The 72089-nt window shown below is 46.4% G+C and overlaps 1 protein-coding gene across 1 annotated transcript; it reads left to right on the top strand.

Moving 5' to 3' along the window:
* The first annotated feature begins 34472 nt into the window (after positions 1–34472).
* On the top strand, positions 34473–39694 carry LOC125552993 (shaggy-related protein kinase alpha). The gene is made up of 13 exons (XM_048716713.2): positions 34473–34687; positions 35942–36108; positions 36202–36294; positions 36378–36437; positions 36526–36798; positions 37538–37612; positions 38127–38183; positions 38297–38437; positions 38560–38610; positions 38690–38785; positions 38880–38963; positions 39047–39149; positions 39246–39694. The coding sequence occupies exons 2-13, from the start codon at positions 35998–36000 to the stop codon at positions 39326–39328; spliced, it is 1227 nt and encodes a 408-aa protein (XP_048572670.1). The 5' UTR covers positions 34473–34687; positions 35942–35997; the 3' UTR covers positions 39329–39694.
* Positions 39695–72089: the final 32395 nt, after the last annotated feature.

Below are 72089 nucleotides of genomic sequence, written 5' to 3'. Positions count from 1 at the left end.
GTTTTTTCTATGATTTAAGACATTACTTTTGGGATGATCCACACCTTTATAAAGGAGTAGATGGTGTTATTATACATTGTGTACCTGAGCATGAACATGAATAGATCCTACGCAAGTGCCACTCCAGGTCTTATGGAGGACACCACGTTGGAGATAGAACTGCACATAAGGTATTGCAATCCGGTTTCTATTGGCCCACTCTCTTTAAGGATGCTCGTAAGTTTGTCTTGTCTTGTGATCAATGTCAAAGAATTGGAAATATTAGTAGACGCTAGGAAATGCCTATTAACTATTCACTTGTTATTGAACCATTTGATGTTTGGGGCTTTGATTATATCACTGGTACAATGACGTGCTATACAAATGGTTTTTAATCCCTTTCTGTGATGGCATTTGGAACCGTCGCTAAGTAAGTGTGGGCAATAGGGCGGTCCTTCCCACATGACCCAGAAACCGTCGGGGATAGGCCCTCCTGGGACACCAAATGAGCTCGTGTGCGATCGGGCGAGGCATCGAAACCCAATCATTTCCGTAGGTATGTACATCCCACACGTTGAATCCTAGAAAATCATTTGCGTAGGTATGTACGTCCCACACGGTGAATCCCAGAAAATCATTTCTGTAGGTATGTACATCCCACACGGTGAATCCAAGAAAAACATTTCTGTAGGTATGTATATCACACACAGTTCTTTGTGTGGAAACGTTTGTGTAAGGTGGCCTAACACAAACAGTTCGCTGCCGGAAGCCGTGTGTGATTGTTAGTTGATCGAACACGCCTACTTTCTAGAAACCGTGCGGGTTGTTTGAGTTCATCACCCACGGTAATGTCTAAGTAACCGTCTGCAATAGAAAACCCCAATAAGCAGGGTAATTGGCCTATTATTGATAATCCATGTACTAATGAAACTGATATTTCTTATAAAACAGGTTAGATATTTCATATCCATATAAAAGCTAGAAATATTTCATAATCGAATTACATCAGATAGCTTCGGCACTCAGTTATGCCATTACACAACAGCACCAAGTTTCACATGCATCATCAAAAACCTTTGTAAAGTAGCATCATACACGGTAAAAAGACAGATGAATCTCATCTGGGAAACTACAGAAGCGGAAGGCAAATATTGAGCCTTCAGTGATGTTGAATGTCCTTGCAACTTTAGGCCAGTGGCTATGGATAATTACCCGCCCAACCTTCGTCCTCTTCAGCAAGACTTCAATATTGTACCGTGGGTGTTGAATGAATACCTTCCTTGCCTCTTGACCATGCAGGTGGTTTGAGAGCTAATCATCGGTGAACTGCTTTAAAAAGTACTGAAAACAAAGCTATGCATAAATTGTTGTTGTAAATTTTGAAATGGCGCAAGGGGTAAAAACAAGGTAAAAGAGTTGGTACCATCCTATAGTTGACTGATGTCTTATTCATTATGCAAACAAAGATCTTGTTGTTATTCGTCGCAAGTTTCTTCATCCTAACAATCTTTCTGAGTTTCTTGACTTGACTGATATTCATGGACATCTCATTTCCCCATATGCAAAATGGGTGGAACAGTGGGTCTAAGCCTCTGACAGCAGGACCTACATGTGCAAGACCAAATTGTAAGAAACCTAAATATTAGATTGATTCCTGCAACTACACAATAATGTGCTATTAGCCAAAGGACCCTGCTTGAACAAACCTCGATGGTAAACCGCAGTGTCTCCCATTGTTTCCCTACAACACACATAAGGAAGATCTTGATCGGGTTAACTGAGAGTTGCCATACTATCAGTAGAATATGTATTGAGTAGAGGTGAGGGAGTCCTGGATTAGGGGGTGTCCGGATAGCCGGACTATACCTTTGGCTGGACTCCTGGACTATGAAGATACAAGATTGAAGACTTCGTCCCGTGTCCGGAAGGGACTTTCCTTGGCGTGGAAGGCAAGCTTGGCAGTACGGATATGTAGATCTCCTACCATTGTAACCAAATCTGTGTAACCCTAGCCCACTCCGGTGTCTATATAAACTGGAGGGTTTTAGTCCATAGGAACAACAATCATACCATAGGCTAGCTTCTAGGGTTTAGCCTCCTTGATCTCGTGGTAGATCTACTCTTGTACTACCCATATCATCAATATTATTCAAGCAGGAGTAGGGTTTTACCTCCATCGAGAGGGCCCGAACCTGGGTAAAAACATCGTGTCCCTTGTCTCCTGTTACCATCCGCCTAGACGCACAGTTCGGGACCCCCTACCCGAGATCCGCCGGTTTTGACACCAACATTGGTGCTTTCGTTGAGAGTTCCTCTGTGCCGTCGCCATCAGGAAGGATGCCTCATCCCGTCTTTAAAGACGGCACCGTTGCTAAGGGAGCTTTGGCTGTTGGCCAAACTCTCCGGCTAGGTGGTTTCCTTATGACCGCCTGTTCGGCTGCTGCACCGACGATGACCTCTCGGGTCATCGAAAGCAATCTTCACGTCAGCTCGGAATTCGCCGAGCAGCTAGATCCAATGGAGCTCTCTTCCCTAAATGAGCTCTTGGATCGCATCGCCGCCCTAGGAGTAGCTACGGATTACGACCAGATTGGGCCTAAACCTGATCTGAGAGAGATTAACTCTCCCCAGGTCACCCATCACGTTGCCGTGGTAGAGGGATAGTGCGGCGACCCTTCATCTATCTTAAGGACTATCTATGTCCGGATTCCCGATCCCTCCAAGCCGGATACCCGCGGAGGGGAGGACATCACTCAAGACCTGAACTTAAAGTCAGGCGACGGGCTAGATTCATTGGACAGCATCCAAGAATCCAAACTTCCGAGTTCGGAAACTCCTTGGCCCCTGGGTCTCAGATTGGGTGAGGTTTCGGATTTGATTCCACCCACCCACCCGTACATAAGCGATCTATCCCAAATTAGGCAAGAGCCCGAAGAAACAGTACATCATTACTGGGCCAGATTCCTCCTGGTTATGAACAGGATAAAGGACTTCCGCGAGGAAGACGCAATTTCATTCTTCTGCAATAATTGCACGGACAAGGGAATCCTCAAGCCATAAGTCACCGTGATATTACACGCTTCGCTGACTTGGTGTCCATAGTACGAAAGTGCTGTGAGATGGAAAGCACCTGGAAAACTGAAATAAAATTTTGGGACAATCCGGCCCTGAATACAAACCCAGTCCGAAATAAAAGGGTGCATCATCGCCAGACACCCGGGTTCAATACCAAAAAGCAAAAGCCCTCTACAGGGCACGGAACCGTACTGGAAGGATGGCTTAATGGACCTTGTAAAATTCACAGTGCAGAGGGCGCAACACCAACTCACAGCCTTAGAGCATGTTGGATACTCTGGCAGGTGGCAAAAATTGGCGAAGATCTTCTAATTCCAGAAGCCACAGAAGGCCACCCCAAAGACACCAGTACGGTATTAACAATCTTCACATCAAATAATATGCGAAAAAGAACACTCCGCAGCCTTGCCGAAGTCTACCAAGTAGCAACAATAAACCCATGGAGCGACACGGCTATTACTTTTAACGCCAGTGATGAACCTAAATTCCGTACAGCCCGAGCACCAGCCGCATTGGTCCTCAGTCCAATAGTGGACGGCTTTCATCTTACCAAGGTACTCATGGATGGCGGCAGCGGATTGAACCTCATTTATGAGGAAACCCTTCAAAAAATGGAAATAGACTCGAACCGCATTGAGCGAAGCAGCAGAACCTTTAGAGGAATAATCCCCAGTCGGGAAGCGCGCTGTACAGGAAAAATCACACTAGATGTGGTGTTTGGCACGCCGGATAATTACAGGTCCGAAGAGGTCACGTTCCAAGTGGCCCCGTTCAGTAGCGGATATCATGCTCTGCTAGGGCGGGAAGCGTTTACAATCTTCCAAGCAATACCCCATTACGAGTACATGAAGCTCAAGATGCCCGGGCCTAACGGAATCATCACTCTCGCTAGTGATCCGGACATAGCACTCTGCGCCAAAAACAAGACAGCCACACTGGCCCTCGAGGCGCTATCCGAAGCCCTAGCGGCTGAGGAACTGACTGCGCTGCGCTCCACGGTGAATAGGGACGATGTGATACTCGACAAAAGATCCAAGTCCACCTCCTTTAAACCGGCGGACGAAATAGTCAAATTCTAGGTCCATCCAACGGACCCCAATAAAACAGCTTCCATCGGGGCACAGTTAAACCCTGATGTAGATGCCGCACTACGAGAGTTCCTACGAGAGAACTGGGACATTTTCGCCTGGCACCCTTCAGACATGCCAGGAATCCCACGCAGGCTGGCCGAACACAGCTTAAATATCCTAAAAGGATTCAAGCCAGTCAAACAGGCTCTTCGGCGTTTTTCCGAACCTAAGAGATAGGCCATGGGAGAGGAACTAGCCAAGCTATTGGAGGCCAGATTCATCAAAGATATAAAACACCCAGACTGGCTAGCAAACCTGGTGATGGTACCAAAGAAGGACAAATCCTGGCGCCTGTGCGTTGATTTTAAAGACCTTAACAAGGCTTGCCCAAAGGATACCTTCCCTCTCCCCCGCATCGATCAAATTATCGACGCTACCGCAGGACACGATTCGTTGTGTTTCCTCGATGCATACTCCGGCTACCATCAAATAAAGATGGCAGAGTCAGACCAAGCCGCAACGGCATTCATCACACCATACGGCCCATTCTGCTTCAACACAACGCCCTTCGGGCTCAAAAACACCGGCGCAACATATCAGCGCATGATTCAGACATGTCTGGCAAACCAGATCGGCAAAACAGTGGAGGCATACGTAGATGATGTGGTCGCTAAAACAAGACATGTCAAATCTCTAGTAGACGACTTGAGGCTAACATTCGATAATCTCCGAACATACGACATCAAGCTTAACCCGGAAAAATGTGTTTTCGGCATTCCAGCCGGAAAGCTCTTGGGCTTCATTGTATCTGGTAGAGGAATTGAAGCAAATCCAGCCAAGATCCGAGCTCTGTCACAATTGGATATCCCGAAGGACCTCAAACAAATACAAAAATTAACCGGATGCGTGGCGCCTCTAAGCTGCTTTATCTCCCGCTTGGGAGAAAAGGCCCTACCCCTTTACCGCCTCCTTCGGCGCACCGAACACTTCGAGTGGACGGATGTAGCCACGGCCGGACTCGACGAAATAAAATCCATCTTGGCAACAAACCCAGTCCTGGCCGCGCCAAACATTGGAGAACCAATGTTGTTATACATTGCAGCAACCCATCAGGTCATAAGCGCAGTGCTCGTCATCGAACGAGAAACGGACGGACACAAATTCCCCCTTCAAAATCCGGTCTACTATGTGCCCACTCTCCTTACTCCGTGCAAGTCATGGTACCCGCATTATCAAAAGATTGCGTATGCGGTATTTATGGCATCCCGGAAGCTGCGACACTACTTTCAAGAATGTTCAATAACAGTAGCCTCGGAAGTGCCACTTAACGATATTATAAACAACCGCGACGCGACGGGCCGGATTGCAAAATGGGCCATTGAGCTCCTCCCGTTCGACATAACTTACAAGCCACGGCGAGCTATCAAGTCGCAAGTTTTGGCCGACTTCGTCGTAGAATGGACGGAGGCCGAACTCCCTAAAGAGTACGGCACATATTCAAACTGGGTCATGCACTTCGACGGCTCCAAAATGTTGGCCGGTCTAGGGGCTGGTGTCGTTTTGACATCCCCCATAGGAGACACAGTTCAATACGTACTCCAGATAATGTACACAGACTCCAACAATGCAGCCGAATATGAGGCCCTTTTACATGGTCTCCGGATGGCAATATCCATGGGCATTAAATGCCTAGAGGTGTGTGGGGACTCGAACCTTGCAATATCCCAAATAAATGGAGACTTTGATGCCAAGGATCCAAAAATGGCAGCTTATCGCAACGCCGTCCTAAAAATGTCAGCTCGGTTTGAAGGGCTCGAATTTCACCATATAGCCCGGGAAAATAATCAGGCGGCAGATGTCCTGGCACACATCGGCGCAAAACGCAATGTAGTCCCCCCCAACATCTTCTTGGAAAGGCTGTTCAAGCCATCCGTAGTATGGGAAGGGGAACCCGGCAATAACAGCCCGAACCCAACCGCACTGCCCGACACCGAACACTCTGACATAATTGGAGGCTCTGCCAATGAAATAACACCTTCAGCCCATGTAATAATGGCCGTCATCGCCCTGTGGACAGAACCATTCCGCGCCTACCTTACTAGGCAGGAACTCCCCGAGGACCAAAATGAGGCACGCTGCATAGTGCGGCGATCTAAAGCCTATAAAGTCCATGAGGGAGAGCTTTATAAGAAAAGCACTACCGGAGTCCTTCAAAGGTGCATCTCCGAAGAGGAAGGGCGGAACCTCCTGGCTGAAATTCATGCCGGACTCGGCGGTCATCACGTTGCAACTCGGTCCCTTGTAAGCAAGGCCTTCCGTACAGGCTTTTATTGGCAGACGCCCGGGCAGACTCCCAGGACTTAGTCCAATGATGCGTCGGTTGCCAGCTTTTTGCAAACCAAAGCCATATGCCACCCACCGCCCTCCAAACTATCCCCATCACTTGGCCCTTCGCGGTCTGGGGGCTTGACATGGTTGGACCCCTTAAAGGCGGAACCCACAAGAAAAAATACTTACTGGTCATGGTGGATAAGTTCACCAAATGGATAGAAGCCAAGCCTGTTAAGACGGCCGAATCCGGACCGGTGATAGACTTTATATCCGGGGTTGTACACCGTTACGGCGTCCCCCACAGCATCATCACTGATAACGGCACGAACTTTACGGCCGACGAGGTAAAACTCTGGTGCAAAAACATGGGCATCAAGCTCGATTATGCTTCCGTCTATCACCCACAAACTAACGGCGAGGTCGAACGTGCAAATGGTCTTATCATGAGCGGCATCAAACCCAGATTAGTGCGGTCCCTTAAGGAATCTAATATGCACTGGGTAGAGGAGCTCGACTCCGTACTCCGGGGGCTGCAGACCACGCCAAATCGCACCACCAGATACACACCATTCTTCATGGTGTACGGCGCAAAGGCAGTTTTGCCCTGCGACATAATTCATGACTCACCTCGAGTGCGCATGTACGAAGAAAGAGAAGCCGAGCTCGATCGGCAGGACAGTTTGGACGCCTTGGAGGAAGAGCGTGATGTGGCAAAAGCCCGTTCCGCATTCTATCAACAGCAGGCTCGAAGATGCCAAAGCAGAGAAGTACGGGCCAAAAATTACAACGTTTCTACGCCTGCCGGACAAGAAAAAGGACAAACTCAAGCCCAAGTGGGAAGGTCCCTTCATAATTGACCAAGTCCTGACTGGTGGAGCGTACCGCCTGCGAGATGCATCGGATAACCGACTCGAGCCGAACCCATGGAACGCAGCCCGTCTCCGAAGATTCTATGCCTAGTGCTGGACTCTGTGTTCGTCTCCTTCCTCTATCCATTTTTTATATACTTTCTGTCTTACATTTCTCTCCTTCTCCTCTCTCTCTCTCTTATAGCCTTTAAAGGCTCATAAAGTGACGCGCTCTCTGCGCTCATTAAACCTGGGGGCTTCTTTAAACAGAAGCTTATTTATACAGGCTTCATGCCCAACACATGTGTCACACTTCCGCATGTGCCTTTTATTCACCATTATATGCATCGATATGACTTAAGTTTTGGCCAAGCTGGGTTGCCTGGCTCATGTGCTTACCCCTATGTTCCCAATTGTTCGGTAGGTGGTAAAGGGAGCACCTCTGCAATTGTTACTGCCGGGTCAGCCGGATGTGTACCTCAGACTGGGTGAAGCCGAAAGCTAGCGTTCTTAAGGGAATATTCGATCGGTGAACTAAAGATGATCTTTTTTCACTTATTTATCTATACGCCCCCAGATGTTTTTCCTGCGTCTCTTTTCACAGAATGGACATGCACTTTAGGGCATGCCTCCCAGGGAAAGGAACCCCTAATGAAACTATTCTCCCTGGAAGATGTTTCTTACTAACCATGTAATATAACATAACTAGTTGGGCACTTGTCTGTTCAAGCACTAATGACCCCTACGCCTGGTCTCCATGCATACCTCGGTTCTTATATAACCGCGAGGGTATTCAGACACACTCTGGACCGTCAGGTCCCGAGGTTGAAGCGAAAAGGTCGGCCATGACAAATGAACTACAATCCGGCTAGAAGGCATTACACATGTCAATTAAAATTACATAGTCAATCTGACTGATTGTATTCCTCTTCAATACCATCTAACAGGCTGTCTAGCTTACAGTCCTGTTGGGAATACTTTGCGGCCGATTCTACTTGGCCGTATACTAAGCTCACAGGGATCTCCTTCCCATCGGGCCCCACGGGTCCGACCTCAGCCATGTGGTTTGGGTCAGCCTTCATGTACCCTCCCTTCGATTGGTGTCACATGCATAACAATACAAAATTGTACCCACGGCAAATGAAAATCAAATTGCAGAACTGAACCAAACAGTTAAATGGACAGCAGACCAAATGAACCAAAATAGTTAACGGAGCACGACATTGCAGAATAGGAACATGTACTAGAAGATAAGACATTTAACAAAACAAAGAATGCTTGAGAACAGTAGTACGAACTGTAGCAATTGTTGGACCAAAGTGTTAATTAAACATTACATTTTAGAGGACCAAATTGTTAACTGAACATCAGATTGCATATTAACATTATAGAGGACAAATCACTAGAAGGCACTGGCGGTGGCCTTGAGAAAACATCATGAACTGTATTATAAAGTAGACAACCATGTGGCGGTGTCGACGGTGGCCTCGAAGACGAGGTGCTCCTCCAAGATCTGGCGGTCGACACGCATGGAAACCATAGAGACCTCGTGCGCGTGTGCTGCCGCATGCTACTGAGCTCCATGTTATACTGCGTGTAAAAGGGCTGTGGGCAACGCTTAATTGGAGGAGGGGGACAATGATTTTGGTGGAAGGTGTCGCGCCGTCGGTCGGGGCATGTGGGACGGGAAAGAAGGAGGATGGTGTGGGTGGGGTGTGGATTACGTGACCATATCGATGAGGCCACGCGGCAAGAAGAAGGGTCGGCGGCGAGGAGGCCGCGCAACAAGAAGAAGGGTCGCCGGCGAGGAGGCGGCACTGCAAGAAGAAGGGTCGCCGGTGAGGAGGCGGCACTGCAAGAAGAAGGGTAGCCGGCGAGGAGGCGGCGCTGTAAGAAGAAGAGTCGCCGGCGAGGAGGCTGAGCTGTCGGTAAGCAGCAGTGAAGGTTTGAACTTGGAAAGCAAGGAAGAACAGTGGAAATGTTGCTTTTGGTAGGAGGGAGGGGGCGGGGAGATAGATATTACCGCGATGGCCAAAAAAATTCGCTCGGTGCCACGAAAAACTGGCGCACAAGTGTGGTTCAAGCGGGGGCGGTGGACTGTAGACGATGAAGCTTCTTGCGTAAGCCAGACAAGACGGTGCGCCAAGATATTTTATATCGCATCCCACATGATTCTTTCTAGTAAACTGTTTGTGGTATACCTGATTTTTTTCATTATGTTTTGAAAGACAAAATGGTGTTACGAAGGGAAAGGATGGTGTTTGAATTGCTAGAACATTTACGTATAGTGAACATGCAACTATTACATGTGTGTCATGTTTAAATTTGGAATTATTCCGTGTTCGTTTGGCATTTTTATGCATTAATTGAGTTTCTAGGCATTTAATGTGCATAATTTAAATTTGAACTACAAGCACATGCTCTAGTGCACCAAAGTTGGTTGAAAAATCACATGTGTGTCTTGGGTGAATTTATAGGTCCCATGCAAAAAATGGGAATGAAATTCAAACATCTGGGCATCGTGGCTCGGCCAGAAAGATTGAGAAACTTGGTTTTTTAATTCCTATAAATCCAAAACACGCCTGAAAATCATGAAACTTGGCATGGTGTCATGACATGGCACCAACATGCTGTAGTAATTTTTTTGGCCGAATTGGGACAAGCTTTGGTGTAAGCTTCTTGCAAACCGGAGCTTCTCTCAAGAAGGCTCGTGGTTCCGAGAGGGAATATGTCACCTCCGTGTGCGAAATGACATACGTTCAGTGCCTTCTCCCGCCTTAATTTTTTACAATGGCAGATTAGACCAAATAGAAGTATCGTGCTAAATTTTGGAATTATTCCCGGTTTGTTAGGCCTTTTTATACATTAATTGAGTTTCTGCGCATTTAATGTGCATAATTCAAATTTGAACTACAAGCACATGCTGCAGTGCACCAAAGTTGGTTGAAAAATCACATGTGTGTCTTTGGGTGAATTTATAGGTCCCATGCAAGAAATGGAAATGAAATTCAAACATCTGGGCTTCGTGGCTCGGCCGGAAAGATTGAGAAACTTGGTTTTAAAATTCCTGTAAATCCAAAACACGCCTGAAAATCATGAAACTTGGCATGGTGTCATGACATGGCACCAACATGCTGCGGTAATTTTTTTGGCTGAATTGGGACATGCTTTGGTGTAAGCTTCTTGCAAACCGGAGCTTCCCTCAAGAAGGCTCGTGGTTCCGAGAGGGAACGTGTCACCTCCGTGTGCGAAACGACATACGTACACTGCCTTCTCCTGCCTTAATTTTTGTACACAGGCAGATTAGACCAAATAGAAGTATCGTGCTAAATTTCGAAATTATTCTGGGTTCATTTGGCCTTTTTTATACATTAATTGAGTTTACGTGCATTTAATGTGCATAATTCAAATTTGAACTACAAGCACATGCTCCAGTGCACCAAAGTTGGTTGAAAAATCACATGTGTGTCCTTGGGTGAATGTATAGGCCCCATGCAAAAAATGGGAATGAAATTCAAACATCTAGGCATCGTGGCTCGGCCAGAAAGATTGAGAAACTTGGTTTTTTAATTCCTGTAAATCCAAAACATGCTTGAAAATCATGAAACTTGGCATGGTGTCATGACATGGCACCAACATGCTTCGGTAAATTTTTTGGACGAATTGGGACAAGCTTTGGTGTAAGCTTCTTGCAAACCGGAGCTTCCCTTAAGAAGGCTCGTGGTTCCGAGAGGGAACGTGTCACCTCTGTGTATGAAATGACATACGTACACTGTCTTCTCCCGCCTTAATTTTTTACATAGGCATATTAGACCAAATAGAAGTATCGTGCTAAATTTTGGAATTATTTCGGGTTCGTTTGGCCTTTTTATACATTAATTGAGTTTCTGCACATTTAATGTGCATAATTCAAATTTGAACTACAAGCACATGCTCCAGTGCACCAAAGTTGTTTGAAAAATCACATGTGTGTCCTTGGATGAATTTGTAGGTCACGTGCAAGAAATAAGAATGAAAGTCAAACATCTTAGCGTCGTGGCTCGGCCGGAAAGATTGAGAAACTTGGTTTTTTAATTCCTGTAAATCCAAAACACACCTGAAAATCGTGAAACTTGGCATGGTGTCATGACATGGCACCAACATGTGGTAAATTTTTTATCCGATTTGTGAAGGCACACACATTAACAATCAACAAAGTCATTTTGGAACAAGTGCTGTCACATTACAAATTGGAAACACAAGTATTATTGAAACCGTGGGCATTCTAATTACCAATTACGTGCCGCCACGCATCCCCTTTTTTTATTGGCTAGGAGGTGTCGTGCGGGGTAGCTATTTGAGTACGGGAGGCGTGCGATCAGACCCCTGCGCGTGCTCATCGGGAGGAGAGCCCTTTGACCGCTACCTGCCGCGCACCTCCCTCCCAATGTCTCCATTAATGGAGCCCGAGCCCCTGTTCTACGGTGTGGCTATATGTGTCACTGGACTAAGATTTAAGAGAGAAAAATGAAAATCTGAAAAGAAAGTTTTGCGGGGATCTTGATGTAAGATCCGATGGACCTATATAGCATCGACTGTGACTTATAGCAAGCATTATGAATATAAGGGCGATGATAGTGGATAATAATTGTCTTACATATTTAGGAACATAATTAAGAAAGGCCACATGCGGCAACGCCCGAAATACACAAGGAAAAAAGAAGAAGGAAGACAACGATCTGGCTCACTGATCTCTACCTTGCTACAGGCCGCGGGAACTAGTCTCCGTGGCGAGCCGCAATGAGCTCTTTCTTGTCCTCAGGATGCTGCTTGAGAGCATCCATGGATTCCTCCAACAGCCTTCTGTGCTCGATGCGCAGCATGTCATTCTCGTCCATAAGTTTCTCGACGATGACGCTGGTCCTCTTCAACAAGGCAGTGGTCTCCTCCTGCTGCTCCGCACTTCCGACGATCTTCGCCCTCGGCAGGTCGCGCTCGGCCCGGAGCTTCGCATTGCTCTCATTTAGTTGCCGGATGACACCAGTAGCCTCTTCAAAATAGGCTTTCATGTCGTCCTGCAACCTCGCCCAACTGGAGATCTGATCCATCTGGCTATGGACCATCGCATGCATGCGCCTGTAAGAGTCCTCGCCTGCTCGTGAGACATTTTCCCAGGCTGCCGCGGCATAGGAGTACATCTCTGCTACATTCTCGGCGCGGCGGGATATCTCTTCTGCTTCCCCGGCGTGGCCGGACCAGTCTGCCGCATTGACGGCACGGCGGGACCTGCGTGCTACTTCGGCGGCGGTGCGCGACCTCTGTGCTGCTACGGCCACACGGCGGGACATGCCGGATGCGTTTGCGGCGAGGCGGGACATCTCTTGTGCTTCTGCTTCCATGCTCGCATCTCCCTGGTGGCAATATCTTGACCCAGAACTCACGCTGGCCATGGTAGACACAAAGGGTACGATGATGAATGCCTTGTTTGTTTTTGTGGATGAGGATTTGTGGAGGAATGTGCAGTCATCTTGGAGTATTAGTATTTATAACTAAGTAATAATACGCTCCTAAGTGGGAAACCATTTAGGTTTTGAACGGTGTGAACAGGTTTGCATTTTGGAATGTGACGGGACGCATGCTCACAATTTACTGACGGTTATAAGTGTGACACTATTCTTAGAAGGCGTAACGTGGGCACGTACGCCTTGTCGGCCACGTACGTGGCGTTTGCACCATAGGGTGCATCGCAATAGGCAATGTTAGCACACGTCTTATTTCAACAACCGTGCGCGCTTGTTATTACCATCGCGCATGCTTCTTTTAATTGGAATGTGTGTACCATCTAGCGCACACACGTTGATCTATCTAACTGTTTCAGTTTGTTGTGGCTAATCGCAAACAGTTCATCCGTGTGAAGTGTATGCCATCAATCGCAGACACTTTGATCTGGTTGACCCATTTCTGTTTGGTTGCCTAATCGCAAACAGTTAATCCTTATGAAGCGTATTCCCTCAATCGCACACACCTTGATCTAGCTGACCGTTTCTTTTGTGTTTCCTAATCACAAACAGTTCATCCGAGTGAATCGTATGCTGTATATCGCACACACCTTTATCATGCTACCCGTTTCTTTTGTTCCGCCTCATCGCGAATAGTTCATTGGACTGAACCGTATGCCCTGCATCACACACGCAACTAAAATCTGAACCGTTTTTTATGGATCCCCCATCGCAAACGTTTTGCACCTTTTTTGACGGTTCTTTTACACCACCGTTTGCGATTATTGCATCGCACACAGTTTCGTCGAAGGGTCTCTGATCGTAGTGTCGCGTTAGCAGCATCCTGCAGTAGTGTATGGGACCTTTTCCTTCCTCTAATGGGTATACACATATTTTAGTTGCTGTTGATTATGTTACTAAGTGGGTGGAAGGTATTCCAACTAGTACTTTTGATCATAAAACTTCTATTAAGATGCTTAAAGAAGTTATTTTTCCGAGGTTTGGAGTCTCTAGATATTTAATGACTGATGGCGGTTCACATTTTATTCATGGTGCTTTCCGTAAAATGCGTGCTAAGTATGATGTTAATCATAGAATTGCACCTCCTTATCATCCTCAGTCTAGTGGTCAAGTAGAATTGAGCAATAGAGAGATTAAATTAATTTTGCAAAAGAATGTTAATAGATCTAGAAAGAATTGGTCTAAGAAACATGATGATGCATTATGGGCCTATAGAACTGCTTATAAGAATCCTATGGGTATGTCTCCATATAAAATGGTTTATGGAAAAGCATGTCACTTACCTCTTGATCTAGAACATAAGGCATATTGGGCTATTGAAGAGCTCAATTATGATTTCAAACTTGCCGACGAGAAGATGTTATTTGACATTAGCTCACTTGATGAATGGAGAACCCAAGCCTATGAGAATACCAAGTTGTTTAAAGAAAAAGTTAAAAGATGGCATGACAAAAGGATACAAAAGCATGAGTTTAATATAGGTGATCATGTTTTTGCAGGAAAGCTTCTCTCTAAATGGGAAGGCCCTTACATTATCGAGGAGGTGTATCATTCCGGTGCCATAAAAATAAACAACGCCGAAGGCACAAATCCGAAGGTGGTAAATGGTCAAAGAATTAAACACTATATCTTAGGTACTCCCATAAATGTTTAGACCAATATTATTAATACCATAACACTAGAGGAGTACATAAGGGACACTTTCCAGAATGTTTCAGACTCCGAAAAGGAATAGGTATGTGGTACGGTAAGTTAACCGACTCCAAAATGTTTCCAATGATAATTTTTCTCCATTTTGGAATATTTAAAAAATTAGGAAAATTAAAAGTAGTCCGAGAGAGAAACGAGGCGTCCACAAGGGTGGAGGGCGCGCCCCCCGACCTTGTGGCCACCTCGTGTGCCCTCCGGACTCCGTTTTCTTGCACAATACTTCTTTCGGTCGGTAAAAAATCATTATTTAATCTCCCGAAGGTTTTGACCACCGTACCATGGCAAAATCCTCTGTTTTCATTTTCATTTGTTTCTACAGCAGATTTGGAGCAAGATGTCTTTGCAAGAGTCGGTTGGGGAGAGTCGGGTATCTCACCCGGCACTAGGCCCAAGAGCATGCAGTGACGCTAACCACTTTGGGCCAGAAATAGAGGAAGAGATGGAGGCTAACTTAAAAAGAGTGGATGCCATGGAAGAGGATCAAGAAGTTACCTCTCGCCTTCAAACTAGATTCATGCTGGAGGAAATTCAAAGCTCAGCAATACCAAATTCGGTTATTCCCCCAGTGCTAGATTTCTCTCTTATGAAAATATGAAAAAGAGTGTTGCTTTTTCTCCCGCGGCAAGGAAACATCCATGGGTGGATGGAGCTCTAGCCATCATGGGTAAACTTCGCAAGGAAGTAATGGATCTTAAGCAGCAAATTAATAAGCTTGAGGAAGAGAATCACATCCTAAGGGGCATCATCTCCAAGAATATATATCACATCACCACCTTCGAAGAAAGAGACATAAACACATGGGTATGGGCACTCCCCTTGGCAACTGCCAAGCTTGGGGGAGGTGCCCCGGTATCATATCACAAAATGCCTTTATCTTTATTGTTTTTCTTAGTTCGATCCTTTTGGTTATATCTTGATCTAGCAGAATAAAGTTTTAGTATGATCTAGCTTTGAGTTTTGCTTTATGTTCCCTCTATGTAATCGAGTCTGTTAGTTATATAATAAAGAGTAGTTTTGAGTTGAGGGCTTTGCTTTCTTGCTATGATCTTGAGGGAATTATATAAAATGAAAAAATAAAAGAAATAAAAAGATCATATATTGATCTTATGGAGAGTAATGACTTCACATATAAATAGTATGATGAATAAAAGTTGTTGAGAGTTGACAAACATTGTTTTGGTCATTTTTGCAATTAATAGGAAGTAATAAAGAAAGAGAGGCTTCACATATAAATATACTATCTTGGAAATCTTTTGTAATTGTGAGCACTCATTAAAATATGACATGCTAAAAAGTTGATGTTGAACAAGGAAGACAACATAATAGGTTATGTTTTCTTATATCCGAATAGAAGTTATATTGTCATGGATCATCCAACATTTTGAGCTTGCCTTTCCCTCTCATGCTATCCAAATTATTCGCACCAAGTAGAGATACTACTTGTGCCTCCAAACATCCCTAAACCCATTTTTGCCATGAGAGTCCACCATACCTACCTATGGATTGAGTAAGATCCTTCAAGTAAGTTGTCATCGGTGCAAGCAATAAAAATTGCTCTCTAAATATGTATGATCTATTAGTGTGAAGAAAATAAGCTTTATACGAACTTGTGATATGGAAGAAATAAAAGCGACGAATTGCATAACAAAGGTCCTTATCACAAGCGGCAATATAAAGTGACGTTCTTTTGCATTAAGATTTTGTGCATCCAACCATAAAAGTGCACGACAACCTCTACTTCCCTCTGCGAAGGGCCTATCTTTTACTTTTATCTTTGTCGGTGGGAACGACACCTATGGGATCACAAGAATCCCTACTATGGTTAGCGGGGCGCGGGGTCGTGAGAAGAGCGGATCAAACAGATAGCACACGGTTCGTTTATCCAGGTTTGGGCCGCGAGGATGCGTAAAACCCTACTCCTGCTTTGGTGGATTGTATATCTGTGTTCTTGAGCTAGCTATGGGGCGTGAGGAGCTCCAAAAAGCCAAATCCCTCCTCTGGTCGCCTCGGGCCTCCTTTTATAGAAAAAGGGGTTGCCACAGTGGCACACAGGAGGTGGAAATGGTATAGTGATGCGAGGTTATCCCTCGCATTACATGACAAGGCGCATTTAATGCGTCTTGCTTAGGTGTCCTTGCTTTATTGGGGACGGGGGAGAAACCTGTCTTGTCCGTCGCCGCTCCTTCTTGTGTCGACACGCAACTTGGCCAGCAACGCCTGCGATGCCACGTAGGTAGGCAGGCAGCTGAGGTGGCGCAGTGGTGGGTCTTCATGAAGATCTGCATGCCGCCACGCAGGTGCCTGCCCAGCTGGTTGGGTCAGCAGCTGCATGCATGCGGTGGTGGAGGTTTAGTCGGCGTGGGCCTGATGGTGGCCCTGTGGATGTCCTCGGCAAGGGCCTTGCCGGGGCCCCGGCAAGGGTCTTGCCGAGGCGCCTGCTGTCATCCCCGGCAAAGGCGCTTGCCGGGGGCCTTGTGGTGTTCCTCGGCTGGGATCCCGCCAAGGGTTGTCGTCTCCTTAGTGCGTATCTGATCTTGAATGTCTTCACAAAGATCTGCATGCCGCCACGGGGATGTCTCCCGAATCCTTGCCCTTTGGGGGCAGTGGACTCAAGGGTGATTTGCTCCGTAGGCGCGGGACGAGTCGCCGCGGCAAGGGTCTTGCCGGGGCTGCTAGAACTGTCTCCCGGCAAGGATCTTGCCGGGGGAGTCCGCTTCGTCCCCTTTGCTCTTCATGGTCTTGGCCTTGGCCCCGTTCTAGTTCTCTTGAGCTTCGGTCTTACCCTGGCTCACCTCCCTTGCCTTGCTTGGTGTGGTGGTGCCCGTGGCTGAGACTGCCCGTGCACAGTTATAGGGGTACAAAAAGTGTACCCCTCTTTTTGTACACCGACAGGAGCCCCCGGGCCTGGGCCACACATAAGCGCAACGCGTTGTTGGGCTAGGCCCAAAAATGGTGCGCGGGCAGGCGGGGCGGTTTTTACCGCGGTAAGATTCTTCGCGCGCTGTGCTTCCCACGATTCCCATGTGTGGTGCGGCGTGGGGAGGCGCGTGTGACGTGGGCGGCATGCGTGGGGTTGGTTCCCGCAGGCATGCGTCACGTCGTAGTAAAGGGGCGGTTCGCGCCTTCCCCATAACGGAGGGAGGCGTGGAGGCGCGGCCCATTTACTGAATGGGGCTGAGGCGCGATCTTCAAGGCGTCCACTCCCCACGATCACGGGGTGGGGAGTGGTCGTCTCACCCGTCCCTTCGGTTCTGCATGTCCGCCACGTGTCTCCCATGCGCCTGGGGTGGCAAACGGTGGAGGCGGGAAACCGGGCCGTCGCTGGTTGGGGCGACGGGTCGGTCCTGGCTCCCTGCGCCTTTCGTATCTTGATTGTCCGAGCGGGGTGGCCGAGCCCCAACCCCGATCCTTTATAAAGAGCGGGAGGGGGATGGTGTCCGCATTCTTTCATCTTCTTCTTCCTTCAGCTTCTGCTCCTCCCTTCCATCCGTCATGCAGAGAGGGAATCCCGGTCCTTCAACAGTGGCGGCGAGGGTCGCCGCTCGACAACGCGTCCCTCCTTCTCCTGCGCCTGCGGTGGCAGAGCCAGCCGCGAGGGGAAGGGGGAGGGGGCGAGGCCGTGGGTGAGGCCAGGGCGCTCGGGGAAGAGGAGGACGGGGCGGCGCGCCGGCCTCGCCTCCGCCAGCAGCTCCTCCTCCAATGGAGGGCCATGTTGGGGATGACCCTTGTGAGTTCTTTGTCAGGCTACGCCGGCCGCCGCTCCGTCGCCTTCGTCTCCCGACTCCATTTGCGCGGGAGATGGAGCTGGATCCACTGGAATCGTTGCGACTGCACATGAGGGGCTGCGGGATCAGTGGCACGCGGGTCCGCGTCGACTTCCCTGCCCCTCACGTGATGTATCTTCATCGGGGATGGAAGACGTTTGCTCATATCCACCGCTTGACGGAGGGGCTCACTCTCCAGTGATGTATCTTCATCGGGGATGGAAGACGTTTGCTCATATCCACCGCTTGACGGAGGGGCTCACTCTCCATTTTAAGCTGATGGAGGGTGGCCTTCTCTCCGTCAAGGTCTTCGGGTGCTTTGGGACCCGTGCAAGGTGCTGCGTGGAGAGCTCTTCTGATAGTGAAGACTCCTCCTCGGGCGGGAGTGACGAGGAGGACAGTGGCAGCGACGACGAGGGTAGTAGGCGGCAGGATGACGGGTCCGACTAGGTGTCGGGTGCCGCTCCGTGCGGCACCGGCGACCCCATCATCCGTGTCGCTGGCTCCTTGAACTTCTCGGGGTCGTCTCCTTGGGCGGCTGGCGTTGGGAGGCTGCGGAAGAGGAAGAGGGTGGGCGGCAAGGCCGTCAAGTCGGAGTACGCGGGCACCAACGCCTTTGACGCGTGCTGACGTCCTGCCGCCTCATCTTCGAGCTCTGCTTCCGGCGCCGCCATCACCATCCAGCCTTTGGACGGCCACCAAGATGTTCTCTTGGTGTCTTCTGCCACCCGTAGCTCGCCTAGGTGCTCCTTTTGTCCTTTTCTCCTCCTTGACCTGCCTCCTGAGGAGAGGGACAAGAAAGGGATTACGGGCACCTTATCTCTTTTCAATTTGTAAGCCTTCGGGCCTTTGTTGAATTTAAAACTTGTAATCCCATCATTCATGTTTTTCATTCCCTATGGACTGTACCTGAGTGGAATGTTTTTAATGAAAAAGGGATGCTTGCCGGGTCATTTGTTTGCGGGTGGAACCCACGACAAGGAGTAAATCCTTGATATCTTCAAGATAAACATTTCCTTGTCCGGCAACAGGCCTTGCCGTCTCCCCACCTCGCTCGACCTTCCTCACGCCTTTGGCAGAGGCAGGGATGAGGCGGGTTCAGGCTCCTTGTTTCATCCTTTCGCTGCCGCGACTACGACCAAACTTGGCCCCAGGAACGAGCCCTAGGGCCTAGAGTTATGGGAGCACGGTAGCTTAGGGGGAAACGAGGTTTCACATACCTCAGTCCATAATGGAATGCATGATAAGGGATGAAGAACTTATCTGAAGCTGCAGTCCCCGGCAACCCTGGTTCGCTGTGGGTGAATCTTTGCTCTTGCAGCCCCCGGCAATACTGGCTTGCCAGGGGCTAGATGCTGGTCTGTTCCTCTTTTTTTCCTCCCCAAGTGGTTCAGCACGGATATCTGTGTGTCCTGTGAACCAAAGAAGACAAAAGAAAGACAAAGAGACGCACACTCGACCTCTAAGCTAGGGGTTAGTCGCCGCTAAGCACTATCAACCCTAACCAAGGATGAGACTCGACCTAGCATGCATGCTATAACTTAGGGCGCCAGCGCTTCATTTATTTATGCTCAGGGTCTGCGACTGGCTTTGTACAGAGGGTTACATGCATCATCGGCAAGGCTCGTACAAAAGGTGGCTTGCCGGGGGGGGCGGCAAGCCGCGCCTCACGGGTAAAACTTGCGAAGATGCTCAATGTTCCAGGAGTTACTCACCGGAACGGCATCTTCGGTCTCTAGGCGGACTGCGCCGGGCCTGGTGACTCGTATTACCCGATAAGGGCCTTCCCACTTTGGCGTCAACTTGTTGGAATTCTTGGCCGATTGAACGCGCCGAAGAACAAGGTCGCCTTCCTTAAAGCTTCGGGCATGAACCTTGCGGCTATGGTAGCAGCGCAAGGCTTGTTGGTAGCGCGCTGCTCTCACAACCGCCCAAAGACGATCTTCCTCAAGGAGCATTGCGTCATCTTGCCGCAATTGCTCTTGCTCAAGCTCGTCCAAGCGAGTACTCGAGGTGACCCGTATATGAGTTCCGTGGGGAGAACTGCTTCTACCCCATATACCAGGGCAAAGGGTGTCTGGCCGGTGGCTCGATTTGGTGTCGTTCTGATTGACCAAAGAACCACCGGCAATTCATCAATCCAGTGCCTTCCACTCTTGTGCAGTCTGTCAAAGGTCTTTGTCCTCAGGCCTCGCAATACTTCAGCATGTTCCCTCTCAGCTTGACCATTGCTTCGTGGGTGAGCAACGGAAGCGAAACATACCTTGCTGCCGAGGTCTTGAATATATTGCATGAAGGTGTGGCTTGTGAACTGTGTGCCATTGTCGGTGATAACCCTATTGGGTACACCAAAACGGCACACCAGTCCTTTGAAGAACTTGACGGCTGACTGTGCTGTGACCTTCCTCACTACTTCCACTTCTGGCCACTTTGTGAACTTGTCGATTGCAACGTACAAGTACTCAAAGCCCCCGACAGCGCAGGGGAAAGGGGCCAGTATGTCGAGCCCCCAAACCGAGAAAGGCCAGGAGAGAGGAATGGTTTGAAGGGCTTGAGCTGGCTGATGAAGCTTCTTTGAATGGAACTGACACGCTTCACACCTGGTGACTAGTGTCGTCACATCCTGGAGGGCGGTGGGCCAGAAGAAGCCTTGCCGAAATGCTTTGCCGGCAAGGGCCCTTGACCCGATGTGGGATCCACATATGCCTCCATGTATCTCCGCCAAAAGCCCCAGTCCTTCCTCTCGAGGGATACACTTCAATTTCACGCCGTTCGGCCTCTTTCTGTACAGGACGTCATCGACGAACTGGTACATAGTAGAGCGACGGGCTACTTTTTCCGCTTCTTCCTGCTCCTCAGGAAGTTCCCCTGTTTGGAGGAATCGGACGATATGATGTGCCCACGCTGGAGCCTGGGGCTCAACGGCGAGGGCTAAAGGCATTTCCTCCGCTATCGGAGCGGCTGTCTCCATGGCAAGAGCTTGATGCTCTGTCGGAGCTAGCCGTCCCATGGCGGGCTCAGTGTCTCCGGCAACATCCTTGCCGGCGGCTTCGGGGAGCTCGGCGGGAAAGTACTTGCCGGGCCCTGATTTTCTCCTCTTGTTTTGCTCTGTTGATGGATCAACGGATGGCTGAGTTAGCCGAAGCACAAAGGTACCTGGTTCCACAGGTAGCTTGAGGGCAGCGCGTTTTGACAGGTAATCGGCGATATCATTCTCCGCTCGGGGAACGTATTCTGCCTGTATACCGTCAAAACACTCTTCCAGCTTTCTCACTTCATCGACGTAGGCCTTCATCAACGGGCTTTGGTAATCCTTGTTGACTTGTGACGACAAGTTGCGAGTCGCCTCTGACGACGAGTTTCTTGATTCCGAGGTCCGCCGCGATCCTAAGACCTGCAAGCAGCCCTTCGTACCCAGCCGTATTGTTTGTTGACACCTCCTTGGGGAAGTGCATCTGGATCACGTACTTGAGGTGCTCTCCGGTGGGCGCGACAAACAGTACGCCAGCCCTGGCGCCCTGTAAGGAGAAAGCTCCATCAAAGTACATGATCCAGTCACAACTTGCCTCCTTGTCGGGGAGAGCAGTCTCTTGGGTTTCTTCGTCAGGCGTCGCGGTCCATTCTGCAACGAACTCCACCAGGACTCGGCTTTGAATCGTCGAGGTACTCTCAAACTTGAGGCCAAAGCTGGACAGTTCTGGTGCCCACTCTACGATCCTTCCTGTTGCGTCTGGATTGTGCAATATCCGTTGCAGAGGGAGGCGAGTGACGACAGTGATTTCGTGTGCCTGGAAGTAGTGACGCAGCTTCCTCGAGGACATAAGAAGGCCGAAGAGCAGTTTCTGCACACCGGAGTACCTCGATCTAGCCCCCTGCAGGAGGGAACTAACAAAGTAGACCGGGTGCTGCATCATTTTCTTCTTCGGCGGCACTTCAATTGGCTGCGTCGTCTCGGCATCGGTGGCATCGGGCTCCGTTGCTGCTATTACCTCATCATCAATTTCTCTCTGCACCACTAGTGCGGCGCTGACCACCTGGTTCGTTGCCGCCAGGTAGAGCAGCAATGGTTCATGTGGCCTAGGCGCAACTAGTATTGGCGCGGAGGAGAGGTACCTCTTCAAATCTTGCAATGCTGCTTCGGCTTCTGGCATCCACTCCATCGGGCCCGCCTTTTTCAAAATCTTGAAAAAGGGAAGGGCGCGCTCGGCGGACTTGGAAATGAACCTGCTCATGGCGGCAACGCAACCAGCAAGCCGACGCGCATCCTTGACTCGCTTGGGCGCTTCAATCTGCTCTATAGCTTTGATCTTGTTCGGATTGGCCTCTATCCCACGCTGTGACACAAAGAACCCGAGAAGCTTGCCAGACGGGACGCCGAAGACGCACTTCTCAGGGTTCAGCTTGAGATTGATCTTGCATAGGTTTGCAAATGTTTCTTGTAAATCTGATATGAGGGTTGCCCTGTTCTTGGTTTTGACCACTATATCATCCATATAAGCTTCCATGTTTCTATGGAGCTGGGGTTCAAAACCAATCTGGACCGCCCTTGCAAACGTTGAACCAGCACTCTTCAACCCGAAAGGCATCCGTATAAAGCAATATGTACCACATGGGGTGATGAATGCTGTTTTCTCTTCATCTTCCCTTGTCATGAAGATCTGGTGGTAGCCGGAGTAGGCATCGAGGAATGACAACAGATCACACCCAGCTATGGAGTTAACAATCTGGTCGATGCGCGGCAACGGGAAGGGGTCTTTGGGACAAGCCTTATTAATATCTGTGTAATCAATACACAGCCTCCACTTCCCATTTGCCTTGCGCACTACCACCGGATTGGCCAACCATGTTGGATGGATCACTCCTCTTACCAAACCCGCTGCTTCCAGTTTCCGGATCTCCTCTGTAATGAAATCTTGTCGTTCCAAAGCTTGCTTTCTGACCTTCTGCTTGACGGGCCGCGCATGAGGACAGACAGCAAGGTGGTGCTCAATCACCTCCCTGGGAACGCCAGGGATGTCGGATGCTTGCCATGCAAACACATCGACATTCGCCCACAGGAAGGTGACGAGCGCGTCTTCCTATTTGTCGTCAAGGGTGGAGCTTATGGTAAAAGCTCCTCCCGTGCCGTCCTCCTTGACAGAAACCTTCTTGGTTCCCGGCGGTGTGGCCCTGGACTTCTTGTTTCTGTCGGTGGAGCTCTCTGGCACGTCCTCGACGGGAGCGCTAAACTCTGAAGAGGTGCGCTTGCCGGAGTGGGTGCCTGAGGTCTCATCGGTCTTCTTCTTTCGCCTTCCCGGGGCTCCAGCGGCAGGAGCAAACGCCTTAGCAGTGGCGGCTGCTGCAACTGCTTGTTGGTAGAGTTGGTCAGCACAAATTAGCGCATCCTTCTTGTTTGACGGGACGGTGATGATCGTCACAGGCCCCGGCATCTTCAAGGTATTGTAGGCGTAATGTGACGCCGCCATGAACTTGGCCAGCGCTGGGCGGCCAAGGATCCCGTTGAAAGGCAAGGGGATCTTGGCAACGTCGAACACAATCCTTTCTGTCCTGTAGTTCAGATCACTCCCAAAAGTCACGGGCAACGTGACCTTTCCCTTTGGTTGACTTCTTCCTGGATTGACCCCCTGAAACGTGCCCGTCTCTTTGAGGTCGTCATCAGGAATCTGCAATTTCTCGATCACGGCAGGCGAGATTAAATTCAGACCGGCCCCGCCATCGACTAGCATCTTTGTCACCTTGAGGTTGCGTATTGTTGGTGAAACCAACAATGGCAAGCACCCGACTGCAGTAGTGCGATCAGGGTGATCCTCAGTGTCAAAAATGATAGGTGTGCTGGACCACTTCAGCGGCCTTTGGGTATCAAACGACGGTTCCGCCGCTGTAATCTCACGCGCCCACTGTTTAAGCTGGCGGTGAGAGGTATGCAGCGAGGCGCCGCCATCGACGCACATGGCCTCTGTAGCTTTCTGAAATTCTTGGTCACTAGACTCATCTTCCTCTTCGTGATCATTGTCTTCTGACTTTTTATCACGGCCCGGGCGGGCCTCTCCTGCTGTTTATCTTTGCCGCGACGGCCCACCTAGCCGTTACGCTTCTTGCCGGACCCCTCAGCACCGTCCTGGCCTTTCTCCTTGTCCCGCCTCTCATATTCAGCCCTCTGCTTCTCAGCAAGGAGCTCAACCTGTCGGCAGTTCTGGAGATCATGGCCTTTGGTGCGATGGATCTTGCAGTATTGCTTGTCGGAGTTTCCTGGCTTCTCGGCAGCCGCCAAGGCCCAGCAGGCGACACATCCGGCAATTTCTTTGCCGGGGTCATCTGCCTTGGTTTTCTTGGCGGAGCCGGCGTCGTCAGATCCCTCGACGGCAAGCACAGCCTTACCTTTGCGCTTCCTGTTGCGGCGTCGGCCTTTCTTCGTCGGGGCGGCAGTATCCTCATCTGAGGAGTCGGTTTCCACGCCGGCATCTTCGCCGGGGTACTTCCTTCCCTCTTCAGCTCGGGCACATCTGTCAGCAAGAACATAGAGTTCTGCCACATCTTTCACCTTGTTCATTGCCAGTTCTTCGCGCATCTTGCGGTTACGCACGTTCTGATGGAACGCGCTGATGATGGCGGCAGGGTGAACATCAGGGATATTGTACTGTACCCGGCTGAACCTCTGTATATACTTGCGCAGACTCTCGCCTTCCTTCTAGGGAATGACATGCAGGTCGCTTGCTTGGCCATGGGCTTGGTGACCTCCAGTAAAGGCACCCACAAACTCATGGCACAAATCCGACCAGGAGGAAATAGAGTCTACAGGCAAGTGCATCAACCACGACATGGTGTTGGGTTTAAGAGCCAATGGAAAGTAATTCGCAAGCACCTTATTGTCGCGGGCTCCGGCGGCTTGCATCGCGATGGTGTAGATGCTGAGGAACTCAGACGGGTGAGTCTTGCCGTTGTACTTTTCGCCAACGTCAGGTTTGAAGGTGCGGTGAGTGGGCCACTGGAACTGCCGCAGCTCACGAGTAAAAGCCGGACAGCCTACCTCGTAAGGTAGGCCTCCACGGCTCTCCGGGGCCGGGTGGTTCACAGCAGGCCCTACTCGCCTGTCTGACTGGTGGCGCGCTCCGCGCCGGCGCTCGATAGTGGTTCGAGCGTCTTCATGGGCTCGTTCCCGAAGAACTTGGCGCTGGTCACAGTGGGTTCGCGTGTCAGACAATGCTATGGAGATGTCGTCGCCCGCGACGTCGCGATGAGCCGGCGTCCGCGGTATCGGATGGGGAAGAGGTGAATGCACCATGGTCGCTGCGCCGCCGGCTTTGTCGCCACTGGTCCGCGGGACTCCATTGGAGCATCGACCCGGGGGCCCCACCGGACTTGGTTCGTCTTTGTTGGCCACCGCAACAAGGCTTTGGATAGTGGCTCTCCATTCATCGAGTTTCCCCATAGTGGGAGGAAAGTCGAGGAGCAACTGCGCGCGCGCCAGGGCCTCTGCTAGCGTCGGTGGCAGTGAAACCTGCATGGATCGTGACGCGCTTCGACTTCTGACCATGTCAGAAGGAGCTCTATCACGACCCCGCGATCGCATGCCATTTTCACCAGCGCCTCGGCGAGTGGGCAGGTCTTCTACGTCCCGGGAGTGGCGCTCGGGGCTCTTCCCGCGGCGACGCCCGGGATCTTCGACGTGATTACGCCATTCGTCACACACTGCCTGGGAGGAGCACGCTGTTGGCGCCGGCGTGGGAGTCTTGGAGGCCCTTGCGTCGCTTCGGGCAGGGCGGCGATGACCCTGGAAGGCCCCGCTCCACCCGCAAAGGGCTTGGCTCCGCCTTTGGATTTGGCGACGTGTGGCCCGTTACCAGGCGCACAAACATCGCCTCCTCCCAAACTCCGGCTGCTGGGATGGTGTTGGTGTTCGCGAGCAGCGCCTTGGGTCCTTTCTACGACCGGTCCGCTGCTCGCCCACGTCGGGACGGGCTGTGCGGCTTCCGACTGGCCAACCGCCACCGTCGTCTTCTTCTTGAGTGCCATGATGATGAAGAAGCGCCGAACTAACTGCTAAAGCCGATTCTCACAACTGCCTCCTCCTACCTGGCACGCCCTAGAGATGTCGGTGGGAACGACACCTATGGGATCACAAGAATCCCTACTGTGGTTAGCGGGGCGCGGGGTCGTGAGAAGAGCAGATCAAACAGATAGCACACGGTACGTTTATCCAGGTTCGGGCCGCGAGGATGCGTAAAACCCTACTCCTGCTTTGGTGGATTGTATATCTATGTTCTTGAGCTAGCTATGGGGCGTGAGGAGCTCCAAAAAGCTGAATCCCTCATCTGGTCGCCTCGGGCCTCCTTTTATAGAAAAAGGGGTTGCCACAGTGGCACACAGGAGGTGGAAAGGGTATAGTGATGCGAGGTTATCCCTCGCATTACATGACAAGGCGCATTTGATGCGTCTTGCTTAGGTGTCCTTGCTTTATCGGGGACGGGGGAGAAACCTGTCTCGTCCGTCGCCGCTCCTTCTTGTGTCGACACGCGCCCTGGCCAGCGACGCCTGCGATGCCACGTAGGTAGGCAGGCAGCTGAGGTGGCGCAGTGGTGGGTCTTCACGAAGATCTGCATGCCGCCACGCAGGTGCCTGCCCAGCTGGTTGGGTCGGCAGCTGCATGCATGCGGTGGTGGAGGTTTAGTCGGCGTGGGCCTGATGGTGGCCCTGCGGATGTCCTCAGCAAGGGCCTTGCCGGGGCCCCGGCAAGGGTCTTGCCGAGGCGCCTGCTATCATCCCCGGCAAAGGCGCTTGCCGGGGGCCTTGTGGTCTTCCTCGGCTGGGATCCCGCCAAGGTTTATCGTCTCCTTAGTGCGTATCTGATCTTGAATGTCTTCACAAAGATCTGCATGCCGCCACGGGGATGTCTCCCGAATCCTTGCCCTTTGGGGGCAGTGGACTCAAGGGTGATTTTCTCCGTAGGCGCGGGACGAGTCGCCGTGGCAAGGGTCTTGCCGGGGCTGCTAGAACTGTCTCCCGGCAAGGATCTTGCTGGGGGAGTCCGCTTCATCCCCTTTGCTCTTCGTGGTCTTGGCCTTGGCGTCGTTCTAGTTCTCTTGAGCTTCGGTCTTGCCCTGGCTCACCTCCCTTGCCTTGCTTGGTGTGGTGGTGCCCGTGGCTGAGACTGCCCGTGCACAGTTATAAGGGTACAAAAAGTGTACCCCTCTTTTTGTACACCGACAATCTTCTACCCTTATACAAGAGTCACGGTGATCAACACCTTTCCTTTTTATACTTTTTCCTTTGGCAAGCACCATATGTTGGAGAGATCCGGATATATATATATATATATCCACTCGGATGTAGGTTTTCATAAAGTATTATTGTTGACATTACCCTTGAGGTAAAAAGTTGGGAGGTGAAACTATAAGCCCCTATCTTTCTCTGTGTCCGATTGAAGCTTTGAACCCATAAGTATCGCATGAGTGTTAGCAATTGTGAAAGACTAAATGATAGTTGAGTATGTGGACTTGCTGAAAAGCTCTTTAATTGACTCTTTCCGATGTTATGATAAATTGCAATTGCTTCAATGACTGAGATCATAGTTTGTTAGTTTTAAATAAAGTTTCTGATTCATACTTTATCTTGTGAATGAATTGTTACTTTAGCATAAGAAATTATATGACAATATATGTTGCTGTTCTAAAGATGATCATGATGCCCTCATGTCCATATTTTATTTTTATCAACACCTCTATCTCTAAACATGTGGACATGTTTCTCGATATTGGCTTTCACTTGAGGACAAGTGAGGTCTAAGCTTGGGGGAGTTGATACGTCCATTCTGCATCATGCTTTTATATTGATATTTATTGCATTATGGGCTGCTATTACACATTATATCACAATACTTATGCCTATTCTCTCTTATTTTACAAGGTTTACATGAAGAGCGAGAATGCCGGCAGCTGGAATTCTGGGCTGGAAAAGGAGCTAATATTAGAGACCTATTCTCCGCAACTCCAAAAGTCCTGAAACTTCATGGAGCATGATTTTGGAATATATAAAAAATATTGGGCGAAGAAAGTACTAGAGGGGGGCCACCAGCCAGCCACAAGGGTGGAGGGCGCCCCCCCCCCCCGACCTTGTGGGCCCCCTGACAGGACTCTGGTGCCCATCTTTGGCTATATGGTGTGTTTTGACCTGGAAAAAATCTGAAAGAAGCTTTCGGGACGAAGCGCCACCGTATCGAGGTGGAACCTGGGCAGAACCAATCTAGGGCTCCAGTGGAACTGTTCTGCCGGGGAAACATCCCTCCGGGAGGGGAAAATCATCGCCATCGTCATCACCAACGATCCTCTCATCGAGAGGGGGTCGATCTCCATCAACATCTTCACCAGCACCATCTCCTCTCAAAACCTAGTTCATCTCTTGTATTCGATCTTGGTCCCAAAACCTTAGATTGGTACCTGTGGGTTGCAAGTAGTATTGATTACTCCTTGTAGTTGATGCTAGTTGGTTTATTCGGTGGAAGATTATATTTTTAGATCCTTAATGATAATTAATACTCTTCTGATCTTGATCATAAATATGTTTTGTGAGTAGTTACATTTGTTCCTAAGGACATGGGAGACGTCTTGTTATAAGTAATCATGTGAATTTGGTATTCGTTCGATATTTTGATGAGATGTATGTTGTCTCTCCTCTAGTGGTGTTATGCAAACGTCTACTACATGACACTTCACCATTATTTGGGCCTAGGGGAAGGCATTTAGAAGTAATAAATAGATTATGGGTTGCTAGAGTGACAGAAGCTTAAACCCTAGTTTATGCGTTGCTTCGTAAGGGGCTGATTTGGATCCATATGTTTCATGGTATGGTTAGGTTTACCTTAATTCTTCTTTCGTAGTTGCGGATGCTTGCGAGAGGGGTTAATCATAAGTGGGAGGCTTGTCCAAGGAAGGGAAGCACCCAAGCACCGGTCCACCCACATATCAAATCATCAAAGTAAAGAACGCGAACCATATGAGCATGATGAAAACTAACTTGACAACTATTCCGATGTGTCCTCGGGAGCGCTTTGCTTTATATAAGAGTTCGTCCAGGCTTGTCCTTTGCTACAAAAAGGATTGGGCCACCTTGCTGCACCTTAGTTGCTTTATTTACTTGTTACCCATTACGATTTATCTTATCACAAAACTATCTATTACCAATAATTTCAGTGCTTGCAGAGAATACCTTGCTGAAAACCACTTGCCATTTCCTTCAGCTCCTCGTTCGGTTCGACCCTCTTACTTATCGAAAGGACCACAATAGATCCCCTATACTTGTGGGTCATCATAGGCAACTGTTTTCCCAGTGCACCGCCTGTTTCGGCGTTCATTCTGGTGGCTCCCTGTCCCTGATGACCTCGTGGTGGTCGGTGGGCGAGGGCCATCAGGATCCTCATGCGAACATCTATAGCAGTATGCCTTAGGTGTAGGTTTAGTAGCTTGTGTTTCTTTGTCTATCATATCAGCTCGGGCGGTTACGAAGGCGATTATGAATAAAATATCATTTGATCTTCTCCCTCTACAATGGTCTTCTCCATTGGTGGTGATGGATCGAGGAGTTTCTATTTTTGTCACTTGGCTTCTCTTGGATCTAGGTGGGTGATTTGATCTTCTTGGCGGTGGCCTTTAAAACCAGATGATGTCTCCACCTCATCTTCACTGTGCATTGCGACAGGGATGAAAATTTTCATGTTTAAAATATAATACTGGGTTAAACTAAGTTATACTTGAAGGAAATATGCCCTAGAGACAATAATAAAGTTATTATTTATATTTCCTTATATCATGATAAATGTTTATTATTCATGCTAGAATTGTATTAACCGGAAACTTAGTACATGTGTGAATACATAGATAAAACAGAGTGTCCCTAGTATGCCTCTACTTGACTAGCTCGTTAATCAAAGATGGTTATGTTTCCTGACAATAGACATGTGTTGTCATTTGATGAACGAGATCACATCATTAGAGAATGATGTGATGGACAAGACCCATCTGTCAGCTTAGCATAATGACCGTTTAGTTTTATTGCTATTGCTTTCATCATGACTTATACATCTTCCTCCGACCATGAGATCATGCAGCTCCCGAATACCGGAGGAACACCTTGCGTGCTATCAAACATCACAACGTAACTGGGTGATTATAAAGATGCTCTACAGATGTCTCCGAAGGTGTTTGTTGGGTTGGCATAGATCGAGATTAGGATTTGCCACTCCGTGTATCGGAGAGGTATGTCTGGGCCCTCTCGGTAATGCACATCACTATAAGCCTTGCAAGCAATGTGACTAACGAGTTAGTTACGGGATGATGCATTACAGAACGAGTAAAGAGACTTGCTGGTAACGAGATTGAACTAGGTATGAAGATACCGACGATCGAATCCCGGGCAAGTAACATACCGATGACAAAGGGAACAACGTTTGTTGTCATTAAGGTTCGACCAATAAAGATCTTCGTAGAATATGTAGGAACCAATATGGGCATCCAGGTTCCGCTATTGGTTATTGACCAGAGAAATGTCTCGGTCATGTCTACATAGTTCTCGAACCTGTAGGGTCCGCACGCTTAACGTTCGTTGACGATATAGTATTATATGAGTTATGTATGTTGGTGACCGAATGTTGTTCGGAGTTTCGAGTAAGATCACGGACCTGATGGGGAACTCCAGAATGGTCCGGAGATAAAAATTGATATATGGGATAATGGTGTTTGGTCTCCGGAAGGGTTCCGGAATTCACCGGAAGGGGTTCTGGATGTTTCCCGAAATGTTTGGGTACGAGAACACCTTATTTGGACCAAAGGGGAAAGCCCACAAGGTTTTTGGAAAGCGCAAAAGGAAGTTTTGCAGAGTCCAGGGGCTAGACGCCAGGGACCCCGGCGTCTGGTCCAGACGCCGGGAACCCTGACGCCTGGCCCTGAAGTCCGAGAAGGACTCTTGCCTTTCGGTTGAAACCGACTTTGTGAAGACTTTTACTCCAAGTTTCGACCCTAAGGATCAACATATAAATAGAGGGGCAGGGCTAGCACCCAAGACACATCAAGAAACACCAAGCCGTGTGCCGGCAACCCCGTCCCCTCTAGTTTATCCTCTGTCATAGTTTTCTTAGTGCTTAGGCGAAGCCCTGCGGAGATTGTTCTTCACCAACACTGTCACCACGCTGTCGTGCTGCCGAAATTCATCTACTACTTTGCCCCTTTTGCTGGATGAAGAAGGCGAGGACATCATCGAGCTGAACGCGGAGGTGTCATATGTTCGGTACTTGACCGGGACGGATCGTGAAGGTGTACGACTACATCAACCGCGTTGATAAACGCTTCCGCTTTCGGTCTACGAGGGTACGTAGACACTCTCTTCCCTCTCGCTGCTATACATATCCTAGATAGATCTTGCGTGATCATAGGAAATTTTTTGAAATACCGCGTTCCCCAACAATACTATTGACACAAACAACAAATAGTTATAGAGAACATTCTAAAAGGTCCATTCAACTTTGCAAATGCACACTGACGTTGAAGGCGAGTGGCAACTTGAACGTATTCCTAGTCACCTAGCTCCACTTCCAGCCCACATATGATAGAAGGGATAATTGTCATTCTTCTCTTCCTCGTCCTTCCCCACATCTTCTACTCTTAGCCTCTTCATCAAGACGTTTCATTAGCGCCATCTAGCACCAGGTCAACATTAGTGTGTTCGTCGTTGACATCTTATCTTCTTCTTTCTCATTCCTCGCCAATTTTAGTTCTCGTTCCTACTTATTTTTTAAAATACTCTTTCTTTCTTCTTTCGTCTTATTATTTCGAACAATCTTCCTTTCTCCAACACCATGGACCACTTTTGGAACACTCTTCCTTTCTACTATAGCATAAACCAACTAGTCAATGTTGTGTCATGTTGTCCTCACCCGCGAAAATTTTGGCAATGGTCAGCGTGTGGATATCCTGCAGAGCATAGTCGTCATCCATCTTGGTGAACGCTCAGTCGCCCATGTCGCGAGCACATGGTGGCCGTTAAAGTTTTTAATTTTGGATCATTTCAAACCTAATCGAAATATGCAATATTTTGGAAATTTTGCATATTTCGGAGATTGTATTGGATTTTGAGATTTCAAATATCACTTAATTTTAATTACTTCTAACATAATTTAATTTAACTTTGAAATCAGTTTGAATTTACCTCAAAATTTAGGGGTTAAAAATATTTTGGACACCATTGAAATATGTGAAATTTCGAAAATTTCACTGAAATATGCGCTCCATGTTGGCAAGCGGTGCTCGGTCATGTCGCTGAGAGCCTGTTTATCGTCCTTGCACACGAGGGCTTTCAAAATGATTCAGCGCGGTTAACTGCTTGTTGATTTAATTAAGTACACAAATAATTAGTCGCCTACCTAATTCTTCACATGCCTAATTAACTATCAACCAAATCAATTATCTATCTGACTAATTGGAAAAAAATTCCCTGCTTCTAATTATCTTTAGGCATAAATAATTGTCTACCTAATTAATTAATTGCATTAATGACTCGATTTCCAAATTGATTCAGTGTGAAAAATTTCCTATTTAAATTGACCTAATGAATTGCATACGTAATTAAATGTCTAGCTAACTATTGTATTAATAGTTTGACTTCCAAATTGATTCAGTGCTCGATTTTCAAAAAAAATTCTCATGAATGACTGCTACGAATGACGACGACTTCTACCAAGTATCGTAGGACACATTTCCTTAACGAATTTCTTGACATTTGAACAGCCACATTTGATTTGAGAATATAGCGTGTCTGGGTCTCTACATGACTGACAAGAAATATAATATAACCGCGTCCACGAACGTCTGTACGTGGCGGCTCGGTGACCCACCTTCCGCCACAGTCGTCCTCGATGCCATGATCCACGTCCTGGCATTCTCGAGCATCACAACAGTGTTAGGCCCGGCCACGACGTCTTCCATGGTGTCGCGCACGGTGTCCCTCCGCTGGGGCGCGCGGATTCGTACGCCCATAAGGAAAATGATAAATTATTTTTGTTGTATTAGAAAACTTGTGATTGTCAATAGAGATAATGATAATAATAAATGGCATTGCGTGCGGGATTAGGAATTTGGTGTGGAGGAATATCTTATTTTGTATTGTTAGGTTATGAAGAAAAATCTTATGTGCGTCTTTTATGAAATTGCTATCATATATGATGTGACTTCTAATTTTTTAATTACTTATCATTTACGTGATTGAATTGAATCAGCACCTGCCAAACAAAACACGAAACAAGATCCCACGTAATGGGATTTGGGTTTTTAATGGAAGAGAGAGAAAAATCGATGGGAGGGGGTGGTGGGAGGTGAGACGTAAAAACCAGACGAAAACAAACTGTACAAGACTACCAACTCCCTCTCTAGGAGTAGAGATACACATACACATATATGTAAGGTTTTCATTTCACCGTGTTCTTCATTCAACCTGTATATACGTTCTCCCCTTCCCTTCTCATGTTTGATTTTTTTTTCCTCGCATCTGTGGTTTTTCTCCCATCGGCTTTTATTAACTTACCAAATAAAATAATATTTTCTTTGATAAATCAATAAATTCATACCAAATAAGTAATTATAATAAGATGGCAGATAAATCATGACCATTCCATACAAAATCTTTTAAAGATTTTAACACACTAGAATGTACTGATACACACTAGAATGTATTATTTTCATCAAGGCACATAATTATGCACTAGTTAGATAAAATTACCCTTCTCTAATTTGTAGATTAGCGATAAGTAAATCATTTAGGTTAGGAAAGGAAGAGATACACACAATCAGGAGAAAGATAGTTTCCTTTTTTTCTCTACAAGGAGAGATACATGCAATCGGCGGAGAGATACTTTTTTTTCTTCTGAAGGGCCAAGATCGGAATTACGAGGAATTAGAACAAATGCACCTTACATTGTGTAATTTTATAAAAAAACAAATACACCTTATATATATAAAAAGGGAGAATGTTTAAACCCCACGACACATAGGCAATTATCTACTTCAATAAAGAAAAACGGCAGAGCGGGCAATCCGAGGGCTGGCCAGACGACCGATCCATGCACCTGGCCGGTCAGCCGGCGCCCAGCTCTTGGCATGAGAAGGCTATTTTGGGAACTCCATTTCCTTTTCCCCGTGCCTTCTCCCCACCCCACCCCACCCCACCCCACCGGCCCACGCCGACCACCACAGCGACGCGACCCCCGCACCCGCACCCGCTGCTGCGACTGGACTGGACTGGAGTGGAGCGCACTCCAGTGGAGGCGACCCCGAGGCAGCTGCGGACCAGGCCCTCCGATCCGCCCCGCCCGCGCCCGCCGCAGCCCTATGTTCCGGCCGTCCACCGGAGCGCCTCGCCGCCGCAGCAACCCGGTACGTACGCGCCCCGAACCAGGCCTCTCTGCCGCTGGAATCCGCGAGGGGCGGCCAGATCCGCGGGGGATCGGCGCTCGAATTTCGCCTGGGGCCGGTCCGTCGGTGGGTCTTGGGCGGGGGACAGGCGCGATCGCTGCGGCGGAGCGGCATTGGGTCCCCGGGCCATGCCGTGGGGACGGGGGGAGGCGCGTGTTCCCGAGCATTCAGTTGAAGCTCCGATTTTTACTGCCCAAACCTGTTGCAGACACACATACATCTCCAGTTCTCTGCACTCGTTTCGGTTTCCCAGTTCGATAGGGAAACGTCTGTTCTCCCCTTTCCTCCCCTGCTCTTTTGGTAACGGGGGAGCTAATTCTGAAATTAGAGGAGGGCGTAGTTAATTACCAGGAGTTACCATGGGTCATGGTTAGCATATACATTGCCGATCTTGCTTTGTTGCGTTTCTACATGAGGGGGAAAAACAGGTTTTTCTATCAGTCATCATCATCCTCTGTTGCTCCTTGAGTTTCTTGATTTGGGGAAAGTCACCAGGCGAACGCATCAGGTGCTGTTCGTTCACATGGAAATTGATGTGAATCCTTTTAACTGCTGACAAGGAAGGGTCTCTGCCGATTTAAATCCTAGCAGCTAATTCTCTTGTGCTGTGGAACCTGGGAGCTGGTCCTAGTAATCTTTGCGCGAGGGCTGTGTATTCAGATTTTGTTGATGAACCCTTAGTGTCCATTCGGATTCTTCTGTCTAAGCTGTCTGATTATTTTCCTCCATTGTCAAGTAACTTTATTTTGTTTGTTGTGATCCAGTAATTTTGTTGTTGTCCACCATTCAACCCAGTGTTTCGTTGCATTATTTTTATTTTATTTGTCGCAGATGTACGATTTCAGCTGAAATCTGTGATTTTTCTTGCACATATTCATGTTGTAGTGCGGCCAGATTGTTTATTGTGTTACTTTGCTCTTAATTGTTTATATGCAGAAGTAGCTGTGTGTGTTTATCCCACTCCACATGAAGTTTTCTTGGTCCATGAATTACCCTGGTAGTATCTACATGTCATTATACAACCATTCACTGAAGTGTTTTTGTTGCGCATCGGCAACCTTGCTTTCCTTCTGCTACTAGTTAGTTTGCACTCCTGGTGGTTGGAGATCTATTGATTTTCATGTCAGATATGCACACCACTGATTCATGGGCCTTCTGCTGACAGATTTGCAATACCGACTTAAGTTCCTTACTTCTGCTGCTTTAATGTTGCAGGTAATAACATGTTCAGTGCTCTGAAGGTTTCAGAGTCATAATTCCGAATCAGCTCAATGACCTCATTTGGTGTCGCACCGGCATCTGGGCTGAGAGATGCTGGTGGTAGTAGTGAAGTGGATAAGTTGCCGGATGAAATTAGTAATATGAGAATAAGTGACGAAAAGGTATGATCATATGTTGTTATAACCTTCCTGTATACAATGTTAAGTCAGATTTGCTGGGAATTTACACTCGTTCTAATTTGTTCACTGTCGCAGGAAGTAGAGGCAACAATCATCAATGGGAATGGAACAGAAGCTGGTCATATTATAGTCACGACTATCGGAGGCAGAGATGGCCAAAGGAAGCAGGTAGAGATGCAGCTTAATCATTGCTTACTTGACTTAACGTGTCTAAAGCTTCTGATACTTGCATTCAATTTTGTGAATGGCAGACAATAAGTTACATGGCTGAACGTGTCATTGGTCAAGGATCATTTGGTGTTGTGTTCCAGGTATGTTTGCAAGGGCATTTAGAACTGCTGCTTGTTGACTTTTTTTGTATCAACACATAACCACACAACTTTACTTCTGGCTTGGCAGGCAAAATGTTTGGAGACAAGTGAGACAGTAGCTATCAAGAAGGTTCTTCAGGATAAGAGATACAAGAACCGTGAGTTGCAAATGATGCGTCTACTTGACCATCCAAATGTCGTCTCTCTCAAACACTGCTTCTTCTCAACCACTGAAAAGGATGAACTCTTTCTGAATCTTGTGCTTGAGTATGTTCCTGAGACAGTCCACCGTGTCATCAGACACTACAACAAGATGAACCAACGCATGCCACTGATATATGTGAAGCTATATACTTATCAGGTAACCATTATCTTCAGTGTTAGATTTCCTTTAGCTTGATGTGTGGTGCTGCCTTACTGATGCAACTCGACAAGCAAATAACTACTTTATTAAATTGCGCATACTGTTTGCAAGCAAGTAGCTTCTGTATTAAAATGATTTTGATATACTCCCTCCATTCCTTCATAATCATACCCAGCATGTTACTTTTTCTCATTTTTCCCATATTACCCAGCGTGTTAGAATCTGAACCAATGCATGCGCACATGTATTCTTTGATTGGAGAGCAAAGCGGCCCAAACCAATGCATGCACTGTAATTTGTTTTCCTTGGTATGTATGCTGAATCTTAGACGATGGGTAATTTAGGAATCGTGGGAGTAGTTTATTGTCTCAGATTATGGATCCTATTTTGCATTTTTTGGCTTACCTGGTGAATTTGACAAAAAAAAAAGGTGGGATACTGCCTACTGCTTTTGTACGCAGATTTTTTATCCATTCTGATTGATTAGTTTCCATTCTACAGTCTGAATTGCGCTTCCAATATGTCAAACTCTGTACATAGTTCAAGTGGACCTGGCTTTACTTTTCTACAAACATACTACCTCCGTTCCAAAATATAAGACGTTTTTGCAGAATTGCAAAAACTTCTTATATTTTGGGGCAGAGATAGTATATGAATACCTTTATTTCAATATTAGTTCTCCAGACTCCAGCCCGGTTACTTTGGATAATTTCCTTATACCTGTTTACTTTGACAGATTTGTAGGGCACTGGCTTATATCCATCGCACCGTTGGTGTTTGCCACAGGGACATAAAACCACAGAATCTTCTGGTAAGTTGAAGACATCATTTGCTTACAGTGAACTTTTTGAGTGGTTCCATACAGGCTATAAATTATTCCATCTTCTGCAAAAAGGTAGCTGGTGTTTGGACTTTCCCGTTCCCCTTGCATTGCGAAATACCAAAGATCAATGTCTGGTACATCTGGGTTGTCTTATATTTACTAATCCCACACTGCTCTTCACAGTAGTTAACTAGTCACTGTGATTTCATTTATGATGTGGTTTATCGTTCATTTGAAAGTTCAGGATTAGGTCTAAAACACAAAAGAAAATCTTACCATCTTAATTTTGTAAGTATGCAACCATTAGACGATATATGCTTCAGATGTGCTGACTAGTGACTAGTGCTTCTGGTCAAAGCTAACATTCGAACGCAATCCACAATCTTCGAAGATAATGTCAAGCGTCTTAGGCACCTTGATGTATCCGAGGCATTATTTGCAATGTACATCATCAGCTTCTCATGCCTCCCTTTGGATTCACAATTTTGCTTCTATGTACTAGGTTAACCCACACACTCATCAGCTGAAGATCTGTGATTTCGGAAGTGCAAAAGTTCTGGTATGTACCATTGTACCTTGACCATCCTTGATACTATTGTATTCAGCCTTCTTGATATTGTTGTATTTGAGCTTTAGGATATGCTGTTTAGCATTTTACACATTCTTCTACAGGTGAAAGGCGAACCCAATATATCATACATCTGCTCTAGGTACTATAGGGCACCGGAGCTTATTTTTGGTGCTACTGAGTACACGACAGCAATCGACATCTGGTCTGCTGGATGTGTTCTTGCTGAACTTCTGACAGGACAGGTGAACTTGAAAAATCAGCAGTCCTAATTGTTTTCTTTCTCTTATAAAGAAACGTTGAATAAAAAAAAGTGTTTGTCGAGGAGAAATTATGAAGCTCACATTTATATCTCTCTGATTAACAGCCTCTGTTTCCCGGTGAAAGTGGAGTTGATCAACTTGTTGAGATTATCAAGGTGATTCTACTGCTTAATCTTGCTATCTATTCATACTGGTGTAAGCCATTCATTCTCAAGTTTGTGATGGTCGTTGCAGATTCTGGGCACACCTACAAGGGAAGAAATCAAATGTATGAACCCGAACTACACAGAATTCAAGTTTCCCCAAATCAAGGCCCATCCATGGCATAAGGTACGATGGCTCTCTGAATGGAACCTTGGTGCTTCCAAGTTATTGTAGGGTAGAATTTTGGTGGTGATATATGACAATTTTACCTTGACTGCAGGTGTTCCACAAGCGAATGCCACCTGAAGCAGTGGACCTGGTTTCCAGGCTTCTTCAGTACTCACCGCACCTTCGGTCCTCAGCTGTGAGCACATACATAGCCCGCAGTTTCCATACATGCAGAACACAGTTGTGTAATTCTAACACTGCACTTCGATGTTCATGCAGCTGGATGCTCTGATCCATCCATTCTTCGATGAGCTCCGTGACCCAAACACCCGCCTCCCCAACGGCCGGTTCCTTCCTCCCCTCTTCAACTTCAAGCCCCACGGTAAGCACACGACACACATCGGTCAGCCGTGTTACGGAATCACCGACGTCGACTGATCACGTGGTTTCTTACCGTTTCATCTTTTGCGCTCGGCAGAGCTGAAGGGGCTTCCGATGGAGATTGCGGCGAAGCTGGTCCCGGAGCACGCGAGGAGCCAATGCCCGTTCCTAGGGCTGTAGGATCTGGCCTGCTGGCTACATGTGCGAAAAGGTGCTGTCTGCCATGCTAGCGAATAGCGCTCCTACCTAGAGGGAGGACTAGGCGTCGGAACAAGTGAACATGATCCATGTGGGTGGTGTCTGTACTGTTGCTTTGGACGGTTTGCGTGTGGTCTTGAACTGCCGGGACAAAGAGTCGGAGAAAACGACTAAGTGAGGATTGCAGTAGCAGAAGTGGCTGTGTACGCTTTGATTGATGAATTCCGTTGTAGATGGTGGTGGTGCCATCGACTCTTGTCCGAGTTAGGATGGGCGTCAAAGACTTATGAGATAGCATGAAAAATTTCTACAAAACCGACAAGTAATTGCGTTTATCATATCGTCAAATGTGATCGGCATGCCTGGAAGAATTTTTTTTACTGCAGATGGCAGCCATATACTCCCTCCGTCCTGAATGTTACTTGTCATAGAAATGGATAAAAATGAATTTATCTAAAACTAAAATGCAAATAAATACATTCATTTCTGCGACAAGTAATTTCGGACGGAGGGAGAGGGGGTACATTTCTCTTGGAACATTTGCCGTAGGCCCTAGCAACAGGCTACTCATGTGCGCAGATGAGAACACACGGAGGGCGCCACCGTGTATCTGGCTGGTTGATTGCCTAGTCAAGAGTGATTGCCCAGTACAAAGCTCTTCTGGCGCCAATAATTGACCTCAATGTTACCAATTGCTTATGATTCGTCGAAAAATGGGTACAGTTCGGTCACAGACTAGATGCCAAAGATGGTTGAAGGTCTGACCCTGCACCTGTTGAAGACTGAAGCTGCAGGTGTTTGAAGTTCAGCTATCCTACTGCCACGACGTACTCGCTTCAACGGCTGAGATCTTCCAATACCGTTTCATCTCATACTGTTACTAGCCGTCAATTGCTGTTACTGTTCACTCTCTGTGATGGTACTTAGCGAGGCCAGCTAGCTATAGAGAGAAGTTCACATTACAACCTCAAACTACCATCAAAGTCTAATACTACCTCTCTTTCAGTTTACAGGGCATGCGCGTACCCCTAAGTCGTCAATTTGACCAACCTAATACAAGTCATATATTACAAAAAATATAACAATATAAACTTTATATGTTCTATTTTCCAACGATATAATTTTTGTGTCATATAGTTTATATTAGGATGATAAAATTGACAACCTAGATATACGTGTAGGACTTATAAACCGAAACGGAGGTAGTATACAACCTCGAACTTTAAAACCGTCTAAGAATCAACCCCGAACTCTCAAAACCGACCAAAATGCAACCCCGCGACTGGTTTCAGCGAACTGTTCCTGGTTTTGATCGAGTTTGACCATCCAATTAGCAGCCACGTCAGCGAAATCAATAAAGCCAAGTAAAAAAACATTAAAGCCAGGCAGCCGCCACGTCACCCCTTGACCTATCTTCTCTCTCTCTCCTCACAACTCTCCCCGTTTTGTCCCACGACCGCCGTTGCCCTCGATCCAATCGGATCACGCCGCCACCCGATGGGACCCCGGCCCCGCGCCGCGCTACCAGCCAGCGACCTCGACGCCAGCAAGAAGCACCACCCGCCGCCTCCATCTCCTCTCTCCTTCCCTTCTCGGGACTACTGTGTTGTAAAGTTTCCTTTTTCTTTTTAGTGTTGACTGGGATTTTGATTTCAAAACCAGTCAAAAACTAGCCTAGGGTTGCTATTTGTCCGGTTTTGAAAGTTGAGTTTGTAAATAAGACGGTTTGTAGTTCAAGGTTGTGCTTTAGACTTTGGTGGTAGCTCGAGGTTGTAATATGGACTTCTCTTTGTCAAACAAAAACCTTAGTATACAAAGGGATTGACATTGAGCAGAGGAATATTGAGTATCCAGTGTATCTGTGTATGCATGAGTAAAGACTGTGAGTGAGTTGGGAGATAATCTCCATCTGTTGTTCCTTTGTGAGTGATTAATCATGTCGATCCCTTTTGGAACTTGACATTGAGTAACTTCAAGAGCTGCACCGCAAAGTATGTCCAGGAACCTGAAACTACGTACTTGTTAGCATCAAAATTAATCAATCGATGTGGGGACTGACATAGAGAAGGCGAACTCAATCCGCCATTAAGATTCAAGAGCAGCATGGATAAAAGGTTTGTGTTTTTTAGCGTGATACATAGCCGGTAGGTAATTGAAATTGACCCCGGAGTAAACCTAGAGTTGCAAAACATACCCTCAGACAAGGTTGGTTGATATTTTTTTTTGCGAGAAAAACTTCCAATCTATTCATCTTCAATCATGGTAGTACAACGAATACTAGAAATAATAAAATTACATCCAGATCCGTAGACCACCTAGCGACGACTACAATCACTGAAGCGAGCCGAAGGCGCGCCGCTGCCATCGCCCCTCCTTCATCGGAGCCGGACAAACCTTGTTGTAGTAGACAGTCGGGAAGTCGTCGTGCTAAGACCCCATAGAACCAACGCACTAGAACAGCAACCGCCGCAGATGAAGAGTGTAGATTAAAAGGATCCAACCTAAAGACACACGAACGAAGACGAACGACGAACAGATCCGAGCAAATCCACCAAGGACAGATCAGCCGGAGACACAACTCCACACACCCACCGATGATGCTAGACACATCACCGGAACGGGGGCTAGGCGGGGAGACCTTTATTCCATCTTCAGGGAGCCGCCGCCGTCTCGCCTTTCTGAGCAGGACACAAACCCTAACAAAGATCGAAAAAAGATCTAAAAACGGAGCCCTCCCACCGGCAAGGGGCGAGATCCACTCCGCCTCCATGGCCCTAAGGCCACCGGAGACGGGACGGATCGGCGCCGGCGCCGGCGGGAGGCAGAGTACCCTAGCTTTTTGGAGGGGCGGCTGGCTAGGTCAAAGGAGATCTCATCTAGTATAGTTTGTGAGGGTTGGTTGATATAATAGTATTGGTTGATATAATAGTATAACAAAATGGAAAAGGGGATATCATCATTCGATGAATGCAAAACAAAACAGAAAATACTTAACCAAAGAGCACACGCCCTCATGCAATGATAAGGTTGATATAGGGGCGTTGAATGTTGAGAGAAGTGCATATTTCAACCTTAAACTCTAGGGTCAATTTAATTCACAGCCCCAAACAACGAAATCGGTTAGGAAACAACCTTGAACTATCAATGCCACCTAAATTACCCCCTGAGACGATTGGATGATGGTTTTGCATGACATCGCATGACTTCTAAAAGCTGATGTAGCATCCTAGTCAACACCTTATTAAAAAGATAGTCACTTACAAGTGGCTCCCATTCCGTGAAAACAACCAAAAGAGGAATAATATCTCTCCCACTATGTCTGCTGCAGCCACGCGCACAACCACTGTCACGTCACCGCTCCCTGGCGCGCCTCAGATCCTACCGGACCAATTCGCCGGAGACCATGTACGCCTCCCTCCGCCTGCTTATCCCTTCACAAGCTCCCCATAGCTGACCTGCTTTGCTGCACAACCGCCTCCCGCTTCAGCCCAATCCCGCGCTGCTGGGGGACAAGACAGCGCTCCCTATGCTTGTGAGGGTGAGAGGGAAGAATAGAGTTATTTACCCAAAACCACCACACTTGGGGCTATGGTAACAACTTAGTACCACTTTTTGGGCAGGGCACGAAGAACCACCAACTATGCGCCTAATGAGTAACGGAGAGCACTGATTGCCTGATTTGCTAGCGAAAACAGCAAAACTGACGGGTTGCGCCCACCTGCCGGGCTGAGATGGCATGCCTATGTGGACAAAATGCTGAGTGGACGGGCGACCCACCTGTCAGCGTCACATATCCCCCCTTCTTCTTTATTCCTCATCTCTCGCTTCTGCATTTTCTCTGCTCCGGCGAGCACGTCGCCATCCTCCCCCTCTATCCTTGCCCGAGCGGCGGCGCTCACCTATCTCCTCCCATCGACACTCCATGAAGAGACAGACTAGCCGCTGCCACTCCCGTGATCCTCTGACGCCACCTCCCTGAGCTCAGGCGTGCGGGCTCACAACGGTGGCCGGTGGCAGGGCGCTACTGCGGCAAGGTCGCTGCAGCAGATAGGAGAGGACCATACGCATGCAATCATCTCGACGACGAGCTTGCTCTGGGCGTGGGCAACCTCGCGTCGTCATCGCTATCGCCGGCGGATCCGCAGGGCCACCTTCTGTACCAGCGCGAGAAGGCCCACCGCACTGATGCTCCATGGCTGCTCCACCTACCCCACATGCGCTCGACGGAGAGGCGGACGAGCTACCGTTGATATCCATGACCCCTGATGTGGCTGGTCACAAGGTGGTGACCACGGCGAGGTTGTTGTGGCGGAGAGGGGAAGGACCACCCGCAAGCAAGCAACAGCCAACGGCGGCAGAAGCAAGAACACACGGGGCGAGGTATCCTGTAGTCGCGCTCCTTTCCGACTCAGAGCTAGCGCCAGGCAGCGATTCGGGCGGCATGGCGGATCCTCGCCGGATCTGGGCGGGACAAGTGCTGGAGGTGCTGCTGGGGCTGGATCCACGCGGGCCAGTGGCTTGTGGCGGCGGATGGTAGGTGGTTGGGGCGGCGGGGAGGCTCGCCAGGGTAAGGCTCCGGCGGCGGCGCTGGATATGGATGTTTGTGTCAGGGCTGCTGAGGAAGAAGGTGACTTGGGAAAAGAGAGGGGGAAATAAGAGAGAGGCCGACAGGTGGGCCCTCCAGCCACCTCAGCGAACCATCCATGTAGGCATGCCACATCAGCCCGATAGGTGGGCCCAACCGGTCAGATCCGCTGTTTTCACGACTAAATTTGAGCATCAGTGCTCCATGTTGTAGATTAGACGCAATTTCGGTGGTTTCTTGTGCCCTGGCACAAATATGGTATCAAGTTGTTACCCTAGCCTCAAGTGTGGTGGTTTTGGGTAAATAACTCGGAAGAATAAGATGCAGGAGGGAGAGGCGAATAGTGGCTCCATTACCGGTGTCTGCCTAGGGCGGAAGCAAGCAAATCGACAAAGGCGGCGAGGCCTAGTAGGCGGTAGTGCTTGTGTATACAGGAAAAGGGATCGGACATTTGAATTGCAAGTTTGCAACCTACAGAAAAAAAACAGCAGTACTCCCATTGAAAAAACAGCCAGTGACCCTATTGAAAAGGTTAGTTTGGTGAACCTCAGCCTGTTTGAACTTTGAACAAGGAGTGAAATCACTGGCCTGTCTGAGATGACATGAAAGAGATCAAAAGTTTGCATCAAATCAAAACTGATGGCACAAATACATTTCAGTTGTGACTTCAGAAACTCCCGTCATTGCTGGTTTGGTGATGACCAAACGAAAGAAAAAACATGATAGAATAAACTCAAAAGGATGCAGCCATGGCTAGTTTGGATGAATACGTAGATCAGGAAATCACTCAGCAGCATCAAATACTAAACATCGGGGAATTGAGATACGGAAGGCGAACTTAATATGCAAATTAGTACCAACAACGAGGATTCCACCATTCAGATTACAGAAGCATAGACAAAGCTTCCAACTTGAAACCCCAATTTTCGCTTCATCTTCCACTTGCCCTACTCGTCGTCGTCGGTGACCCAGCCCATGACGTAGCCCTTGGTGCGGAGGTCCTCGCGGATGTCGTCCTGGACCTTGTGGATCTTGGCGACGCGGGCCTGGCGCAGCTTCATGGAGGCGAGGACCGCCGGCGGGAGGTCTCTCGCCGGAGACGGGATGACGACCGGCTTGTGATCGATGGCGAGCACGCGGCGCACCTTCTTCATGGGCAGCCTCTTCCTCACCATCCTCTTGCCGTTCACCACCCTGCGCTCCGGCTCCGGCTCCCCATTGGTCTTCGTCGCCGTCTCCTCCGCCACCACCTCGGCGACGGCAAGATTCGGCTCCTGCTCCTCCGTTGCCCTCATCTTTCTCGTCCTCATCTTTCTCATCCTCGGCCGCGCCGCCGGGTTTGATGATCTGATCTGAGACCTCCCGCGCCGCCCCACTCAAATTTATGGCGGCTGCTAACCCTAGCGGTTCGGTTCGGGATCGATCTCCGTCTCTCCGAACCCGACATGAACCCAAGTCAGTGTCAAAGTGGGCACGAGTCACCCGCATAGCCCAGTGAAGTCTGAAATAAACCCTCACAAAAAAAAACAAATCAATCAGTTCAAAAAAAAAAATGTCAATCAGTTTTCAGGCCATTCATCGTCGAGTCTGATTCTTTGGAGCCTATAGTACAACTATGCAATGGTGAAGCCGGAGTCTCGAGCCTTTTACACCACAAATCATGACCGGGTGCTTTGTGAGATCTCAAAGAATTGGGACGATCTCCTTCCAACATTGTCTTGCGTAGCAGAGCCCAATCTTCTACCACAAGCTCTGACCTGACTTGTTGTACTTGATTCACCCTCGTAAATAGGCAACTTGGATAATAAAAGTCATCTCATAAAAAGAGAAGTGAGTCCGCATGTCAGCAAATGATTTGGAATTGAATAAGGTGGCTCGTTCTATCGCCAGCATGCTTATGATTCTATTGAATTCATACTCCAGCTAACTCGTCTAAAAGTCTGAACTGATGTAGAGAGATGGTCAAGACCTTTTGGCTCAGATACCGTATTGAATTCATACTGCAGTCAACTCATCCAAAAATCCAAACTGATGAAGAGAGATGGTCAAGACCTCTGGGTTCAGATACCGTATTGAATTCATGTTGTAGCCAACTCATCCAAAAGTTCGAACTAATGAAGAGAGATGGTCAAGACCACTTGGTCCAGATACTGTATTGAAGTCATGCTCCAGCCAACTCATCCAAAAATCCGAACTGATAGAGTAAGAGACGGATAATATATTTTAACAGATTGTAGTACTACTTTATTTTGGGATGGTGATCCACCCAGGTTTATCATGCCTCACATAATAAACATTCTAACTATCTCGATTTTCTAATAAACGAGACACGAGGCATTCCCATAAAAAACAAGGTTGTGTTGCAGCTATGTAATTTCAGCCCACACTCTTCTTAAAGCAGCCTCGGGTCTAGATGGGGAGGAACGTTTGAATATGTTGTTACCTTAGAGCCAGGCTCCTACGAGCGCAGTGTGGCACGGGGCTACACGCATTGGGAAGCACGGATGATGGAACGATTCGGCCTTAACTCCCCGCTCTATTCCCCTCGCTGACCAAACCTCCATTCTCTCACCACCCCTTCATTGCCCTCGATGGTTGGTGTTGCTCCACCACCACACCCTACAAAGACGCATGGGGTATCATCTAATTTTGCAAAATCTCCACTCCATTGCCGATGTGCTAAGAAGAAAACAAAAGTTAAGAAAGATGAGTTGTGAGAAGCCAGTGGCTGCCGAGCTAAGAGAATGATGGAGTCAGGTGATACATATAATTCCACACGGCACAATCTCAACCAGAAGGGTGCTATCACAAAAAGCAGTAACAATGAATATACTTAAAATTCATGACATATTTTGATCTTGGTATCCCGACCTCCTAATACCTTATCAATTAAAACAATAGATTATTCACATGCATTGCGTCTTATTTTGTAGAGATGTTATTTTTTTAATTTCCACATTTAATAAGTATATGAAAAATAAACTCCTGTATGGTATGCATTGCAGTCGCGCTGTAAAATTGACATGTGATTAAGATGTCATCCATGTGGGCCTACTCACGCTTAGACCTGTCATGGGCAGCCCAACCTGAGCCCAAATGCCTGGCATCTGGGCCAGGATCAGGCTCCACTTTTCCGCTCAAAGCCCGGCCCAAAAAGCCCAAAATGACCAAAAGTACATATTTCATATTCAAAAAATAGGAACAATATATTATTTTTATAGTCTGAAAATGATTATTTTAATTATTAAAATCGCACTATTGATGTGTTTCAGGTTCGGCCAGGCCGCACTTAGGCTTGGAATTGTTAGATCACGTTTTGTCAAGCCCAGCCCAGCTCGAAGGATGATGCTACCAATACATAAAAAAAGGATGATGCTACCAATACCTGGAAGCAAAAATGGAATATGACTGGACTGAAGAGCAGGCATAGCGCGAAAAGAATTGAAAAAATAGACCAAAAATATATACTTACCTGGTTTCAAGATGAATGATGTTTGTAATAGGTGTTTTTTAACTTTGATTGTGGAATCTAAATAGTCCAAGAGAAATATTTAATTCATATAAATTGTTGTTCTAACTTTTATTTAAATTGTACAAATCCATGCGTCTTTAGTGGCAGAAATCAAGCATCTCAAGACTCTGTATGATTTGTATTGCTCATGTCAACCGTGCTCAAAACTCTGTTAGTGATTTTTTAGCTAAGTCTGCTAGTTCTAAGAATAGAACTGTAGTCTGGCTAGGCTCCGGTCTCCCGGAAGTTATGGGTGTAAGATAGATTGTACGGTTGTCTCTTGACTAATGTAAAGTTTACTCACAATTTTGTTGTTGTTGAAGTTGGCTCATCAAGACCGTCGATGTCTAAAATATCACATAGGTCAGAACATGGAAGTAAATGAGAGGAAGAACGGTCTACAGAAAGGGAAATTTTAGACTATTTCCCCCTACCTGACAAAACAAGGTTCTCATGATTCACGTTATATTCATTTTGCCATTCTATCTGAAAGATCATCTAGTCACTTATTGGAACAGATCATATATTATTCGCTATCGTTATTTCAGTGGGAAAAGACGTTCTCGTTGACTACAAACGTGTCTGTGTACGACTTCATCAATCTCAAGATGATATGTCGCTCAGTCTCTTGAAGGTGCTCATAGAGGTAGACTATGCATGTGTGTGTTTATAGAAGTGAGTATATGTGCGAACGTATGAGCATCATGCGTGTGTACTATGTTTTTATCAATGAACGACAAACTGATGTTAAACACGCATAACGATCTAATATGACATAAAATTGTACTCCCTCTGTTCCACAACGTAGTGCGTATAGATGCTTTTGAAAAGTCAAACTTACAAATTTTGACCAAATTTATAGAAAAGTACCAAATATATACAATATAAAAGTATGTATTGTGATCTATCTAATGATATGTATTTGATATTCTCGATGTTATATGTTTTTCTTCATAAATGTCAAAATTTATAAAGATTGACAAAAAATTGTGTAATACATTTTGAAACAGAGGGAGTATATCGCTAACTCATGGTCAAAACACAATTCGATCCCCCAAACAAATCTAGGGTTCCTCTGCCTCTCGCCGCCGGTCCGCCTCGTCTCCGGTGGCCTTAGGGCCATGTCTGCGCAGCAGATCCCGGCCCTTGTTGGTGGGAGGGCTTTGTCTTTAGATGTTTCTTTGAGTTGTGTTAGGGTTTGTGTCCTACTCAAGAAGACGATACGATGACGGCTCCCTGAAGATGCAATAAGATTCTCCCCATCTAGCACCCGTTCTGGTGGTGTGTCTAGCATCGTTGGTGGGCGTGCAGAGGTGTGTCCCCGGCGGATCTTCCCTTGGTGGATTTTCTTGGATGTGATCGTAGTTCACCTACGTTTGTGTGTCTTCAGGTTGGATCCTTCCAATCTACGTTACTCTTCAACGACGGCGGTTTCTGTTCTGGTGTGCTGGTCCTATGGGGCCTTAGGACGATGACTTCCCGACTGTCTATTACAACAAGTTTTGTCTGGCTCTGACGAAGGAGGGGCAATGACTTCGGCTCGACTTTGACTCGCTTTTGTGCTTGTAGTCGTCGCTGGATGGTCTACGAATTCAAATGTAATTTTTATTATTTTTAGTGTTCCTTGTACTGTCATAATTGAAGATGAATAGATCAGAAGTTTCCTCGACGAAAAAAAACTCAATTCAATCACCTGATATAGGATCACGTAAAGGGCTGAGGGCACATATGGTCATTCTTATGACGTTTTTGTGAATGACATGGTCAACACACTAAGTTGAAAGTAAAAATTATCTGCAGATGTGGTATTTTGTTTAGCATAGTATTAATATCTAGTATTGCATAATCGGAAGATCATTGTAATCCGGATTTGGAGGTAGCATGTTTGCCACACCTGTTTTTCTTATCGGAGCTCATAGAAGTGGAGTTTTGATAGGATCAAGGTAGAGGGATCGATCTATTAAGCTCTCTGAAGTAGTAGCTATTACAATCGGTTACAGGAGCGATGCTCGAATGGAAGAACAGGGATGAACTAGGGTTCGGGGAAGGAAGGTAGGTAGCCGCCGCCGGGTCGTTCCTGATCCACCGGATGGTCATCTCCTCCTGGTCGCCCGTTACTTGTAATGGTGTGGTAGGCTTCAACACGTCCACTCCGGCCCGCTGGTATGTGGGCTGGGTCGCCTGACTCGAGTGGGCCATTGGGCAGCGCGTTGGCGGGAGTAGTCGCTGCCCTGTGGGTCCTGCTTGTTAGGGGCGTTGACATCCCCTCTCCTTGAGATGAGGCTCTTCCCCAAGCCTTTGCATGAGGGAACCTGGCCTTCAAGCTCTCTTTGTCTTCCCAGGTTGTGCCCAACGTTGCTGTCGGTGTCAAAACCGGCGGATCTCGGGTAGGGGGTCCCGAACTGTGTGTCTAATTAAGGCGGATGGTAACAGGAGGCAGGGGACACGATATTTACCCAGGTTCGGACCCTCTTGATGGAGGTAATACCCTACGTCCTGCGTGATTGATCTTGATGATATGAGTATTAAAAGAGTTGATCTACCACGAGATCGTAGAGGCTAAACCCTAAAAGCTAGCCTATGGTATGATTGTTGTTGTCCTACGGACTAAACCCTCTGGTTTATATAGACACCGGAGGGGCTAGGGTTACACAGATTCGGTTACAAGGGAGGAGATCTACATATCCATATTGCCAAGCTTGCCTTCCACGCCAAGGAGAGTCCCATCCGGACACGGGTCGAAGTCTTCAATCTTGTATCTTCATAGTCCAACAGTCCGGCCAAAGGATATAGTCCGGCTGTCCGGAGACCCCCTAATTCAGGACTCCCTCAGTAGCCCCTGAACTAGGCTTCAATGACGATGAGTCCGACGCGCAGATTTGTCTTCGGCATTGCAAGGCGGGTTCCTCCTCCGAATACTCCATAGAAGATTTTGAACACAAGGATAGTGTCCGGCTCTGCAAAACAAGTTCCACATACCACCGTAGAGAGAATAATATTTCCACAAATCTAATCTGCTGACACTTTTGACAGCATAACATCATACCGCGGCCCGGTCATTATTCGAACCGTTTTTCTCAACCAGCACTGCACATATCGCAAGGCGGTTTTCTTGACACGTCTTGTCGAAGCGGAGATCGTGTCCCTTTATCACGGGATTCTCATCAATACGGGTATGGGTAACCCAACCGCGCCATCAATTACGGCGTTCGGGGAATAAGTGATTTTACCAGATAAGTGGGGAGGCACATCGCCTCTTCCGCCCTTATAAAGGGACAAATATTCACCCTTTTTACCCACACCTTCTTCCTCCTTGCTTGTCCATTCTCGCACACTCGAGCTCCAGCGCCCGAGTTCGCGTTTTTCTCTTCAAATCACTCCAAGCATGTCCGGAGCGGGAGGCAAGTGGATGGTCTCCTCCGTCACGGAGGAGAACATCACAAAGCTACGGGAAGCCAGATATCTGGCCACAGACATCGCGCACCGGCTGCCAGATGCGGGGCAGATCATCCCTACGCCCAAACCCCAGGAGAGGGTAGTTTTCCTTACCCACTTCGTCCGTGGACTGGGATTTCCGCTTCACCCGTTTGTCCGTGGGCTCATGTTCTACTACGGGCTGGATTTTCATGATCTGGCCCCCAATTTCATCTTCAACATCTCGACGTTTATCGTCGTGTGCGAAGCCTTCACTACTAGGGAAAACCCTAGCAGTAGCGTTGGTTTTGTGCTCACTAGTAGCGCGGGTAGGCGCGCTACTAATAAGGTGCTACAGCTATAGCTTAGCAGTAACGCATGCCCGCACGCGCTACTGCTAGGACAAATAGCTGCAGCGTTTGTTTACTCCCACGCTACTGCTAATGTAACTACTGGCAGCGTGTTTTCTCTCCATCGCTACTAGTATTCTTTTTTTATTTTTTTATTTTTAGTGTATTTATGCGCCATCGTACAAATATTGGTACAATACCAGTTATGAGGTTTACATCATTATGTCCATAACAGTGTGTCAAATGAAGGTGGATTAGGTTCAAGTGGAGGCAATATGTAGTGCATGTCAAAAGTATACTACTAATCCAAACTTGATCAGTTTGGACTAGTAGTACTTTCGATGTGCACCACATGTTGCCTCCACTTGAATCTAATCCACCAGCACAAGCTATTTAATCATCATCATAGTCATTACCACCAACATTATTTATTTAATCACCACTAACACTAGCTAATAATAATCATCATAGTCATTACCACCAACACTAGCTATTTTATCATCATAGTAATAGTGTAGCACGTCATCATCCTCAAACTCATTTCTAGCTAGCTAATCACTCCTGCTGCTCTCTCTTAGGTAAAATAACATAAAACATGTGTAGCTCTTCTCCTTGATCAAGTTGGAGCATGCAGATGAACCTGTCTCCTAATCGTGGGTAGCGCATCTGTTTGCTGCCCCCTAGTACTTCTCTGCGCCTCTCCATCACACATTTGGTCCAGTCTTGCACTATTAAGCACCCGCCGCTAATCTTGAATGCACTAAAGTAATCTGTAGGATATCTTGGTCGTAAGCTAATAATACTCATGGTACCTTTAGTCTCGATCCCATAAGGCACAACATTCATCAGGAGTCCCTGTTGAAGAACATCGTATGGTAACATACTTAGCAATGAAGTTTAGCTTCAGAAATAATGTATGGAAAAGATGCACTGAGGACAAATATAAAAATCTTACCATCCTTCCTAAATAGATGTGACCGTAGTTCATTACGAACACTATTGGTCGCACGTTTTCAGTACTAAGATTTCTAAATGCAGGAAGAAAATTTGTCTTGACAGTATCAAGATCCTCAAGCCATGAAACATAATGACTTAGCTCCTCGCAGTTTAGTTCAGCCTCGGGACAGTAGTAGGTCCTGTCTACCAAGCGCTGGACATGTTTGCTTGCACCGAAATAAGCTGACAATACAAATTAGTTGTCAACTATTTTTGAATAAACAATATCAAAGACATAAATATGGTTGAGAAACTTACATAATGGTATAACTGGAGGCGTCTGCACATCAACCCAGATGTCGGTATTACCTTCAATATCATCTTCCGGACGAATATCAAAGGTGATAACCATATCAGGCTCAAATGCATAAGTCTTGCATAGTGATCGCCATGTTTTGCATCCAAAATAGGTGTAGTCGTCTGAATTGTATAATTTTGCGTGGAAAATATAACCATGCTCGGTCTTCAAGTAAACTTTCTTTTCCTCCATAGTATGACTGAAACCTATCTTATCCAATACAAAAACTCTTGCATGGCAGGGGATACGCTAGTAGAATAGTAAAAAAAAGACTTGTCATGCTTAATGTCATGCTTAAATTATAAGTTGAAGCAAATGAAGCAAATGTCATGCTTAATTACGAAAAAAGACTTGTCGTTGTGACTTACTGTATCCACTTCAAAGTTCTCGTCCAGCTTGATGCTGAAGCGCCTATCATCATCTAGGAAGATTCCGTCGCACAGGCCGCGCTCGTCTTCGCAGTATTTGCAAATACCGAAATCCTTTTCGTCGTCAGACATTTCCTATGTTCATAGTTAAAACATTAATTGAAAATCGATCAAAGACAACTACCAGGATACTCAACACACAAATCCGGGGCACTTGATATTTCCTACATCTTCTGGCACATGTCATGCCAAAATTCACGGAAAAATCCGGCATGACCTTTGCTAAAATAGGACATGTCGAGCGCCTGAAATTTGCCGGAACAGAAATGAATCAACACTCCGGCAAAACATAGGCCACTCGGAGGTGTAACCTGCAAACATGACCGGCCACTTGGGCAAGCACATATCCTATTTGAGCAACACAAGATATACATTTCAAAATATCTTATAGGACTCAAATTAGCATGCATTCAATAAGCAAAAGTAAATCATCTCATGCATCCATACATCGTCGAATATTATCACTAATACATCCCAAATAGTGTCATACATATAACATCACTAATACAACTAAAACCCTAGCACACGACGGGTATCGGCACGGGCGGTGGACACCCACAGAGAAGGAACCATCATGGGATCATAGCTCCAGTGAGATCCCTGGAGAACCTGTCAGGTATTGGAGAACCTGTGCTCCAACGGAAACAAGTAGCGACGGACGTGCACGTCCTCCTCACTGACACGGTGACGCACCACCTCCGCGGGGTCCTCGAGCCTCTGGACCGTCACTGGCCCACGCGACCGCCACCAAAGAAGGTTCGGGTCAATGACAGGCTGGCTCCTCACCAACCTGCGCCCCCGGTAGGTAGCGCCTCCCAGTACCACCCCGGCGGAACCCAGTCCCGGACATGGCCCATCTGGTCAAGCAGGTGTCGTCCTCCGCCGACTCGACGACGAGGATGCGGGATAGGCATCGTCCATGTCGATGCGGGAAAAATTGCTTTAACTAAAAAAATAGCAACAAGTTCTTACTAACTAGTTCTATTAATTCAACTAGTTCTTATTAAAAAAATAAACTTACTATAAATAAAAATAAACTAGTACCTAATTAGTACCTAGTTCTTACTAACTAATTAGTACCTAGGAACTACTGGCCCTAATTACCATCTAATTTGATGAAGCTAGGGGTGGAAAGTGGTAGCGGATATTCCAATTATCCAACTATAAAGTGAAATAAGTGGTCAAATTTTACTCGTTTTATGATTCATCTTAGAAATTTGATTCGTTTCCACCCTTACATGAACCCTAACTCATTTGAGCCGCATCTGCATCCGATTCGTTTCCACCCTTATATGAACCCTAACTAATTTGATGCAACTAAAAATAAAGAAACCCTAGGCAGAGGTAGGGGAGAGGGAGGAGCAGGCGTGCTCACCTCGGGTGCCTGCGACGAGGGAGGGGCAGGCGGCGTCGAGGTCGGGGTCGGGGCTCGGGCGCCCGGCGGATGGCGGCGTCGAGGTCGGGGTCGGGGGCGGCGTCCGGGGCGGCGTTGAGGTCGGGGGCGGGGGCGGCGTTGAATCTGGGGTCGGGGCGGCGTAGAGGGTGTGCGAAGAGCGCGCGGCGGCCAACGGGCGACAGCGGCGGCGAGAGTGGAGAGCTGGATTTGGGGGAAGTGGCCGTGGGGAAGGACGAACCCCGTGGTTAAGTCAGAAGTAGAAGTAGCGCGTTCCAGAAAGCCCGCTACTGCTATGTTAGCTACAACGCGTTCTGGGATACACGCTACTGCCACTCCTTTATCTTTTTCCCCCTTTTCATTTAGTTTTCTTTGCATTTTATTTTTTTTCCTTTCACCTTATTCTATTTCTTTCATTTTCAATTACCTTTCTATGTGCTTTCCATTTAATTTTATATCCTTTAGCAGTAGCGATTTTAGATTAAAACGCGCTGCTACAAAGAAAGTAGCGGTAGCGCGGTTCGATATAGGTCGCTACTACTATGTGTAGCCTATCGGCTAAGTCGTGGGAATTTTAGTAGTAACGTGTTTAGAATAAGACGCGCTACTGCTAAAACTTTATCTACAACGCGGTTTGCACAGGCGCGCTACTGCTACTTAGCACCAGCGTGCTTCTTTGACCTGCGCTACTGCTAAAGTTCTGTGTATAAGGTTTTCCCTAGTAGTGCTTCCTCCGCATCAAGCCCCACTTCGGCTTGTGGCTGAAGACCTTCAATGCTAAACCGAAGGTGGTCACTACTAGGGAAAAGCTTATAGACAGACGCTTACTAGTAGCGTGGGTTTATACCCCTCGCTGCTGCTACTTACTAGTAGTGCGGGTTTATAGCCCTCGCTACTACTAAGTTGATAGTAGTAGCGCGGGTTTATAACCCTCGCTACTACTAAGTGGTCTCTGCTGTGCCGCCCCGGAACATGCCATAGTAGCAGCGAGGGGTACAAACCCGCGCTACTACTAAGTTGATAGTAGTAGCGCGGGTTTATAACCCTCTCTACTACTAAGTGGTCTCTACTATGCCCACCCGGGACATGCCATAGTAGTAGCGAGGGGTATAAAACCGCACTACTACTATCGACCCACCAAGACATATGTACAGATAGCGTGCGGAGGCCCAAATCCAAACCCACACTCTTCTGATTCCCATTCTCCTCCCACTCGCCATTCCCTTCCTCGCCCACCACCACTGCCGGCCTCACACCTCGGCGCCACTCACAAATCCAGCGACCTCCTCTCGCAGACCCCTCCCCTCCCCCTCCATCCTCCTTCTTCTCCGCTGTTGGAAGGAGAGGGAAACCAGAAGAGCATCGTCCACATGGCGGAGGCCAGATCTGCCATGGACGCAACCACTTGCACCTGCTCGCCGGGTCAAGGGTCCCACGACAAGCAGCAGCAGGTCACCGAGATTCATCTAGGGTTTCGAGCGTCGGCACCAACTCCGGCGGCCACCGGTGAGTTCCTCCTCCTACTGCTCTCTATCTCTCTCTTCCTCTTTCTAATAAATTTCCCTTCTTTTGTAGCAGCAGTAGACGAGAGCTGCGGGCACAAGTTGGGTGGGGAAGCACCATCACCATGAACAACTTCATCCCCTCCAGGACCAGTAGAAGCCATGAATGGAGAGGACGATGACGCCGAGCAGAAGCAGCCGCCATGGATGCAATTAATTTTTTTATTCTGAGTTAGTTAGTAGTAGCGCGGGGCTCTGACCCGCGCTACAACTAAGTAGTAGTAGCGCAGGTGGCAACCGCGCTACTACTACTAGAAGTAGCAATAGCGCGGGTACCACCCACGCTACTGCTAAAAGTTAGCTGTAGCGCCCTAGCAGTAGCGCATCCCCCCGCGCTACTGCTAGCAATTAGCCTGCGCTACTACTAGGGTTTTCCCTAGTAGTGGGTGGTCGGCCAGCAAGCAGAGTGCGGAGGCGCCATGGTGGGAAAAATGCCTAACGTCACCTGGCTCGAAGGCTCCTATGTGGAGACCATAAAGGGGCGGCAATCGGGGCAGTTCTACATCACCGAGCCGCGCGACACCAACTAGGTGGCGGCCCCCGAATTTCAATCCAGAATCCCCACACGGCTCACCTCCTGGAAAGAGAAGGGCCTGTCCCGGGGTTCCCCGGTAGAGTTGACCAGACTCCAGACCTGCATCAAGAACATGATGAGCAAGAAAATCAAGCTCGTCAACATGGTCCAGGTCATGCTCTTCCGCTGGATTCTCCCGTGTCAACGACGGGTATTCAATTTGTGGGAGTTCGACCCGGCCAAGCACCAGATGCTGTGGGAGCTCTTAGACACGATGCACAAGGACGTCTGGAGGGTGCTGTTCAAGGGCGCCGAGGTACCTCCTCCCCTTACCGAGGACCGCGGACTCAGGCAAAGCGCCATGCCAATCTGGTAAGTTTTTATATCTCACAGGATATTTATTTGCCCCAGTTTAATCATGTGCGGGATCTAAGCTCCCATGCCATTAACAGGACTGGGTAGAGACAGCAGAGCAGATCGATTGCCCAGCCCCCCTGCCTGAAGATCCTGCAGATGCTCTCCTAACGGAGATGCTGGTTCCGGCGCCTTACGAGGTGCCGGTGAAGAAGGCCAAGAAGAAAGACACGGGGACCCGAAAGGGTCTCCGGCGCAAGGTTATATCGGACTCATCATCCGATAACTCCGAAGCGCACTCCTCCCACGAAAACGAGGAGGAGGAAGAGGAAAGTTCTCCCCCCCAGCTAGGGGGGACAAGAAAAGGAAGGCCGCCCAAACCAGGAAGGCCGAAGGGTCCAAGAAGGGAAGGACCCTCCTTCCGGACTGCTCCACGACGGCCGCCTACAGCGGCGACGAGTGGTTACCCAGGGAGAAGCCACTGGCGAAGTCGTAAATATCCTGAGACCATAGTAATTCATGGTATGTTTTATTGCACTGCTTCCCCTCACGCCGAATATGATTATGCAGTCCGTCCTGAGCCCGTCTCGACGTATCTTCATCAGACGGTTCTTTGGACTCGTCGGATATGAATAGCGATTCACTTCTGACCGCCTCCACCCCTTGCCCTACGGACAACGTTGAGGTGTTGTCTCAAAAGGCACCGAGCCAAGGGGAGGTAGTCCTAGGGGCACCTTGAGGCGACCTTCCGGACCCTGGGCACAAAGGGAGCAAGACTCCCACGGGCTCCAAGTTCGGACCCCAGCCGAACACTTCACCGGAACCTTCGGTGGTTCCGGACTCCGGCAGGCGATCCCCCGCTAAGAGGGGCAAGCCGCCCGTGCCGGTGGCCTCTGTCCATCCAGAGGCACCGGACAACTTGCTGGAAGCGCTTCGCGACGCTTCCATCGACGAAGAGCACCGCACTATCATGAGTGTGGTGATCGAGAAAGTTCAGTCTGCCAAAAACGGACTAACCGAAGCTTGTGCGAGCCTCCTAACAGGCTTTCAGGTAAGCAATCAAAATATAGGAAATTATTACTGCATAGATAGTAGCCCCTGATGCTCTGTTTGGCGTTCACGAAGAAAGGCCGAATAGAGGATCAAATAATGACTCAGGAGTTTAATCAGAATATGTCTATGTGCATATGCAGGCTTCACTGCTGGCCGCTGCCGCACGTACTACGGAGGTCGCTGCACTGAAGCAGGACCTTGAGCGGTCCGAGGAAGAGCTCGGCCTTACCAAGAGGCAGCTCGAGGAGAGCAAAGGTAAGCAATACCTTGTCTATATATTAAAAAGAAATTTGGTTGTAAAGTAATCGGATCATCATGAATTTTCCAGGGGCCACGATGGAGGTGGCGACCCTGAATAAGGCGTTGTCCAAGGCCGAAGACAAAGCGGCCAAGGAGTGCATTGAGCGAGAAAAGCAAGAAGCCCGGGTAGACGAGGTGCAGCAAGAGCTCGAGGCTCTTGCCAAAAAACACGAGTCCTTGGAGCTTGACTCTAAGACGCGAGAGTCCGAGCTTGCGAAGGCGCTCGAAAGTGCACAGAGCGCCAAGGCTGAAGCCCACAAGGCCCTCCAGGAGATTGATGCGGTAAAGAAGATAGCAGCGGGTAAGGCATTCATTATGCAAAGCAATCATGTGAAGGAAACTTTCCTTTTACTTACTCGAGTTCGGAGCTCTCCAGGAACGTTTGCAGATCTTCCCCGAAGTGTACTGAATGCCGCGGAGTTTTACCGAGCTGAGGAGGGGAGCTTGACGGAAAAGTTGTTCTGGTCTCAATATACTGGGACCGAACACCCAATGCCCTTGAGCGACCCGCTGAAGTAACTGGTCGAGCTTCACAAGGCGGTCAAACAAGCCATGAAGGGTCTTATAGTGCGGATGTGGCCTGGCGATCCCCTGCCTAGCAGCTACTTCGGTCTGGTGAGGCAGCTTGTGGATGCCTGCCCACGGCTTGAAGTCATAAAGCGGTCTGTCTGCATCGAGGGTGCGCGCAGGGCTTTTGCCCGGGCGAAGGTGCACTGTGCGAAGCTGGACGCCCTAAAGCTGGTGAAGGAGGGGCCACCGGAGGGCAAGGAGCATCGCTGCCCCGAAATGTATTATGACAGTGTCCTGAAGGGTTCCCGCCTCGTGGCGGAGGAATGTGCTAGAGATGTAATTTTTGAATGAACATGCTCATGTGATCATATAATGTGAAACGAGTTCATTTGCGCTATGCAACGCTTTTTGAATTTAAAATATTACCTTCTGTGCGGCCGTTTATAAAATCTGAGAGTTGGCCAGTCGTCGGCTTCTGCCCCCGTGTAACTAGTATTGGGGTGTTCGGGATAAACCTGAGCACTCTTTATCCCAATTTTGGGTCCTTTGAGGGAGGTGTTCAGCACAAAGAACCAGGCAATCGGACTATAAGGCTTTATCACTCTCACTTAGCCTTAGAAGTCTACAATTTTAAATTTTGGCGAAGCCCCTAGTATTCGGAAGGCCGAATTTGGGGCGCTATATACGCCTAAGTCGGGCAAGGCCGACTCCTCGCCTGAAGCGGAAAAAGTGTTTAAAGACTTGAGACCTCTCGAACAGCGACCAGCTCTCGCCTTATCATGACAGTCAATTTTCGGCTTTCTCTACTGAGGTGCTCGTCCAGAAGAACCGGGACACAATCATAGTAGTTCTCCCAGCGCTACCTTAGCCGATATAGCCGAACGTAAGGTACCAAAATATGGGAGCCGGACAAACCCAACTATTGACCCAAGGCACGATTCGGAGCTGATGCATATAATGCTATAAGTTCGGGGTGCCGCACTGTCGAAAGTGTTCGGATTTCTTGATGACCCACAAGTATAGGGGATCTATCGTAGTCCTTTCGATAAGTAAGAGTGTCAAATCCAACGAGGAGCATAAGGAAATGATAAGCGGTTTTCAGCAAGGTATTCTCTGCAAGTACTGAAATAAGTGGTAACATATAGTTTTGTGATGAGATAATTTGTAACGAGCAACAAGTAACAAAAGTAAATAAAGTGCAGCAAGGTGGCCCAATCCTTTTTGTAGAAAAGGACAAGCCTGGACAAACTCTTATATAAGGAAAAGTGCTCTCGAGGACACATGGGAATATCGTCAAGCTAGTTTTCATCACGTTCATATGATTCGTGTTCGGTACTTTGATAATTTGACATGTGGGTGGACCGGTGCTTGGGTGCTGTTCTTACTTGAACAAGCATCCCACTTATGATTAACCTCTATTGCAAGCATCCACAACTACAACAAAAGTATTAAGGTAAACCTAACCATAGCATGAAACATATGGATCCAAATTAGCCCCTTACGAAGCAACGCATAATCTAGGGTTTAAGCTTCTGTCACTCTAGAAACCCATCATCTACTTATTACTTCCCAATGCCTTCCTCTAGGCCCAAATAATGGTGAACTTTTATGTAGTCGACGTTCACATAACACCACTAGAGGCTAGACAACATACATCTCATCAAAATATTGAACGAATACCAAATTCACATGACTACTAATAGCAAGACTTCTCCCTTGTCCTCAGGAACAAACATAACTACTCACAAAGCATATTCATGTTCATAATCAGAGGGGTAATAATATGCATAAAGGATCTGAACATATGATCTTCCACCAATTAAACCAACTAGCATCAACTACAAGGAGTAATTAACACTACTAGCAACCTACTAGCACCAATCCCGGACTTGGAGACAAGAATTGGATACAATAGATGAACTAGGGTTTTGAGATGAGATGGGGCTGATGAAGATGTTGATGGAGATTGCCCTCTCCCGATGAGAGGAGCGTTGGTGATGACGATGGCGATGATTTCCCCCTCCGGGAGGGAAGTTTCCCCGGCAGAACAGCTCTGCCGGAGCTCTAGATTGGATCCGCCAAGGTTCCGCCTCGTGGCGGCGGAGTTTTGTCCCGAAAGGTTGCTTATTATTTTTTTCTCGACGAAAGACTTCATATAGGAGAAGATGGTCATCGGAGAGCCACCAGGGGGCCCACGAGGTAGGGGGTGCGCCCCCCACCCTCGTGGCAAGGGTGTGGGCCCCCCTGGTCTTCATCTTTGGCGAGGATTTTTCGTTATTTATTATAAGGTATTCCGTGGAGTTTCAGGACTTTTGGAGTTGTGCAGAATAGGTCTCTAATATTTGCTCCTTTTTCAGCCCAGAATTCCAGCTGTCGGCATTTTCCCTCCTTATGTAAACCTTGTAAAATAAGAGAGAATAGCCATAAGTATTGTGACATAATGTGAAATAACAGCCCATAATGCAATAAATATCGATATAAAAGCATGATGCAAAATGGACGTATCAACTCCCCCAAGCTTAGACCTCGCTTGTCCTCAAGCGAAAGCCGATAACAATAAATATGTCCCCATGTTTAGAGGTAGAGGCGTCGATAAAAATAAAATACGGACACGAAGGCATCATGATTATTCTCATAGCAGCAACATATATATATATAGATATTGTCATATGATTACTTATGTTCAAGTGATGATCTATTCACAATGCAAAAGTATGAATCAAAAACCTTATTGAGAACCAACAAACTATAACCTCAGTCATTGAAGCAATTGCAATTTATCATAACATCAGAAAGAGTCTATGTCAGAGCTAAAAAAGCAAGTCCACATATTCAACTATCATCTAGTCCTTCATAATTGCTAACACTCGCGCAATACTTGTGGTTACGGAGTTTTAATCGGACACAGAGAAAGATAGGGGCTTATAGTTTCGCCCTAGAACCTTTTACCTCAAGGGTAATGTCAACAATAATAATTCACGCCCCCTACATCCAATTAGATATATATATATATATATATATATACCAGGTTCTTTCCAACATGCTGGGCTTGCCAAAGGATAAAATGAAAAAAGGAGAGGTGAAGATCACCATGACACTTGCATAAGGTAGAAGATAATAATAAAAGATAGGCCCTTCGCAGAGGGAAGCAGAGGTTGCCATGCGCTTTTATGGTTGGATGCACAAAATCTTAATGCGAAAGAACGTCACTTTATATTGCCCCTTGTGATATGAACCTTTATTATGCAGTCCGTCGCTTTTATTACTTCCACATCACAAGATCGTATAAAGCTTATTTCTCCCACACTAATCATACATATTTAGAGCAATTTTTATTGCTTTGCACCGTTGACAACTTACTTGAAGGATGTTACTCAATCCATAGGTAGATATGGTGGACTCTCATGGCAAAACTGGTTTAAGGGTATTTGGAAGCACAAGTAGTATCTCTACTTGGTGCTGAGAATTTGGCTAGCATGAGGGGGAAAGGCAAGCTCAACATGTTGGATGATCCATGACAACATACTTTATCTCAGATATAAGAAAACATAGCCCATTACATTGTCTTCCTTGTCCAACATCAACTCTTTAGCATGTCATATTTTGATGAGTGCTCCCAATCATAAAAGATGTCAATAATAGTATATTTATATGTGAAACTTCTCTTTCCTTATTACTTCCTATTAATTGCAACGATGACCAAAGCTATGTCTGCCAATTCCCAACAACTTTTAATCATCACACTCTTTCTATGTGAAGTCATTACTATCAATAAGATCAATATGAACTTTTGTTTCTTCTTATTCTTTTTCTCTTTTCTTTTATTCACCCAAGATCATAGCAAGGAAATCAAGCCCTTGACTCAACACTAATCTTTCTTATATAGCTCACGGACTCGATTACATAGAGAGATCATAAAGCAAAACTTAAAACTAGATCATGCCATAAACTTTCTTCTACTAGATCAAAATACTACTAATAGGATCGAACTAAAGAAAACGGTAAAGATAGGAGTTGTGATTGTGATACGATACCGGGGCACCTCCCCCAAGCTTGGCAGTTGCCAAGGGGAGTGCCCATACCCATGTGATTATATCTCCTTGGTTGGTGAAGAAGGTGGAGGTGTTGTTGTTGATGCGGGCTTGTCATCCATCTTCCAAGGCATAGGTTCACCATCATAGAAGGATGATCGAGTCTCCGGAATCCTCAAATCCGTAGCCAAACTCATTCTTTTGAATCTATATTCATACTCACAGTTTTGGTTTTGCAGGTCATATATTTGGGCTTGGAGGTGCTCGATCTTCTCATGTAGCTTGAAGATGGCCTCCTCGGTGTTCTTGGCATCCGGCTTGTAGTTGTTAGTGAACTCCGCGAGCATTGTGTGGCTAGCGTTGATTCCACGCTCCACCATCCCTTGGCACTTGAAAAATTGTTGCTCCATTGCTTCGATCCTTGTCTCCACGCTCCCGGTTCCCTTTGGTCCCTCAGCATCGCAGATGTGCAGCAACCCATCACGCATCTCAATGGTTTGAGGGTGTCGCAGCACCTCCGCGAGGTAAGGGTTGATGACCTTCTCAAAGAACTTGTCCTTGGAAGAACTTGGGGACGTCATGATAATCTAGATCTATTCCTTTTCAGAGTCTGAAACGTTCTAGAAAGTGTCCCTTATGTATTCCTCCGGGGTTACGGTTTCAATAATATTGGTTTCAATATTTATGGGATTACCTGAGATATAATGTTTGATTCTTTGACCATTTACCACCTTTGGATTTGTGCCTTCAAAGTTTTTGATTTTTATGGCACCGGAACGATAAACCTCCTCGATAATATAGGGGCCTTCCCATTTAGAGAGAAGTTTTCCTGCAAAAAATCTTAAACGAGAGTTGTATAGCAATACATAATCACCTACATTAAACTCACGCTTTTGTATCCTTTTGTCATGCCATCTTTTAACCTTTTCTTTAAACAACTTGACATTTTCATAAGCTTGGGTTCTCCATTCATCAAGTGAGCTAATATCAAATAACCTCTTTTCACCGGCAAGTTTGAAATCATAGTTGAGCTCTTTAATAGCCCAATATGCCTTATGTTCTAGTTCGAGAGGTAAGTGACATGCTTTTCCATATACCATTTTATACGGAGACATACCCATAGGATTTTTATATGCAGTTCTATAGGCCCATAATGCATCATCAAGTTTCTTGGACCAATTCTTTCTAGACCTATTGGCAGTCTTTTGCAAAATTAATTTAAGTTCTCTATTACTCAATTCTACTTGACCACTAGACTGTGGGTGATACGGAGATGCAATTCTATGATTGACGTCATATTTAGCAAGCATTTTACGGAAAGCACCATGAATGAAATGTGAACCACCATCAGTCATTAAATATCTAGGGACTCCAAACCTCGGAAAAATAACTTCTTTAAGCATTTTAATAGAAGTGTTATGATCAGCACTATGCTACGTCTTGAGCTTGCGTTGGTTTTCCCCAAAGAGGAAGGGATGATGCAGCAGAGTAGCGTAAGTATTTCCCTCAGTGTTTGAGAACCAAGGTATCAATCCAGTAGGAGGCCACGCTCAAGTCCCTCGTACCTGCACAAAACGATAGCTACTCGCAACCAACGCGATTAGGGGTTGTCAATCCCTTCACGGTCACTTACGAGAGTGAGATCTGATAGATATAATATTTTTGGTATTTTTGGTATAAAGATGCAAAGTAAAAACTAAAAGCAAAGTAAAAAGCAAAGAAAGATTAAAGTGATGGAGATTGATATGATGAGAATAGACCCAGGGGCCATAGGTTTCACTAGTGGCTTCTCTCAAGAGCATAAGTATTCTACGGTGGGTGAACAAATTACTGTTGAGCAATTGAAAGAATTGAGCATAGTTATGAGAATATGTAGGCATGATCATGTATATAGGCATCATGTCCGTGACAAGTAGATCGAAACGATTCTGCATCTACTACTATTACTCCACTCATCGATCGCTATCCAGCATGCATCTAGAGTATTAAGTTAAAAACAGAGTAACGCCTTAAGCAAGATGCCATGATGTAGAGAGATAAATTCATGCAATATGAAATAAACCCCATCTTCTTATCCTCGATGGCAATGATGCAATATGTGCCTTGCTGCCCCTTCTGTCACTGGGAAAGGACACCGCAAGATCGAACCCAAAGCTAAACACTTCTCCCATGGCAAGAACTACCAATCTAGTTGGCCAAACCAAACGGATAATTCAAAGAGACTTGCAAAGATAACCAATCATACATAAAAGAATTCACAGAAGATTCAAATATTATTCATAGATAGACTTGATCATAAACCCACAATTCATCGGTCTCAAGAAACATACCACAAAAAGAAGATTACATTGAATAGATCTCCACAAGAGAGGGGGAGAACTTTGTATTGAGATCCAAAAAGAGAGAAGAAGCCATCTAGCTACTAACTATGGACCCGAAGGTCTGAGGTAAACTACTCACACTTCATCGGAGAGGCTATGATGATGTAGAAGCCCTCCGTGATGAAGGCCCTCTTCCGGCGGAGCTCCGGAACAGGCCCCAAGATGGGATCTCGTGGATACAGAAAGTTGCGGCGGTGGAATTAGGTTTTTGGCTCCTGTTCTGATCGTTTGGGGGTACGTATGTATATATAGGAGGAAGGAGTACGTTGGTGGAGCACCGAGGGGCCCACGAGGCAGGGGGCGCGCCCCCACCCTCGTGACCTCCTCTTTGACTCCTTGGAGTAGGGTCCAAGTCTCCTAGATCATGTTCGGTGAGAAAATCACGTTCCCGAAGATTTTATTCCGTTTGGACTCCATTTGATATTCTGTTTCTCCGAAACACTGAAATAGGCAAAAAACAGCAATTCTGGGTTGGGCCTCCGGTTAATAGGTTAGTCCCAAAAATAATATAAAAGTGGAAAATAAAGCCGAATATAGTCCAAAACAGTAGATAATATAGCATGGAGCAATCAAAAATTATAGATATGTTGGAGACGTATCAGGCATCCCCAAGCTTAATTCCTGCTCGTCCTCGAGTAGGTAAATGATAAAAAGAGAATTTTTGATGCGGAGTGCTACTTGGCATAATTTCAATGCAAATCTTCTTAATTGTGATATGAATATTCAGATTCGAAAGATTCAAGACAAAAGTTCATATTGACATAAAAATAATAATACTTCAAGCATACTAACAGAGCAATTATGTCTTCTCAAAATAACATGGCCAAAGAAAGTTATCCCTACACAATCATATAGTCTGGCTATGCTCTATCTTCACCACACAAAGTATTTAAATCATGCACAACCCCGATGACAAGCCAAGCAATTGTTTCATACTCTAACTTTTTTGAAACTTTTTCAATCTTCACGCAATATATGAGCGTGAGCCATGGATATATCACTATAGGTGGAATAGAATGGTGGTTGTGGAGAAGACAACAAAGGAGAAGATAGTCTCACATCAACTAGGCATATCAACGGGCTATGGAGATGCCCATCAATAGATATCAATGTGAGTGAGTAGGGATTGCCATGCAACGGATGCACTAGAGCTATAAGTATATGAAAGCTCAAAAAGAAACTAAGTGGGTGTGCATCCAACTTGCTTGCTCATGAAGACCTAGGGCAATTTGAGGAAGCCCATCATTGGAATATACAAGCCAAGTTCTCTAATGTAAAATTCCCACTAGTATATGAAAGTGATAACATGAGAGACTCTCTACTATGAAGATCATGGTGCTACTTTGAAGCACAAGTGTGGTAAAAGGATAGTAACATTGTCCCTTCTCTCTTTTTCTCTCATTTTTTTTATATATTTTTTATTTGGGCCTTTTCTATTTTTTATGGCCTCTTTTCTTTCTTTTTTATTTGGGCTTCTTTGGCCTCTTTTATTTATTTTTCGTCCGGAGTCTCGTCCCGACTTATGGGGGAATCATAGTCTCCATCATCCTTTCCTCACTGGGACAATACTCTAATAATGATGATCATCACACTTTTATTTTTCTTACAACTCAACAATTACAACTCGATACTTAGAATAAAATATGACTCTATGTGAATGCATCCGGCGGTGTACCGGGATATGCAATATGACAATGATGGAATGTGTCATGAACGGAACGGTGGAAAGTTGCATGGCAATATATCTCGGAATGGCTATGGAAATGCCATGACAGGTAGGTATGGTGGCTGTTTTGAGGAAGGTATATAGTAGGCGTATGATACCGGCGAAAAGTGCGCGGTATCAGAGAGGCTAGCAAAGGTGGAAGGGTGAGAGTGCGTATAATCCATGGACTCAACATTATTCATAAAGAACTCATATACTTATTGCGAAAATCTAGAAGTTATCAAAGAAAAGTATTACGCGCATGCTCCTAGGGGGATAGATTGGTAGGAAAAGACCATCGCTCGTCCCCAACCGCCACTCATAAGGAAGATAATCAATAAATAAATCATGTTCCGACTTCATCACATAACGGTTCACCATACGTGCATGCTATAGGAATCACAAACTTTAACACAAGTATTCTTTAAATTCACAAATACTCAACTAGCATGACTTTAATATTATCACCTCCATATCTCAAAACAATTATCAAGCTTCAATCTTTTCTTAGTATTCAACATACTCAAAAGAAAGTTTCACAAATCTTGAATACCAAGCATATTATTAAGCAAATTACCATGCTATTAAGAGACTCTCAAAATAATTTAAGTGAAGCATGAGAGATCAATAGTTTCTTTAAAACAAATCCACCACCGTGCTCTAAAAGATCTAAGTGAAGCACATAGAGCAAAATTATAACACTCAAAAGATATAAGTGAAGCACATAGAGCAAAACTACTTAGCTCAAAAGATATAAGTGAAGCACATAGAGCAAAACTACTTAGCTCAAAAGATATAAGTGAAGCACATAGAGCAAAACTACTTAGCTCAAAAGATATAAGTGAAGCACATAGAGTATTCTATCAGATTTTAATTCATGTATGGATCTCTCAAAAGGTGTGTACAGCAAGGATGATTGTGGCATACTAAGACACAAAGACACAAATAATACAAGACGCTCCAAGCAAAACACATATCATGTTGGTGAATAAAAATATAGCTCCAAGTAAATTACCGATGGAAGTGGACGAAAGAGGGGATGCCTTCTGGGGCATCCCCAAGCTTTGACTTCTTGGTGTCCTTGGATTATCTTGGGGGTGCCATGGGCATCCCCAAGCTTAGGCTCTTTCCACTTCTTGTTCCATGATCCATCAAAAGAATTCACCCAAAACTTGAAAACTTCACAACACAAAACTCAAAATAGAAAACTCGTGAGCTCCATTAGCGAAAGAAAACAAAAGACCACTTCAAGGTACTGTAATGAAATCATTCTTTATTTATATTAGTGTTAAACCTACTTTATTCCAACTTCTCTATGGATTATAAACTATTTTACTAACCATAGATTCATCAAAATAAGCAAACAACACACGGAAAACAGAATCCGTCAAAAACAGAACAGTCTGTAGTAATCTGTAGCTAGAGCAAGATTTGGAACCCCAAAAATTCTAAAATAAATTTATGGACGTGAGGAATTTAGCTATTAATTATCTGAAAAAAGAGTTAACTAAATAGCACTCTTCAAATAAAAATGACAGCAGTTCTCGTGAGCGCTAAAGTTTCTGTTTTTTACAGCAAGTTCAACAAGACTTTCCCCAAGTCTTCCCAACGGTTCTACTTGGCACAAACACTAATTGAACACAACAAACATAACCAAAACAGAGGCTAAATAATTTATTTATTACTAAACAGGAGCAAAAAGCGAGGAATAAAAATAAAATTGGGTTGCCTCCCAACAAGCGCTATCGTTTAACGCCCCTAGCTAGGCATAAAAGCGGGGATAGATCTAGGTATTGCCATCTTTGGTAGGCAATCCATAAGTGGCTCTCATGATAGTTTCATATGGTAATTTTATTTTCTTTCTTGGAAAGTGTTCCATGCCCTTTTTTAATGGAAATTGAAATCTAATATTCTCTTCCTTCATATCAATAATCGCACCAACCGTTCTAAGGAAAGGTCTACCAAGAATAATAGGGCAAGAAGGATTGCAATCTATATCAAGAACAATGAAATCTACGGGCACATAATTCCTATTTGTAACAATAATAACATCATTAATCCTTCCCATAGGTTTCTTAATAGTAGAATCCGCGAGATGCAAGTTTAGAGAGCAATCATCAAAATTGCGGAAATCTAGCAAATCACACAAAGTTTCGGGAATAGTGGAGACACTAGCACCCAAATCACACAAAGCATAAAACTCATGATTTTTAATTTTAATTTTAATAGTTGGTTCCCACTCATCATAGAGTTTTCTAGGGATAGAAACTTTCAACTCAAGTTTTTCTTCATAAGATTGCATCAAGGCATCAACAATATGTTTGGTGAAGGCTTTATTTTGACTATAAGCATGTGGAGAATTTAGCACGGATTGCAACAAGGAAATACAATCAATTAAAGAGAAACTTTCATAATTAAATTTCTTGAAATCCAATATAGTGGGTTTAGCAACATCTAGATTTTTATTTCTTTCAATCCCAATTTCATCAATTTCATCATAAAGATCTAAATACTCCGAATTTTTAGAACGCCTTCTAGGTAAAGGAAGATCATATTCAGTTTCATCAAGATTTATATTGCAAAACAAAGATTTAATAGGGGACACATCAATAACTTTTAGATCTTCATCTTGATTTTCATAGGAATTGGAAGAACACACTTTAATAAAGGCATCTTTGGAAGCACGCATCCTAGCGGTTCTTTCCTTGCACTCATCAATGGAAATTCTCATGGCTTTAAGAGACTCATTGATATCATGCTTAGGAGGAATAGATCTAATCTTTAAAGAATCAATCTCAAGAGAAATTCTATCAATGTTTCTAGCCAAATCATCAACTTTAAGCAATTTCTCTTCAAACAAAGCATTAAAATTGTTTTGTGAATTCATAAACTCTTTAACACTATTCTCAAATTCAGAGGGCATCTTATTATAATTTCCATAAGAGTTGTTGTAGGAATTCCCGTAATTATTAGAAGGATTACTAGGATATGGCCTAGGATTAAAATTTCCTCTATAAGCGTTGTTACCAAAATTATTCCTACCAACAAAATTCACATCCATAGATTCATTGTTATTCTCAATCAAAGTAGACAAAGGCATATCATTAGGATCATAAGAAACACTCTTAGTAGCAAATAATTTCATAAGTTCATCCATCTTTCCACTCAAAACATTGATTTCTTCTATCGCATGCACTTTTTTATTAGAAGATCTTTCAGTATGCCATTGAGAATAATTAACCATAATATTATCTAGGAGTTTAGTAGCATCTCCTAAAGTGATTTCCATAGAAGTGCCTCCCGCGGCCGAATCTAAAAGATTTCTAGAAGCAAAATTCAATCCGGCATAAAAAATTTGTATGATCATCCACAAATTCAAACCATGAGTAGGGAAATTACGTATCATTAATTTCATTCTCTCGCAAGCTTGTGCAACATGTTCATGATCAAGTTGCTTAAAATTCATAATATCGTTTCTAAGAGAGATGATCTTAGTGGGAGGGAAATACTTAGAGATAAAAGCATCTTTGCACTTGTTCCAAGAATCAATACTATTCTTAGGCAAAGATGAAAACCAAGCTTTAGCACGATCTCTAAGCGAAAAAGGAAATAGCTTCAATTTAACGACATCATTATCGACATCTTTTTTCTTTTGCATATCACATAAATCAACGAAGCTATTCAGATGAGTAACGACATCTTCGCTAGGAAGGCCGGCGAATTGATCTTTCATAACAAGATTCAACAAAGCAGCATTGATTTCACAAGATTCAGTATTAGCAAGAGGAGCAATCGGAGTTCTAAGGAAATCATTATTATTGGTATTGGTGAAGTCACACAATTTGGTAGTATCTTGAGCCATCGCGACAAACAAGCAATCTAGCACACAAGCAAACAAGAGCAAACGGGCAAAAGAGGCAAATAGAGAGGGAGGATAGAGAGAGAGAGAGAGAGGGCGAATAAAACGGCAAGGGTGAAGTGGGGGAGAGGAAAACAAGAGGCAAATGGCAAATAATGTAATGTGAGAGATAGGGATTGTGATGGGTACTTGGTATGTTGACTTTTGCGTAGACTCCCCGGCAACGGCGCCAGAAATCCTTCTTGCTACGTCTTGAGCTTGCGTTGCTTTTCCCCGAAGAGGAAGGGATGATGCAGCATAGTAGCGTAAGTATTTCCCTCAGTTTTTGAGAACCAAGGTATCAATCCAGTAGGAGGCCACGCTCAAGTCCCTCGTACCTACACAAAAAACGATAGCTACTCGCAACCAACGCGATTAGGGGTTGTCAATCCCTTCACGGTCACTTACGAGAGTGAGATCTGATAGATCAAATATTTTTGGTATAAAATGCAAAGTAAAAGCAAAGTAAAAAGCAAAGCAAGATTAAAGTGATGGAGATTGATATGATGAGAATAGACCCCGGGGCCATAGGTTTCACTAGTGGCTTCTCTCAAGAGCATAAGTATTCTACGGTGGCTGAACAAATTACTGTTGAGCAATTGACAAAATTGAGCATAGTTATGAGAATATCTAGGCATCATCTGTTGGAAATATGCCCTAGAGGCAATAATAAAATGGTTATTATTGTATTTCCTTGTTCATGATAATTGTCTATTGTTCATGCTATAATTGTATTAACTGAAAACCGTAATACGTGTGTGAATACATAGACCACAACATGCCCCTAGTAAGCCTCTAGTTGACTAGCTCGTTGATCAATAGATGGTTATGGTTTCCTGACCATGGACATTGGATGTCATTGATAACGGGATCACATCATTAGGAGAATGATGTGATGGACAAGACCCAATCCTAAGCATAGCACAAGATCATGTAGTTAGTTTGCTAGAGCTTTTCTATTGTCAAGTATCATTTCCTTAGAACATGAGATTGTGCAACTCCCGGATACCGTAGGAGTGCTTTGGGTGTATCAAACATCACAACGTAACTGGGTGACTATAAAGGTGCATTACAGGTATCTCCGAAAGTGTATATTTGGTTGGCACGAATCGAGACTGGGATTTGTCACTCCGTATGACGGAGAGGTATCTCTGGGCCCACTCGGTAATGCATCATCATAATGAGCTCAATGTGACTAAGAAGTTAGTCACGGGATCATGCGTTACGGAATGAGTAAAGTGACTTGCCGGTAACGAGATTAAATGAGGTATTGGGATACCGACGATCGAATCTCGGGCAAGTAACATACCGATTGACAAAGGGAATTGAATACGGGATTGATCGAATCCCCGACATCGTGGTTCATCCAATGAGATCATCGTGGAACATGTGGGAGCCAATATGTGGTTACCGAAGGTAGTTCGGAGTCCCGGATGAGATCCCGGATGTCATGAGGAGTT

Source organism: Triticum urartu, chromosome 4A (genome assembly GCF_056163025.1).
Source record: "Triticum urartu cultivar PI428250 chromosome 4A, HENAU_Tu73, whole genome shotgun sequence".
Taxonomy (NCBI): domain Eukaryota; kingdom Viridiplantae; phylum Streptophyta; class Magnoliopsida; order Poales; family Poaceae; genus Triticum; species Triticum urartu.
This window is presented reverse-complemented; position numbering and strand designations above follow the sequence as displayed.

Coding starts and splice junctions, on each gene's coding strand:
- LOC125552993 (XM_048716713.2), top strand. CDS start 35,998: ATGACCTCATTTGGTGTCGCACCGGCATCTGGGCTGAGAGATGCTGGT. Junction 36,438..36,525: donor CATTTGGTGTTGTGTTCCAG/GTATGTTTGCAA, acceptor CTGGCTTGGCAG/GCAAAATGTTTGGAGACAAG. Junction 38,438..38,559: donor CTGAACTTCTGACAGGACAG/GTGAACTTGAAA, acceptor TCTGATTAACAG/CCTCTGTTTCCCGGTGAAAG.